The 63119-nt window shown below is 35.8% G+C and overlaps 1 pseudogene; it reads right to left on the bottom strand.

The window, feature by feature from the left end:
• Positions 1-30381: 30381 nt before the first annotated feature.
• Positions 30382-44444, bottom strand: LOC106774192 (annotated as a pseudogene).
• Between the last annotated feature and the right edge of the window lie 18675 nt (positions 44445-63119).

The raw sequence follows: 63119 nt of genomic DNA, 5'->3' as shown, positions 1-63119 counted from the left end.
TTTCCAGGTAAGTTGAAATCTAAATGGTCTGGTCCTTTTGTGATTAAGGCAGTCAAGCCTTATGGTGCTGTTGAATTAATGGATCCAAAGTCTCAGGATCAAAGAAGTTGGATTGTTAATGGCCAGAGACTGAAACATTATTTGGGTGGTGAGGTTGAACGCCTCACCACAACTATTAGATTGTCTGAGCCATGAGATTCTGGGTCAAGCTAGTGACGTTAAAGAAGCGCTTGCTAGGAGGCACCCTAGCACAGGTTTGTATATATTTGTGTTTAATCTTTGTTGTGATTTTGTTCTTGTGATCGTGAGTTGAGTGTGGAGAGGAAAAGTTGATAATGCATGAAAGTGAATTCAGAAGCTTTAGTCGCAAAGCGCACAGCTGAGGTGCGCTAGGCGACTAAATAATTTTTCAGAAAATATGCTTACTCGCATAGCGCACACCATTCGCTCTGCGAGAGAGAAAAATAATTTGGAATTAAATTGAAATTCGCACAGCGCACACTTTGCGCTGTGCATCTAAAATTTTAATTTTCTCTCAAAGAGCGATTCGCATAGCGAAATGGAGTGGCTAAGCGAGCAAAGGTTCACTGGATAATTAAATGATAAATTCGCTCTGCGAAATTCTGTGCAGAGCGAGAAAGAATTTTTCATGCTAATTCGCAAAGCGCACAGCTGAGGTGCGCTCTGCGAATTGATTCTGAAGTGTGTTGGTGGCCCTGATTCGCACAGCGCACCCTCTCTGGTGCGCTAGGCGAATTTCTTGTAAAAAAAAAAAAAAATTATTAATTCGCATAGCGCACAAACCCTGGTGCGCTCAGCGAATGATTCAAAAAATTTAAAAAAATTCAAAACGGTCAGAAAAAGAGAAGTGCATTTAATGCACTCTGATTCGCATAGCGCACAGACCCTGGTGCGCTAGGCGAATCTACTCTGAAGGGAGTTACAATTTTAAAACTTCCCACTTCTCTGCATCTCACTTTTACCACCTTTCCATCTCCTCCTCTGCGCACACTACCGTATCCACCCTCTTCACATTTTCTTTTTCCTCCATTGCACCCATTAACACATCTCAGAAACTCTGTTCACAAAAGTGGTTGAAATTCCTCTCAACTCATCTCTATCCATTCACGTGCACACTCTTTAGGTTGGTTCCCTCTCTATTCATCTTTGTTCATTCTTGTTTACTGTTTAGATTAGGAATTTTGGTTACATGATTGGGAATCTGTCTGTCCATGTTTGGTGATTCTAGTCTATGCATAGTCTTTGTGAAGTCATTGTGTTTGAGATAGGATTCGCTGTGCGAACGAAATCCATGTTGAAAAGGGGAACTTTGCATAAAATATTTTCGATCTCTTTGCATATGTGCGCACAGCGAATTCTGTTCGGTCTTCAAAGGTTTGGACTTCGCAAAGCGACCACTGTCGCATAACGAATGGTCTTTGTAAATGGTGTCTCGCACAGCGACCAGAGTCGCACAGCGAAATGTTGCTTCTCGCTCAGCGACTGCCTTCGCATAGCGAGAATTGATTCTGAAAATCTTTCTTTAATCTCTGTCGCAGAGCGCACAACTCTGTGTGCGCACAGCGAATTGTTTAGATTGCGCTGAGCGACTGCTGTCGCATAGCGAAAGTCCCCTGTCAGGACACATTCGCACAGCGCACACCGCGATTTTCACTAAGCCAAGACTCTTGAATAATCTGACTCCTGCTTCCACACTTGCTTGCTCTGTGTTTGTGTTTTGCAGATGATGCCTCCCAAAAATACCTACCATGTTCCCACTACATATGAAAAGAAGAGGAAGGCCACAAAAGGATCCTCTTCTAGATCACAGCCTACAGTCCAACAAGATGAGAACCTAGTTCTCAATTTTGATCAGAACAGGTTTGTGTCAGAAATTGCCCAGGAGAGGTTCAATCAGAATATTATGGGCAGAGGACTATTGCCAGAGAGGAGGATAGAACTGAAACCGGGGGAATATGACCACATCTCGGAAGAGTTGGCAAGGAGAAAATGGAATCACTTGTTAGCCAACCTTCCAGATGAAATAGATGAGGTATTGGTGAAAGAGTTTTACGCCAATGCATGGGATCCCGAACAAGTCCAGACTCCTAGCACTAGAGCTTCTACAGTGCGTGGGAAGCTCATTCGTTATGACCGGAAAGCCTTAAATAGGCTGCTGCACACATTGATGTTTATTTCGTGCCCACTTCGCACGTTTATGTCCGGTCATCCTGATCATGACTTGATAGCTTCCACACTTTGTCTGCCTGGCTATGGATACCAGCTTGGGACTAGTGGCACACCTGTGAGAATATTGAGGAAGCATTTAAACTCGGTGGCCACAATCTGGAGTACTTTTTCTTTCACCAACATCTGCCCCAATTCCCACACCTCTGACATCAACTTGGAGCGCTCCTATTTGATTTATGGGATTATGACTGGTATCAGTATGGATATCGGAGCGTTCATCTCTCAGGAGATCTCAATGATGGCAAATAATGACTCCTGCAAACTTGGATTCCCTGCCTTGGTGACTGCTTTATGTAAAGCAAATGGAGTTGCAGGGGTATCGGATATTACATTGAAACTGCAGCCTCCTCTCAACAAAAGATTTTTTGACCGTAACTGTGTTAACAGAGGGGAGTCATCTGCCACTGATGCCCCTCCTCCAGTTCCTCCTCCACGCAGACGAGCAGCTAGGCCATCCACCTCGTCCCATACTGCTCTTCCCTCTGATCTACATACTGATTATATGATCCAGAGTATGGCGACGATGGATGATATTCGAGACTGGTGCTACACTATGCGGCAGGGACAGGTATCTTTGCAGGACAGCATGTACCAGCTTTCATTAGGTACACCTGGCGTCCCTGCAGATTCCGTGATGAATGGCGACCAGTTCATTGAGCACATTCCTTGGCCTGAGGACAGGCCTGAGTCTAGGTGGGGGAGAGCTTTCCCAGCATACACAACAGCACCACAGACAGAGTATCAGCAGGAGGACATGACAGCTGATGATGAGGGTCATGAGGAGCCAGAGGAGCCGGACCCTAGGTGGATGCAGCAGAGTCAGCACACACAGCACAGCCATTGGAGATATAGACCAGATGGGTCGTGGTAGAGAGCTGATGGACAAATGATCTTCATGTTGCCTGTTTTATGTTATGTTATGTTATGTTTTTATGTTCAATCTAGTTGTTATTGTGGAACTCTGTTACTGTTTGTTTAGGTTGTAAAGACTTTGACTTTGATGTTTTTTATTTAATGACTATGCATTTTCTGATTGTGTTATGTGGTTCTTGAGGATGATGACTTGTATGTGTGGTTACTGTGTTTCAGAATTTATCTGTGTGTTGGAATATAACCAGATCTGTGAGTATTGAGAGCTACTGATTGAGAGATAGAGTTGTCTGGATATGGAATTGGTTTTTGCATGAGTTTGATTCTACGTACATACACACAATTTGGTTAAGGATGAAAAAGGCCCTGTTTGATATTGATTATGCAGCTACTTGGCCAGATAGCCAACCTTGTGACACTGTGCTTCATTTGTTAAACCTTTTTGAGCCTTATTCTCTTTCTTTCACCTTGAGCCTAATATGTTATCCTACCTTACACCTTAGAAGAGAACATGTACTGTGAATTTGTGAGGTTGAGGTTGAATTCAAGTTTGGGGGAAGAAAAGATAAAAAAAAAAAATATATATATATATATATATATAAAAATTTTGCTCAAATTGAAAAAGAAGGTTGAGCTGTAAAGGAAAATGGTGTGTGATAAATGATATATGTTGGGGATTTGAGTACTGAATTGGGAATTGAAGTTGTTCTTTTCTGAATAGGTGTCTTTGAATCCAAGAAAAACCATTATTCTTTTTCTAGCCAAGCCTAGCCTTATCCTGAAAAGGCCTTTGGACTTAACCAATAGTGTGTGAAGTGTGTGAATCAAATGAAATGCAAAAGCTGATGAAGTTCTAAGACAATTCTACTGTCATGTGAGGACAAACACTTTGAGAGGTGAGAATTATTTTGATCTGGTTGTGCATATTCTATATACAGGTGAATTTTTGAGTACTGGACCATGTCATATTTGTTTGAATCCTCAGGAATGCATGTGATTTGTCTGATGTGTAAAGTCATTCTATCAAGACGTCAAATGTTTGTATTGTGTTGTTCATTTGTTTTTGTGATTTCCTGAGGGCATGAAATAGTTCAAGTTTGGGGGAGTTGATAAGTGTGAAAAACAAATATTTTACACTTATAAATTACCTTAATCATGTAATTATTCATGTTTTTACTCAGTGAAAAGTTGTAATTTGTAGCAGAGTGTTTCGTAAATTATTGTTCAGGAAAAATTGCATAAATGTGAAGTTGACAGTCAATTCTCGCAAAGCCAGCAAAATTCGCAGAGCCAGAGGAATACATTCGCACAGCGCACCGCTATTGGTTCGCTGAGCGAATCAACCAATTTGGAGGATCAAAACTCAATAATTCGCTAAGCGCACCAGTATTGGTTCGCTAAGCGAATTACAGCAGAAAAGAGGAAAAATGGCAAATTCGCAAAGCGCACCTGAGGCTGTGCGCTGAGCGAATTACAGCAGTTGAGCTGCATAAATAATATTAATTCGCATAGCGAATCTGCTTNTGTNCGCTGAGCGAATGGTGCAAGTTACTGAAAAATTAACTGGCTCTTAATGATACGTGACAGAGAGGAAGGTTATCTTCAGACACAGAAGAAAAATTACAGAAGACCGCTGAAGACCATTGAGGACGCTGAGAAGACTCTCTGAAGACATCAAGACTACACATGATGCAAGGAANTGCTAAAATGAGTACGTTTGTGATGTCTAGGATAGGCTAAATTTTCTTTCATTGGAATTGGCTGTATGGCAAAACATTGATGTAATTGTCCTGATCAATAAATGTATCTGTTCATGTTCTTTTCTTTACTTGATTTTGATTATATGGAAGTATAATTTTTCTTAAAGGTTCTCTTTGTACTGGGAAGTATTTTTGGAACCAGAAACGTAAGAAAAGAAGCTAAAAGTGATTACGCTAGGAATAGCTTACATGCTTTTGGTCATTCTGAACATCTGAACTCAATGCAAAATTATTCATTAAATTACTTAAGGAATTAATAATTTAAGGAATAATTTTAGAACTTGTTTTGAGGAATTAAAGCAAGATATCAACTTGTGAATGCATGAACAGGTCATATATTGTACAGGATGTTACTGAGATGTTAGTTTGAAACCAATTCCAATGATTGTTCGTATCATATTTTCATCTTAACTTTTACGTTGTTAAATTNTGTGTTCTTTATGCAAAAATCAAAGCAACTTTCATCAACACGAATTGATCTTGATATAATTCTTAAATTAAATAATGTAACACAAATTCCCTGAGGAGAACGATACTTTTCTTATCACTGTATTACTTGTAACGATTTGGTATACTTGCCAAAAAGTTATCAAACATGTATTTTCAATTCAGATTCACGTGATGCACACACAAATCACAGATTACACAGAATTGATGACAAGTAAAATCAATGCATAATAACGCACATGACTTGAAAAAACTAGATGGATTGCACAAAATAAAATGACTCAAACAAGAAATAGACCGAATTAAAATGAAAATAACACTGACTCAAGGCACATAACAAATCTGAAAACTCAAGACAATGATGAATAACTCAGAAAATTGAACAACAAAATAAATGATGAGTCAATATTTTCTTGACTTCACTTAGCTTATTGTGCTAGATTTAATTAGGGAATTGTGCTTGAATGTCCAATATTTCCCCATTTTTGCTAATTGTGCTTAATTTAACCAGAAATTCTTATTTTAATTAATTTGAATTATCTGAGACTAATTATTTACATTATCGATTATAGGGAAATTGTTGGATAATTTTTTGGACTTAAATGAGAAATGCCAAGTGTATTTCAAGCTTAACTAAAAAAGGAGGTGTGAATTTTTTTTTTTTTGGTGCATGGCCCAAAAGAAAAGGAGAGCAACATGCAATATTGGGAGGTGCACACGGTCCAACACATGAAGGAGGTGCTTCAAGAAGTGCAGCAGCTGGTCCAGCATTTGAAGAAGCCTGCACACGCACATGAGAAGGTAGACGGTGCTGGAAAAGTGAATAGGGCACACTACAATTAGAGAAACAAGCTGGCAGCAGCTTCCATATATAAGGAATTGAACTTTCATTGAAAGAGGTGTGTTGCGGCCCACGTGGGGACGGAATGGGGTGTCACGGCCTTGGTCCAGATTGGAGAGGAGGTGCACCTGCTTAAGGAAGCATGGTCACGGCCCACAATGCAAAAGGTTGCAGCATGTGAATTATTCTTGGAGCAACAAAAGGAAGCACATGAAAATGGGCTTGAAGGGAGGTGCAACGTCCACGTCCAGCAGCTTGGAGAAAATGGATGTGCAGCTGCCATCATGTAACGGCCCAGCAGTGGAAATCTAGAGCAGCAAGTCCAACAGGAGCTAAGCACGCGGGATCCATGAGAGGCAAACAACCCTAGGGGGCCATATTACTAGAGCCGCCACAGAGATTTTTTTCACAGCATATATTCTTCATGTTATATATCACACGGACATTGATGATGGAGGGTTACGGCTAGCACAATTCAATACTTTGCATTGGATGTTCTTTATTTTCTTTTGATTACAGTTCACGGTTACAACAACTCTCTTTTACACACATTTCTTTTAGCTTTTAGAAAGTATCACGGTAATTAGAAAGTGGAAGCATACTCTGCCTTCTTCAATTTGGTTTTTTTTCTTTCTTATACACTTTTGATTAAAGCCGTTTGTTGCTCTTTGCTTACGAATAAGATTTTATTTTTATTTTTTCTTCAATTGGAAGCTCAACCTCATCTTATTGAATGGAATTGGTGCAGTACATGATTGAAAGCTTTTCTCTTTCATTTGGTCACGTTGCATTTAGTATTTGAAGGGCACTTATTTTTCTTATTTAGTATTTGGGTGGCTAAATTCCTTTGCAGTGCTGCACCCGATTTTCTTGAGAATAAAGAGGAGATTAAGTGGGAGTTGGTGGCAACTGTCTCACCTAAAGCCATCACTCACATGGAGAACATTTTATTTCAATTAGAATTGATGTTGGTCATATGAAATGGTAGAAGCAACTTTATGTTTTCTTATTTTTCTTTTGCCTTAGAATATTTTACATTACATGTTTAATTGCTTTTCATCTTTTTAATTGAGTGTTGCATCTTGATAGCTTTAATTGTGTTTCGATATTTGTCTTTTGCATTGTTTAGTTTACTCTTTCAGTTCATTATGCTTTCGTTTATGTTTGGTTTATTGTTCCTGTTCACTATGATTTTTACTCTATTCGATTTCTTTATCTTTTTGCATTTTCAATTTCCCCATTTGCTTTACAGATCGTTCGGTCTCAATGTAGAACCATTCGATCATCGTTTGGTCTTCTTGCCTATTCATTTATTTAAATCTTTTCAATTATGTTTGGTTTTATTTAATTTCTAGTTTTAATTTAGTTCATTTCTAATCACCAAAAAACTTTCTAACCCCTCCACTACGTGTTTGACCTAATTCTTGAACCGCAGTTGGTCCTTGAGAGACGACCTAGGAGTCACTTCCTAGTTATACTGCATTCCTAATTGCACATTAAATTTTTGTGGGCTGCGACACCCATCAATAAACACAACTTAGAAATTGAAGGAAACTTATAATTAACATTAAAACATGAAATAGATAGCGATGCGAATCAAACAAAAACAAAAATCGAAACAGAGACAAAACATACCAAATCAAACAATCAGAGACAAAGACAGAGATACTTATCTTTGACGCGTGGTCGACCTTGCTCTGACTACCACTTAATGGAAGAAGGGCCTAAGGAGATGACGTACGGGCATAGCAAGCTCCTATATGGACCTCCTCGAAGCTTCCTCGATGAAGAAATAACGCAGCGGAAATGACGATACTCGAAATCGAAGAGCAAACTCGAAGGAGAAGACGATCTAGAACCCTAATCGGACCAAAAACCCTATACTGACCTATGGAACCCTAGAAATGAGGGAAAACGCAAAATAGACCAATTAATCGGTTCAAAGTCAAAGTTAAACGATGGAAAAGGTAGATCGAGCGTTAGACAGGCTTTTAATCGAAAGAAATTGGAGTTCAATCTGTGGAAAGTAGGGAAATGAGGAAGGAAGGAAACAACCGTAGGTTTTGATGAAGATGTTCGGTGGAAAGGTGTTAATGACTGAGAAATGAAGGCAGAAGGAGATTCTAGGCAGAGAAATGGCTTATTGTGGCTGAAAATTGGTCGGTGATGATGGAGAGCTTTCGAGAGAGAACACGAAGCTCTCCGATGCGTGACGCGAAGGATGAAAATGTAAAATGAGGGTGAGATGTGCGAAATGGAGATGTGTTAATGACGAGGCTTCAAGAGAGCTTCAGGAGCTTTGACGAGTGCTTGAGGAAGGAAATGGAGAGCTGACTCATACAATGAAAAGGTGTCAACATAGGAATTGACCACGGTGGATGAGTGAGAGAGCATGGTGCAAAATTGGAAAAATGGAAAATGAAAATAGGAAGTGTGCTGGAAGGTGGCTAGAGGAGGTCCCTTGGACTCTCTAGCCTGACTTTCAAGAGAGAATATTTTCTGGTTCAGAAAAGATAATTCTCATTATTCTCAAAAGTACCAAATATAATAAGGGAGTTGGGTATTTATAGTAATCAATGCTCTTGGCACGCTAAACTACGAGTACAATAAAATCTAAAAATATGACTAAGAGGACTATGTTAGCAAGGATTCCATCATTCTCATTTTTGCAACTTTCAGCTTGCGAGGGTACTCGAGCATTATGGTGTGAGGCATAAGGTGGCCACACCTTATCATCCACAAACGAATAGCCAGGCCAAAGTATCCAACAGGGAGATAAAGAGGATCTTGGAGAAAACATTTGCTTCATCAAGGAAGGATTGGTCATAGAAACTGGATGATGCTATTTGCGCTTACAGGATGGCTATGAAGACATCCATGGGCTTATCACCTTTTCAGTTAGTGTATGGGAAAGCATGTCATCTACCAGTGGAGATGGAGCGTAAAGGTTTGTGGGCTCTGAAATTTATGAATTTTGATCCCCATGAAACTCAGAGTAAATGTAGAAGGCAGATGTTGGAGCTTGAAGAAATGCGGTTGCATGCATATGACGCCTCTAGGAGTTATAAAGAAAAGGTAAAATTCTATCATGACAGGAAGTTGATAAAGAGGGTTTTCAATCCAGCACAATAGGTGTTATTGTTCGATTCATGTTTGAAGCTGTTTCTTGGAAAGTTGAAGTCAAAATGGTCAGGGCCTTTCATAGTAAAGAACGTCCATTCTCATGGAGCAATTGAGTTGGTAGATCCAACTGCTAGTGATCCATAGAGAAGTTGGGTGGTGAATGGTCAAAGACTCAAGCATTATTTAGGAGGAGAAGTGGAACGCCACAATGATGAAGTTAGTGGATCCGTTAGCTTATTGGGTCAAGCTAGTGATGTTAAAGAAGCTTTTGCTAGGAGGCAACCCATTTTTCTAAACTTATCTTTTTTATTTGAACTATATTTGCTTCTATTGGTAGTGTAGGTTTTAATGTACTTGGTTGGAAACTTTATCTAATGCAATGGTTTGGATATTTATTTGCATGTGATGGGTATTGCTTGATGATACTTTGATATTGATGATGTTGAGATTGTGCACTATATGCTGATATATAGGTGTGTTCACAAGCTATTTGAATAGATGCATGATGTTGTGATTGTGGTTATGATGTTAAGCAGGGTGTTTATCTGGGATATGTGGAATATAGAGTGAGCTTATATGTGAGGTTTTGAGCTCTAGAGTTTTTATTGTGAATGTTTGATATCTACTTGAAAGCATGAATGATTTTGCCCAGGTTTCTATGATTGATTGAATTGCATGCTTGTGTCATATGATCAAGGCCATTTTTTTAATAGCCTTTCTTAGCTAATGCATGAATTTCATCCCAATGCAAAAGAGCACAATGTGTTTTTCCCTTTTTGAACCTAAGCCTTAAACATAATTGAAAACCCTTTTGGAAATCTGTACCTTGAGTTAAGTTGAGAATTATTGTGTTGTATTGATAAAGGTTTAAGTTTAGGGTTGTTGGGATAAGTGAAAAAGAAAAGATGAGAGCATTGAGCTAAGGTGTTGAGCAAAGCTTGAAAAGATAGAAAGCATAAAAAAGATAAAAAAAGATAGAATGAAAGAAAGATAAGCTCAATGCAAAAAGGAGAAAGTTGGGAATGAGTGAGATTGGTTGTTTAAAGAGAGTATGTGTTTGAATGATGAATTGTTGAATGACTCACTTAACTCAAGGATTTTGTGATTTAGAAAAACCAATTTTTCTAGTTAGCCCAGCCTCATTATAAGCCATGAAAAGTCTTTGTGATGACATGTGTGTGCGAGTATGTTGATTGTGGGAAATGAAAGGCAACTTTGTTCTATGTGACATGTGGATAGTAGAGGGAAGGAGTAACCTCTTGAAACACCCGAGGGATTGAGTGAAACACTTTATCTAGTGAGGAATGATTCCATGAATTTAGGATTACATCTGTGCTTAGTTACTTGATCATTCATGAGAATAACATATGTTGGAGATTATGTGATTGTGTAAACACCATGATGAGTTGTTGCGAATCAAAGCATGTGTGCATCTTGACTGAATTATATAGATGAGCTTAATTGAGTAATGACTTGTCTTGAAAGAAGGGTTTTGGAATGTGTTGAACCATTGTGTTGATTGGTGGAAGACTGAGTTTCATCTTGTTTGATTGAGAACAAGTAAACTTCTAAGTTTAGGGTTGTGATAACGGTTGAAAAACTGTTATTTTCATACTTAATTTTAATACTAAACACACCCTTTATGACTTAGAAACTACCTTGAAATCATGCATTTTTCTTAAGTTAGAGAATAAGACAATCAAAGATTGTTTTCTTGGTTTTATGCTTGGTTTTCCTTGTTTTGGCAGGATTTAACATGAATTGAACGAAGGAACTCGAAGGAGTTGAACTCAGGAGAAGAAGGAAAAGTGCTTAAAAGAAGAATCGTAGGCACCACTCAACGCTACTCTACCGCTGAGCGCCAGCCTCGCTGAAGGGTTCTCTGGTTGACGCTTAAGCGCCAACGCTGAGGGGAAGAATCAAGTGTTGTAGCCACTACTGAGTGGCATTTTTACCGCTAAGCGCCGGCTTCTTCAGAGAACGCCACTGCTTTATGCTTGGGCGTCAACGCTGAGCGTTATTCTAAGAGTCGCACCTGCTGCTAAGCGGTAATAGAGAGCTGAGTGTCAGTATTTTGGGCCTGGGCTAATTTCTGCTGATTTTAAAGAATTATATATTGATTTGCAGGACCCAGAGAGGGTATCTTTGGCAGAAGGAGACGCAAAAACACATTTTTCACCTCTTGGAGGGGGATTTTGGATGCGGAAGCTCCAATCTACAAATTTTGGGGTTTTATCTTTCATATTTTTCATCTAGTTTCACCATGTCTATGGTGAACTAAACCTCTATTGTTGTTGGGGAACCGATGTAATCCTTTGAAACTCTCATGTATTGAATTGATTCTTTATAATATATGTTTTACTTCATTAATTGTTAGAGTTTTTCCTTTGTACTCTATGCTTGCATTGTTTAATTCATTCAATTGCATGATTATTAATTTTTTCGATATGGACACATACGGGGAAATCTAGACTTGGGGAAACTCTCACGGGAGCAATATTACCTAGACATAGGGATAGGAGGACTGATTGTCTTTAAGCTTCTGTGCAAATGTAATGCATGAATAATTGCTAGGGAGACAAAACATTGTAAACTAGTGATTAGGAGTAGGCTTTCTTCACCGAGACATCGGGTTTAGAGTAAGTTAGAAAGTGGCATTGACATTATTGAAGAAGTAGAATTCGTAAATATATGAGAGTGAATAGGTTAAATTCGGAAACCCTAACAACAAAATTCATCCATACCATTCACCTGCGTATTTTCTTGGTCAATTGATCAACCTTTGCATGCATGTTAATTTTCGTTCTTGCATTATAAACACTAAGTTTTGTTTCTCAAGTCTTAAATAATCAACAAATCACATGACTGTCTAGAGCAATGAATCTCTAGGGAAAACGATACTCGGTCTTACCGTTTATATTACTTGATACGATTCGGTACACTTGTCGGGGTCCTAACAGTCTGGTTAGCAAATTTATGTGCCAGCCTGTCGCAACCGGAAAATCGCGACGGGACGACGATCCAAAAAGAAATAATTTGAAAAAATTATTTTGGAGTCGCCACCATAGTTTATTCTGGAAAACTATGGAAAAAAACATAAAAAGGATAAGGCTTAGTCTATGAAAACCAAAGATTGGGTTCGGGAGTCGGTTACGCGTAGGGAAGGTGTTAGCACCTTACAACGCCTGCCCAAAGGCAGTACCTTTAATTAAATGCGCGCATAAAGATGTGGTTTGCAAAATGTTTATTTATCCCAAGAACAACGATATAAAGAAACAAAAATATTTTTTAGTTTTTTGGGCCCGACAAGGATTGACCTTGCTCCTACGTATTCTCAGTCATACTGAGAAATCAGGGTTACGTAGTTCTTTCAGAAAGATTCTTGTTTAAAGATGTTTTTAGTTTTTGAAGATTTTATATTTTTTTGTTATTTTATAAAAAAAGAGAAAAGGTTTTTAGCACAAGGCCTACGCGAGCGGTCGCACGTGTGCTTAAACCCTTTCAAAATATTTTTATTTTGTTTTTAATTTTTGTAAAAGAAAAGGAAAATATTTTCAGCACAAGGCCTACGCGAGCGGTCACACGTGTGCTTAAACCTTTTTAAAACATTTTTATTGATTTTTAATTATCATAAAAGAAAAGGGAAAGATTTTCAGCATAAGGCCTACGCGAGCGGTCGCACGTGTGCTTAAATCTTTACAAAATATTTTTATTGATTTTAATAATTTTTTGTAAAAGAAAGGGAAATGGTTTTCAGCACAAGGCCTACGCGAGCGGTCGCACGTGTGCTTAAACCTTTTCAAAATATTTTTATTTGATTTTTATTTTTTGTAAAAGAAAAGGAAAAGATTTTCAGCACAAGGCCTACGCGAGCGGTCACACGTGTGCTTAAATCTTTTCAAAATATTTTTAATTGATTTTTAATTTTTGTAAAAGAAAAGGAAAAGATTTTCAGCACAAGGCCTACGCGAGCGGTCGCACGTGTACTTAAATCTTTTCGAAATATTTTTAATTGATTTTTAAATTTTTATGATTTTTATATTTTTATTTTTATTAGCAAAGATATATAACAACACACAATAAAAAAAATGCCAAAGCTGAAGAAATAATAAAAAAAAACAAAGACAATAAAAAAAAACATCACAATCCAAGCCCAATAAGAATAGGGGTGCAGAGATTAAAAACCGGGGGTGCTGAATAAAATACTGAAGCTTCTGGTCTTGTAGCCTGTTAGGGGTGTATGGCCAAAATGGGTGTGTAGCTCGAAATTTGTTGATCCAGGTCCAATCTTGTTTTCGTTTGCAGAAAGGGAAAGGTGGTGCGAATAGAGAAACGGAGGTGGCGGCAGGAAAAGAGAAAGACCCAATATCCAGGCCCAGTAACGTAGGGGTGCAGCCAGAAACTTCTTGGTTCAGGCTCAAGCGGTGCAACAGCAAAGTTGGAGGTGCGTTTTGTAAGTGTTGGCCCAGGCGTTTTTTTTGTTTTTTTTGTTGAAACACGGTGGAGGTGTGAACAACATTGCATGGTGGCAGAAAACAAATGGGCTCAACAGCCAGGCCCAAACCCTTTGCCCTAATCAAAAATTAGGGGTTCAGCCAATCTTCCCCATTTGCATGAGAAGACCCAGGGTCATCTTCTTCTCTGAACGAAGGAAACGGAGACGACCACCGCCCCCTTGTTCACGGCCACGACCAGCCTTCACCGACGAAAATGTTCGTTGCCGCCTCCACCGGAACGACCACCACTCACCACCTGACGCAGCGCCGTCCACGGATCGAAGTCTCCCCCTTTCTCTTCTCGTTCGAGATTCTCCTCTCTCTCCCTTCCTTAGGTCGCGATGCTATTCGCCACCGAAACCACGGCGACGACGTCGGTCACCACCAGAGCTTCTCCCTGCGCCCCGCTTCACTTCAGGCGAAGCACCCTTGCGCCAACGTCCGCAGTCACGACCCCTCGAGATCTCCAGTCAAGAAACTGCTACTCGACAACGCAACGCCAGCCACCAGTGACGACGACCACCCTAGGAAGATTTGTCAGAGTCAAAGCGTCCTTCTCCTTTTTTGTTCTTCTCCACCATCCTGTGCACCTTCGACTCGATCAGTTCTGCTGCCGGTGATGTCGCCGATGATTACCAAAAACAAACTATCGCCATGCTTTGAATCGCTGTCTTTTTACTGTTGGATGATTTTTTATCATTGTGAGTATGATGGTGTCTGTTTTTGGTGGCTGTGTGCTAATGGAAGATTGGGGATCATGAGTTATGCTGTAGGAAAGGGGAAGGTAGCAGTCGCGAGTGTTTGAATCTGTTGGAGGTGAATGGAGAATGATTGGGTAGTGGTGAATGATTCGGTTCCAGGAAAAATGGGTTCTGTTGTGCCCTTTTGTCTTTTTGTTTTTCCCCTGTTTTTGGAATCCTGAAGGAGGGATAACTCTGGTTTGTTAATGGGAATGAATGGTGTTGGAGATGATAGGTGCCGTGTGAGTGATGGAGAGGAAAGGAGAGTATGCGTGATCATGGAATCACTGAATTGTGATTGGACTTGCTCGGTGGTGTTGTTCTTGAGTAAGGGAGATGGAAAAATGATGTAGTGGTTCGGTGGTGGTGTTCGGGTGTGTGTCTCTGTAATTGGAAGAGGTCGTGAGTGATAGGTGATGGTGAGTGATAGGTGATGGAGAAAAAATCTGTTGATGTGTGAGAGTGGTGTGTCTGGGTCGTGTAAAAAAAATGGAAGAAGAAGGTAGGGCGTAATGGGGATGAAGGTGGTTTCGGGTTATGATAGAATCTGAAAGTCAATGGTGGTGTGAGGATGGTGTGGGTGGTTAATGCATGAATGGTGTTCCTGAAGTTTGTTGGGGTCGTGGGGGAATTGAGGACAGTGCCAGAGTCCAATTTTTTCTGCTGGATCAACGCCAATTGCCACATCACACATTCTTTCCTTTTTTTCTTTTCTTTTTTCTTTTTTTGTTTTTTCCTTTCTTTTTTCTTTTTTTTTCTTCTTTTTTTTTCTTGCTTTCGTATCTTTTCCTTTTTCGTTTTCTTTTTTCTTTTTTTTTTTCGAAATAATAAAATCAAATGAAAACTAAAATTAAATCCAAATAATAAAATAAAATAAAAACTAAATCAAATAGTAAAATAACAATAAAATGAAAATAAAATAAAATAAAACAAAAGTAAAAATCAAGTTCTATTATTTAATCGTCCGGACGAAATTGGGTGTTGACACAGTTTAAGAAGAGTCACATGAACTCTTTAAAGCGTATTCTAAGATACATCAAAGGCACATCAAACTATGGAATATCATTTCCGTATGGGAGTCAGAGGAATTGCTTAGAGCTCACACGGTTTTGTGATTCAAACTACGGGGGTGATACTGCGGAGAGACGTAGTAAATAAGGGAAGGATTGAGTTGTCCTACTGTAAGACTACAGAACAATGGGCACATGTTCACGAAGGCTTTAGTAGTTGACAAGTTTGAAGTTATGCGAAAGGAAGTTGGAGTAGTGCCGCTTGCTGACTTGAATTAAGGGAGAGTAATGGCTACTGCATAATTCAAGTTTCTGTATTACGTATAAAACACTTTCCGTTTTCTATTATTGCACTTTCTACATGTATATAAACCATGCACCACTGATATAATAAAGTGTGAGAGTTATCATTCTATACACAGTTATTTCTACTTCTGCTAGTCTAGAAATTCTTTCTTTTCTATTGCCTCCGTTTCAATACGGTCTCCTATGATTTCCCAAATGAAAATTGTCTTGCCCCTAAACGACTTCTATTAGTCTAAGAGTTTAAATTTCTGACTTATGAAAGTCTTCTTGGAGGTACATGATTTCTGTAATAATTTTAAAATTTGCACATTTTTGTAATTTACGTTTGAAATCTGCCTATTCAAAAAAAACATTATAAGCACAATTTTTGTATGGATGCTGGGCGTGCAAAATTCTATATAATGACTACAATTTTCTATGGATGTAGGGAATGTAAAACTCTATAATGGCTAGTGATCGGATTATTTGTTCAACTTTCACGCTAAGAGGGTTACTTCACGTACAGGGTACTAACATCACTTAAAATCAAGCATTTAATTCCAACTAGTTACTGGAAAGTCAAAATGATAACAATGAACAAATCCTATGATTTTTTAATTGGAATTTTTTAAGGCTAAGCGTTGCTTTGGGGTCTCTTGCAATCTGTTATTTTATGGTACCAAGAGCTAATTGATTTCTACAGACCAATTTTATGATTTTAAAAATGAGTTTGATTCTAATATTAAGTAATAATAATAAGATAAATTTAATGAAGAAGATTAATAGTACTTATTCTTTTACTTGTACATTAAATCTTTGAGTATATTCAAGGTTTTTATTTTGTTTCTTTGATATTTTTAATACTTTTAATATATTTCTTTAATTTGAACCTGCCCCATTCTATCAAGATTCACCTCAAACTCTACTTAAATATTAGTTTAGATATTTAATACGCACCATTTACTTCCTACACCCTGATTAATTAATTTCTGCATCAATTAATAAAAAGTAAAAGACCTTTTTCTTCCTAGGCAAAATATAAATTTCTTTCTATGATTTGAATCCACATCCATTTAATCATAGTCAACACTTCTATTATCAAACCAACCCATCACATAGATAATGACACATATATATATATATCACAATCCAACAAACATACCAAAACATGTGTTGCACTTTTATAAAAATAACATCCAAGAAATAACATAATTATCTTCTAACAAAGATGTACACAAAACACCTTATTAGACATATCAACTCTTAAAAGAAAACATAATCAATTCTTAACAAAATTTCTTTCTAAGACCTTTATTTTTCCCAAGCCTTACATGTATTACTGATGAAGGAGCTATTCATAGTGAAGTTAAAAAAGTATACCAATTAAAATCAATCAATCTTTGTTCTTTTCTTTGACAAAATTAACAAATCAAGGTATGTCTTTTGCGGAAAATATGGTAGATGATTGGAAAATTGACTATTCTAGTCATGATACTATAGCTACGATTTGTAATGAAAATTCCAACATCATTGGTAGATTACTTACTAGAACTATGAATGTTTAGAGTCGTGTAATGCACTATACTGTTACCAATAAGGAGTATTGGTAAATCTTGAAGACAATTGTTTTAATGATGCTGCAAGAAGCTTTATTTGAAGAAGATATTATAATTATTTAAAAGCAATTTGTAGAAATTAAATGTAGTAGGAAAGTCTTATAAACTTTGTAAAACTTGCATTTTTAACTACAATAATCGATTATGGAGAAGCAATAATCGATTATCACAAGTCTTTTAGGTATAATTGATTATCACTTGATATAATCGATTATCACTTTTTGAAAAACCTGTAACGGACTTGAATAATCGATTATCACTTACAATAATCGATTATTCGTGGCAGTTGGGACTTGACCTTTGACATTCAGAGCAGAGGGTTATATATAGGGATTCTGTGAATTTCTGAGATAACGTTTTTTAATAGAAGCTAGAATTCAAAGTTCCCTTGCTTGGTCTCGTGAACAGGAGAGGCTCGCGTTTCGTGTGTCGATAGTCGGAGCAAGCTCTCTTCGAGTTAGCAAGGTGCTCTGCTTGGTCTCGTGAATAGGAGAAGCTTGAGTATCGTGTGTCGATTGTCGGAGCGGTTCTCTTCGAGTTGGCAGAGTGTTCTTCTTCCGATTCGTTTGTCGAAGGAAGGTTTATTTATCTGTTTTATTCACTATTTTTTGTAATCTGTGAAACATCTTTTTAGTGGAACTATTAATCACTTTTTATAGTGATTAACGATTGGACGTAGATTCTGTTGAATCGAACCAGTATAAAAATACTTGTGTGATTTTTTCTATTCCCTACACTCCTTACGCTTTTAAGCATATCAACTATTCAATAAATTTTCTGAAAGAAAATTAATTTTCTGAAAGAAAATTAATTTTCTAAAACGGACCATTTTAACTTAAATAGTGACCAAACACGCTTTCCGCTACTTTAAGTTTTATTCCACTACGTTATACTCTGTCTCATAACGATACCGATTGTTCTCAACATTTGGTATCAAAGCTTACTTTGATAGTTTTTCAAAATTTGCGAAAATGGACGGTCACAACCAAAACCTTGTATATGCCGAGGGTGCTTCTATTAACAGACCACCACTTTTTACTGGTGATAACTATGCATTTTGGAAAGTCATAATGGAAATTTTCATGAGGTCTGTTGACAGAGGCATCTAGGAAGCTATACAAAATGGTCCTTATATTCCTAAGAGCACAATTGATGGTGTAGAGGTAGAAAAACTATACTTTAATTGGACTGCTGAAGAAAATAGACGAGCTCGGTTTGATATTAAAGCTCGTAATATTATTTCATCTGTTGTTGTACTTGATGAATTTTATAGAATTTCAGTATGTAAGACAGCACAGGAAATGTGGGAAGTCCTCAAAGTCACACATGAAGGAACAGAGGACGTGAAACGTGCAAGGAAGAACATTCTCATTCAGGAGTATGAGATGTTCAGAATGCAACTTGGAGAAACAATTTCTGATGTCCAAAAACGTTTCACTCACATAGTGAACCACTTGACAGGGTTGGGTAAGACTTTTGATACTGATGAATTGAATGTAAAAATTTTGAAATCATTGGACAGGTTTTGGCAACCAAAGGTGACTTCCATCTCTGAGTCTCAAAATCTCACTCAAATGTCGATGCCAATTTTGTTTGGGAAATTCCGTGAGCATGAACTTGAGTTGAGAAGATTAACGGCTGAAGAAGATCAAGGCAAAAGAAATACACTAGCCTTCAAGTCCGAGATCTCTAAAGGAAAGAGCTCTAAAAGGATTGAAGAGGATGATTCTGATGATGAGGAGAACATGAGCCTCATGATAAAGAAATTTGCCAAGTTTATGAAGGCAAAAGGAAAGGAGAAATTTCGTAAAGAAAGGAGAGAAAATAAAGAATCTCCTTCAAGTGTTAAATGCTATGGATGTGGAGAAAGAGGGCACATGAAAACTGAATGTCCAAAGAACAAGAAAAGTGAAGAAAAGAAAGAAAGGAATTTCCCAAAGAAGAAGAAAGCTTACATAGCTTGGGAAGACAATGCATCTAGCTCAACAAGCTCAAGTGACTCCGATGAAGAAGCCAATATCTGTTTAATGGTTGACTTAGAAGATACTGGAAGCCAAGTAAGTGATTCTAGCTTTGAATCTAGTGAGTTAGATTTACAAAAAGCCTTCTTTGAATTGATGAATGAATCTGAAAAACTTGATGCTGCACATAAAAAGCTTAAAAAGGAGCACAATGATTTGAAATTAAAATATGAAAATTTGCTTGATGAAGAAGTTGCTTAAGAAATAAAGTTAGTACTTTAGAAACAAAATTATCTGATATAAATTCTACTATTGAACCTGTTGAATGTTTGTCTTGTAAGAGTCATATGTTTGATATTGACATACTTGAAAACTTACTTGTAAAGGCAACCAAGACTAATTCACATGCTAAGACAAACCTTAATAGAAGCAATGTTGAAAATAGAAATATGCATCAAATAAATAAGTCCAAAGTATGAAGAACTCGTAGAGTTTGGGTTGAAAAAGGGACTTTTGTTAAAAACAAAGTAAGTAATGTTTGTTGTTTTTACTATATGAAGCATGGACACACATCAAACAAATGCAACATTAAACATTTTGGTGTTCCAAATGGTAAATATGCATGGGTTAAAGTTGTGAAATGATTTATACTTGCATGAACTAACCCCAAGGACCCATAATTAGATTGGGGACCTAAAATTCATGCTAATTTGTTTTGTAGGAATCTACTAAGTCAAAGAAGTCATTGTGGTATCTTGACAGTGGATGTTCAAGACACATGACCGGTGACAAGAAAAGATTCATCTCTTTTGAGAAGAAAAAGCAAGGATTTGTGACTTATGGGAATAATAACAAAGGTAGAATCATGGGTACCGGAAACATTGGAGGAGGAGACACTTTGACCATAAAAGGCGTCTTATATGTTGAAGGTCTTAAGCATAACCTCCTAAGCATAAGTCAATTGTGCGACAAAGGTCTTAAGGAAAACCCTCTTGAGTCAAATAAACCTATTGCAGGTGATGAGGATTATTTGAGGGAAGCTCTTGAAGAGATGTATCTAAATGAGAACTATCCTCCAGAACTTCAAGAAACACCTCAAGCTTTTGATTCTAAAAGCTATCAACAACCAAGAGGGCTCTCCTTGGACAACATCATTAGAGACATTTCAAAAGGAGTAACTACTAGACATAATCTTAATAATTTTTGTCTAATATAAAGGAAGCTCTTCAAGATGATAAGTGGTGTGTTGCTATGCAAGAAGAGTTAAACCAATTTGAAAGGAATGAAGTTTGGGAACTTCTTCCGAAGCAAGATAATTATCAAGTCATAGGAACCAAATGGGTATTCAGGAACAAGCTTGATGAAGATGGAAACATCACAAAGAAGAAATCAAGGCTAGTTGCAAAGGGCTACTGTCAAGAGGAAGGTATAGACTATGATGAAACATATGCACCAGTGGCCAAGTTAGAAGCAATTAGATTGTTACTTGCATATGCATATTTGATGAAATTTAAATTATATCAAATGGATGTGAAAAGTGCGCTTTTAAATGGTTTCATAAAAGAAGAGGTATATGTTAGTCAACCTCCTAGTTTTGAGGATTTCAAATTTCCTGATCATGTTTATAAGTTGAAAAAGGCCTTGTATGGTCTTAAACAGGCACCTAGGTCTTGGTATGAAAGACTTAGTACCTTCTTAATTGATAATGATTTTCTAGAGGTAAGGTTGATTCAACCTTATTTATAAAGAAAGTAGGAAAGCACATCTTGATTGTGCAAGTTTATGTAGATGATATTATCTTTGGGTCAACTGATGACTCCTTATGTGAAGAATTTGCAAAAATAATGCAAGGTGAGTTTGAGATGTCTATGATGGGTGAGCTGAATTTCTTTTTAGGACTACGGATAAAACAGATGAATGAAGGTACTTTTATCTCCCAAAAAAAATACTGTAGAGAAATTCTTAAGAAATTTGGTATGGATACGTGCAAAGAAGCTAGTACACCTATGGGTACTTCATGCTATTTAGATAAAGATGAATCTAGAAAAGGAGTAAATGAAACTATGTTTAGAGGCATGATAGGATCTTAACTGTACTTAACTGCTAGTAGACCAAATATTATGCAAAGTGTATGTGTGTGTGCTAGGTACAAAGCAAATCCTAAAGAATCTCATTTGACTGCTGTCAAGAGAATCTTAAAATACCTTAAGGGAACCACTTCTTTTGGACTTTGGTATCCATCTGATGCTTCACTTAGTTTAATAGGTTATTCTGATGCAGACTATGGTGGTTGTAAAATTGATAGGAAAAGTACTAGTGGTACTTGTCATTTTCTAGGCTGTTCTTTGGTGTCCTGGCACTCAAAGACACAAGCGTGTGTAGCCTTGTCTACCACTAAAGCTGAATATATTGTTGCTGGCAATTATTGTACCCAAATTTTGTGGATGAAACAACAACTAGAAGACTTTGATATCTTCCTTGATAGTATTCCTTTAAAATGTGATAATACTAGTGCTATAAATTTAACTAAGAATGCCATAATGCACTCAACAACTAAGCACATTGAGATTAAACATCATTTCTTAAGAGACCATATTCAAAAAGGGGATTGTCAAATTGAATATGTGGATACCTTACATTAATTAGCTGATATTTTCACCAAGGCGCTACCTAAGGATAGATTTTTTGAGCTTAGAAGAGAGTTAGGAGTATTAGACATGTCTTAGGATCAAAGCTTATGAAAATTTTTTCATTTTCGTAAAATTAACGCTTCAAAATCGATTATCACAAGGCAATAATCGATTATTCAAACTTAAAATTCAAATCTGGGAAACTTTGAACAGATAATCGATTATCATCAGGCATAATCGATTATCATGAAATTTCTGGGCAGTGATTCTTGAGCAGATAATCGATTATCTCGAGCCATAATTGATTATCACGCTGACAGTTTCAAAAATAAAGTCGTTGGAGCACCCCATAACGGCTATAAACGGCCATAAACGGCTAATTTTTCCATTCTTCTTATAAATAGCCCCCTATAATCAATTATTAGACACTTCTTTGCACCCAGAAACTGCTGAAATCAAATCTTGAGCTCAAAACCTCTCCAATTTATTCACTTTCTCAAAGTCTCACTACCTCAAACTTTCTCCATGGTTGATTCAAGAAGACATCGTCGTAGAGCTGTTGGAGCATCCTCTTCCTCTCAACCACGTCCTGCAACCATTGATGGGTGGATTTCAGATCAAGGAAAACATGTGGACTATGTTAATTCTTGGCAAGAAAGAAGAATCATGGCGGTAAAGTATATTCACCTTGATTTTTTCCGTTTTTATGGATTTCAATTTCCAGATCTTTTTGCTGGTCAAGGACTCACGCATCTTGTGGAGCAAAAAGGTTGCATTTATCCCGATCTCATAAGAGTTTTCTACTTCAACTTGAGATATCGAGATGGGATTATATCCACTAAAGTGAAAGGTGTCCGCATAATTTTAGATGATGATGTGTGGACCAACGTTGCCCAACTTACCATCTGGGATGATGCTGTAAAAGTTCATCTAGGGCTTCAAGATATCAATAGGTTGATGACTTTCCAATCCTTCTTGCGTCATCCTGAACAGCAGACTAATCGAAGGGAATTGCTTGTTGGAGGTTTCAAGGGGTTAAGAAAGGATGATTCACTACTTGATTGTCTGGATACTATGTCCTAGAGCAACCAACCATGCTCAATGCTCTGAGCAGGATCTACTTCTTCTGTATGGGTTCCTAAATCACATACACATTGATTGGCCTGCTCTTCTTGTTGACAACATGGTAAAAGCTAAGAAATCCAATTCCTATCATTTTCCTTATGCTCTTCTCATTTCTAGAATCTTAGAATATAAAGGAGTGAATGTTGAAGGAGAACATGTTCAAACCATTCAAGCCATTGTATTTGAGATTGGTGACACCACTTTTAGGCAAATGGGATTTGTCACTCGGGGAATGTCATTATTCATAAAGATGATGCTTATTCAGATGATGATGAGGAAGATGACATGGATACGCATATGGCTGACCCAGTAAGTGCTACTGCCCCTTCTGATGTTGGACCATCCAACATACCCTCCTCTTCCTCCACTTTTATGGAAGAACACTTTGCAAGATTATCCAAACAATTGAAGGATATGAGTCTAGCACAGAGGACACACTTTGAAGAGACTTATGAATGGCATCAATCTATTGATGAATATATGGTTGATCAATTTCTTGAACTTGATGTTCGCCTATCTAACATCGAGAATCATCTCAATATTCAACCTCTAGAGAGATCCCCTAGTCCTGAATTTTAGAAATAGGCCTCTAAGTTGATTGTTTGTTGTGTTATTGTCTCTATGTTTTACTTATCTCTTTTATGTTGCTCTTTATCCAATTAATGTAATCCTTCTCTTATGAATAAAATGATCTCTTATGTTTCTTTTATGCATACATTGTATAATTGAGGGGGAGACCATGTTAAGAGGGAGATCTTTACATTAATCTTTTTTCTTATGATCAAAAAGGGGGAGAAATATGAATTGATACAGGTATTTCTAACTTTGTTGTTGTCTGTTAGCTTGTATGTTTTGCAGGTAAGCCAAAGTTGCTTTTAAAAATTGATTTTTCTATCATCATCAAAAAGAGGGAGATTGTTACCAATAAGGAGTATTGGTAAATCTTGAAGATAATTGTTTTGATGATGCTGCAAGAAGCTTTATTTGAAGAAGATATTAAAATTATTTAAAAGAAATTTGTAGAAATTAAATGTAGTAGGAAAGTCTTATAAACTTTGTAAAACTTGCATTTTTAATTGCAATAATCGATTATGGAGAACCAATAATCGATTATCATAAGTCTTTCAGGTATAATCGATTATCACTTTTTGAAAAACCTGTAACGGACTTGAATAATCGATTATCACTTACAATAATCGATTATTCGTGGTAGTTGGGACTTCTGTGAATTTCTGAGATAACGTTTTTGAATAGAGGCTTAGCAGAATACTTTTTGTCAGAGGAAGTTCTCAGAAGCTAGAATTCAAAGTTCCCTTGCTTGGTCTCATGAACAGGAGAGGCTCGCGTTTCGTGTGTCGATAGTCGGAGCAAGCTCTCTTCGAGTTAGCAAGGTGCTCTGTCTGGTCTCGTGAATAGGAGAAGCTCGAGTATCGTGTGTCGATTGTCGGAGTGGTTCTCTTCGAGTTGGCAGAGTGTTCTTCTTCCGATTCGTTCGTCGAAGGAAGATTTATTTATCTGTTTTATTCACTATTTGTCGTAATCTGTGAAACATCTTTTTACTGGAACTGTTAATCACTTTTTATAGTGATTAACGACTGGACGTAGTTTCTGTTAAATCGAACCAGTATAAAAATACTTGTGTGATTTTTCTATTCCCTACACTCCTTACGCTTTTAAGCATATCAATTGTTCGATAAATTTTCTGAAAGAACATTAATTTTCTAAAACGGAACATTTTAACTTAAATAGTGACCGAACACGCTTTCTGCTACTTTAAGTTTTATTCCGCTGCGTTATACTCTATCTCAGAACGATATCGATTGTTCTCAACATATACTATTTGTCGCATTCTGCTTTCTCGTGTCACTAACCTTACACATGCCACTAAAGAAGATTTGATTTTGATGTAGGCATTCTTAACTGGAAGGGAGATTAATTGGGCTCATCTCATCAGATATCGCATGAAAAGGGCCTTACAAGATAATGCACCTCTACCATCCCTACCTTATTACTAGGTTTTTTTATCAATTTAAAATTGCTCTTGATGATTGTTAAGCCCCTGTGTAAGGATTGTAACAAATGTGCTTTTATTGATTTGGCAAGAGTAACCAACGTACAATATATAGAATATATAGAATATACAGAATACCTAGATTTTATAATTAAGGAAAGAATATATCAAATATTCCAAACAAAATCAATTATGTAGAAACTAAATAAGGTAAACTATAATATTCAAGACAAAATCAATTATGCAGAAACTAAATAAGGTAAACTATAATCAAATATATTATTTCCTATCATCCCCCCTCAAGCAAAGCGTGGGATTTGGTCCAACGTGAAGCTTGGCACTGAAGAACTGGAACAATGGTCGAGACAGACTTTTAGTGAGTATGTCTGCTAGTTGGAGATCAGAAGGAATGAATTGAGTGATGAGTTTGTTAGATAGAACAAGCTCTCGAACAAAGTGATAATCAATATCAATATGTTTAGCTCGTTTGTGAGCCACCGGATTTTGGGAGAGGAATATGGCACTCTTGTTGTCACAAAGAAGAGTTGGCACTTGATAGGAAATATGCAGATCATGTAGAAGATGAGTAATCCATATTAGTTCAGCTACTACATTAGCCATGGCTCTATATTCTGATTCACAACTTGATCGAGCTACGGTTGATAGAATAACCATAGGTTGATCGCCTAGTCTCAATACATCGAACCCAATTTGCATCTGAATATCCAAGAACATTAAGGGAAGCTCCACGGGTGAAGGATAGACCATAGGACATGGTGCCCTTGACATATCGAAGGATGCGTTTAACTGCTTGAAAGTGATCATTTGTGGGAGCTTGAAGAAACTGAGTAACCAAATTGACCGCGTAGGACAAGTTAGAACGAGTTATAGTGAGATACTGGAGTGCACCAACGAGAGAGCGATATTGAGTGGGATCAGAGAATGGATCTCCTATGGTCGTCAGTTGAATAGCAGGTTGGAGCGGTGTGGATGTCTGTTTTGCATCCAACATTTGTGCCCTAGATAAAATGTCTTGAGTGTATTTGGTCTGGCTAAGAAAGACACCATTGGTAGTGTAGTGGACCTCGAGACCAAGAAAGTAATTTAGATGACTTAAATCCTTGATAGCAAACTCAGTTTTGAACCTTGCCAAAAGTTTTTGAATTAAAGAATTATTATTCCCTGTCAAAATTATGTCATCAACATAAACAAGTATATATAGAGTGGCAGCATTGTTGTGGTAAACAAATAAAGATGGATCTACTTTGCTTCTGAGGAACCCAGGACTTAGCAAAAACGAGCTGAATCGTTGAAACCATGTAAGAGGGGCCTCTTTGAGGCCATAAAGAGCTTTTCGAAGTCGACAAACATGATTTGGGTATCGAGGATCAACGAATCCAGGAGGTTGTTTCATATAGACAGGATGTGTCAGGTGCCCATTCAAGAATGCATTGTTGACATCCAATTGATGAAGAGGCCAATTATTCATTACTACTAGAGTGAGAATGACACGAGTAGTGGCAGCTTTAACAACAGGACTGAAGGTGTGATCATAGTCAAGACCAGATGTTTGAGTGAAGCCTTGTGCAACCAACCGTGCTTTTAATTTGTCAATTGATCCATCTGAAATATATTTGGTGCGAAACACCCATTTGGACCCTACAATGTTGGTGTTGGATGGGTGTGGGACAAGATCCCAAGTATTGTTGGAGTTTAGGGCTAAAAGCTCTTTATGCATAGCATCCAACCAACCAGGATGTTTGGCAGCGGATTTGAACCCTTTGGGTATAGAAGTGGTGAGCAGAGCATAAAGAAGAGAAGATGGTTGGTAGGTGGTAATGTCAGCAAAATGACGAGGCTTGAAAATACCTAATTTGGCGCGTGTGACCATAGGATGAGTAGACTAGACACTACGGTGTATTTGTGGTTGAGTATCAGGCATGCAAACAACAGTTGAAGGAGTATCTTTAGCAGGACATAGACCACAAGGTATGGTTGGTGAGTTAAACAATGCACGCTAAGAGTACGGAGAAGAAAACTCAAACTATTGATAATAAAAGTATATGAATAAAATAAGAATTTCGATACAAGAGAGTTTCAAAAGGATTACATCGTTCCCCAACAACAAAGGGTTTAGTTCACCATTGTCATGGTGAATCTAGATGAAAAGAATGGAAAGTATGAAAGAGATAACCCTAGAATTGAAAAATTGGAGCTTTTGCATCCAAAATCCGCCTCCAAGGTGGGTAGAAGGTGTTTCTGCGTCTTTCTCTACCAAAAGATAACCCTAAGGTTTGCACAGATCTATTTATAATCTGAGAAAAATTACAAAAAATAGGCCCAGGCCCAATTACAGCGCTCAGCGTTGGCTCCATTGCTCAACGCTAGTTCCACTACTCAGCGGTAGGCGCGACACTCAAGTGGAACGCTCGGCGTTCACGCCCAGGCGTCTGGCAGTGCTTTTTCTGAGAAGGCCAACGCTCAACGCTGGATCTGGCGCTCAACGGTAGGCGCGACTTTGGATTTTCCCCTCAGTATTGGCGCTTAAGCGTCTGGCAGTGTCTTTTTCCCCAAAGTTGGCGCTCAGCGCTGAAACTGGCGTTGAGAGGTGGCTGTGATTCTTCTTTTCTTCTATTTTCCACCTTCTTCTGCATCCAACACTTCTCTTCCTTCACTTCCTTCATCAAACCCTGATAATTCCTGTCAAAACAAGGCAAAACCAAGCATAATATCTCTAAAACCACATTTGACTCTCTTGTAACCTAACTAAAGCAATTTGCACGATTTGAAGCTAATTTCTAAGTCACAAAGGTGTGTTTTGTATCAAAATTAAGTATGAAAATAACGATTTTTAGACCGTTATCAATGATGAACCTTTTGTAAAGGTTAAAAGATCTTTCAAAATTGGTGTTGAAGCTTTGACATCCTTTGGTTTTGCTAAAAACATTGGTGGTCAATGGGTTCACAAACGTGACGACAAACAACCCATTCCTAATGAGTGGACACCGTCCTCCACCACCTCAAGATGATTCCTCTGTTCTTTTCCTAAATCTTGATACTCATGTTGCTCAACTTGAGCAAGATTTGGTCAGCTCCGTCATCACTATCTTAAATTTTTATTTTGTATATGTTTATTTTGACTATGTTGACTATTATCCCTCTATGATGTTACTTTTACATTTATATATGTCATCTTTTCTATTTGATGTTATATTGCTTACTCTAATGTTTTTTTATGTTCACAAAGGGTTTTAACCAATTTTGATTATTTGTTACTTTCAACTATAAGTAAATCAATCAACCAATGTTCTTAAAATCAATTATTCTCCAATAATATATAAACATTTAATATTTAAATATACACCTAAATAACTTAATTATCACCAATTATGCATAAAATAATTTATTAACTGCTCACAACTTATGTGTAATCAATTATCAGAATGCGTTGCAACTGACTTACCCATCTAGTAATTGATTATTTACTCATTTTAATTGTAATTGATTATCAAAGTCACCAAAAAAAAATCATGGAAGTTAAAGTCGCTTAGCCCCTGATGACATTAAGTAGAAGTCATGCTCCCACTAGGGGTGGGCAAATGGAACTGAACTGCACTCACTACTAAAAATTGTACTGAAATAAAAACTAATTTGTTTAAACTGAACTGAACTATAAAATAGTTCAGACAAATTGAACTGAACTGTTTTTTGTTTTATCAAACTAAACTGAACTGAACTATACTAAATTGTACTAAACTACAGTATAAACTGAACTGAACTATTAACTGAATTGTAAACTACACTAATTTTAACTGAACTACTAATTTTAAACTAAATTGTACTAATTTTAAAACTGCACTAGTTCTAAAGTATGATTTTAACACTATCTACTAACAGTAACTTCATATTAGAATCTAAAATTGAACCATTTTGATTGCAAGTTTTGTAAAACAATTTCTTTTTTTATTTGAAATAAAAAATTTGATAAAGTGGATATTTCCAAAACTTTAGTAGTGCAGTACAACAAATGGAACTGTAATAAAAACTATAGTTAACTATAGTTAACCGAACCGAAAAAACAATAGTAGTTAACTATAGTTAAATTTGAAGAAAAGTAGTAAAAACACAGTACAGTTAACTATAATTAACTTAACCAAAAATTTCTTCAGTTCAGTTTTTAAAAACTGAACCATAAAACAATATATTTAAGTTATAGTACAAATGAATAAGTTTTTTTAGTATAATATAGTACAATTAACTATAGTACAGTATAGATAAGTTATTTTTGCCCAACCCTAACTCCCACCACATAATTTTTAATTCAATTGAATGTCGTGCAAGTCTTCCACGACTTTTCAATGAAAGTCATCTTGCTCCTACACAACTTCTATAAACCTAGAAGTTTGAATTTCCGACTTACAAAAGTCATATTAGAAGTATACAATGTCTGAAATAATTTTTAAATTTGTCTATTTTGGTAAGTTACATTTGAAATCTGCCTATTCTAGTGGGAAAAAAAAACATTAATTATAACAAATTTGTATGGATGCTGAGTGTGCAAAATTCTATATAATGACTACAATTTTCTATGGATATAGGGAATGCAAAAGTCTATAATGGCTTTAATGATCGAATTATTCGTTCAAATTTCACGATAAGGTAGAGGGTTACTTCACGTATAGGGAACTAAAATCACTTCAAGTCAAGCTTTTATTTTCAACTACTTATTGGAAAGTCAAAATGGTAACAATAAATCCTGTGATTTTTGAATTGAAATGTTTTAATGCTAAGCGTGGCTTTGAGGTCTCTGGCAATCTCTTATTTTATGGTGCCAAGTAATGATTTCTAAAGGCCAATATTATGCTTTTAAAATTGAGTTTGATTCTAATTATTAAGTAATAAAAATAACATAAATATAATGAAGAATTATTAACTTATTATTTTAGCAATAATTATTCTTTTGCTTGTAGTTCATTAAACCTTTGAGTACATTCAAGGTTTTTATTTGTTTCTTTGATATTTTTAATACTTTAATATATTTTCTTTAATTTGTAAACTATGTTAGTGGCAACCCCGTAACAAAAAGTTGACACCTTATTTTGATAACATGGTTTTTATAAAAAATTTCATCATTAATATTTTGTAATGATATTTTGTGTTTAGTGACAAATAGTCTCCAGCACATTAAATTTTTTAGCAATGAAACTAAAACAGTCTTGTTGGGCAAGATTTAAAGTAAAAATAACAAGGAAAAACTTCCTTATTCTTACAACAAAATTCAACCTCATATAATTAGTGAAAACATCATTAACCACGTAATCAAATCATGCATAAACTTCGACTCTAAGAATCTTTGGTCATAGACACTATCACATTGGTATACTCCAGCGATTCCAACTCAGTATCAATGAGTTGGGCAACTATCATTGCAAATCTGGAAAACAATTCATCCATGATAACTTCACCAAAGTTGGCCGATAAAAGAGGTTCAAAAACTGCTCTTATTGACTTAGCTACGATCAGTGCTCTTGTTTTGCTATCAACTGTAGCATCATCAACATCCTCTTGAAGCTTTCCATCCCAACCTATTTTAACTGTCTTCAATGTTTTAAGCCTAAAAGATCCTTCTTCTTCAATCACTTTTCTAACTTCTTCAGGAGTTGGACCATAAATTGGAAGATCAAAAAAGTCCAATTTTTCCCTTTCAACCAAACCCTACACATATCATAAAAATCTTCCTCAGAAAATACAAATATACCCATAAGGAAAAAATCCACCACGAATTTAACAAAATAACTAAAAAATCTATAAAATACGTACAATATATTCTAAAACTTTTTCTTATATATATAGAGGAATCTTGTTTTAAGATTGACCACAAAACATTTTAAAATTTATCGACTCATTGTGGAGTTCAAATATGTATATACACACATGTCTGATGCTTCAAAGTGTCGGTGTATTCATCAAACTCATGGCTTACCACTTGGACCATGTCGCTGAGTACCATACCAATTATACCCCATGGACTAGTCATGTTTTGAGATTTTTCTCTACCAATGAACGTAAGTAACATGATACCACCCGAACTTAGTTCCTCCGAACGTGATTTAAGAAAATGTTTGAAATCCTTTTCAAATTGCTTCATGTATGCTTCATAGACTGAAGGACGGTTTTCATTTGTTATATAAACATTTCCCTTGTTTAGTGGCTCAGCTATGCTGGTCGAAGTTGGTGCCTGATATCAAACAAAACGGAATTACGATAGCAATTTGACTTTAAATGCTTGAGCCAATAATATTTTTTGTACGTAAAGTTAGTTTGTAAAGCCAGACATAAAATGGCATTATATATGTTACCAAACATTCATAAATAATCATAGGAAATGCTTCATTCATTTGGTGCACTTAACCTGAGATAGCCAGTGGAGGCAGTAGGAGGAATGAAAAAAGTGAATGTATTCATCAGGAAAAAGCCTTCCATAGAAGTTTCCAGGTGTTGCATGAATNAAACATCGTACATGGTTTTCCTTTTTTTCTCCATGTATTCTTTGAAAGAAGTCAGGGATCAACTTGAAGATGCTGTTGAAATCATTTCCAAATAGATCATTCATGTAAATTTGCAATACACGTGGCGTACCCTGGTTTAAGCTCATGTTAACATTATCCATGACACTTAACATGTTTGACACAAAAAAGAGTGAATTTGGCCCTGAAGAGCATCCCAAATCTGCTACTTTCCAACATCTTTCTGAAACTCATGTTTGACATCAACTGTTTTACAGTATCTTCAAGTATAGGTTTCACCATGCTTGCCACTTTTCTCTGTACCAAATTTAACTTGGGTTACCTTCTTATAATATTGAATAATATATATATATATATATATATATATATATATATATATATATATATATATATGATTTAAACTCTTTTCCTTTAGCAAATTTGCAAAACTAAAAGAAAATCCTCTTTCTAGTTTATGATATATAGGTTGAAATGATACTTTTTTTTTCTTATGTTTTTGACAGCGGAAAAGAGATGATACCTGAAGTAAGGAGTTTTTGGTATAGCTGGTTTCTCCCTCACCACCATTCATGTGAAGTACTCTCTCTGTTGTCATCATATAATGAATGGACACTCAACAATACAAAATCACAAACAATTATGGTAGGCTATGGTAAGTGTCACCGTTTATATAGAGCACTTTATTGAGGGCTTTTTTTCTGAAAAAAGACATCAGTAGATCATGACTAAACTAAAAAAAAATAATGGCAGGAGTATTGTTAGAAGGAAGAAAAGCCTAACACAGTTATTTTTCATTCAATGATTGGAAGATACTTTTTTTTCATACAACAACGTACATTGAAAGTGGGGTACAAATACTATGATACAAAAAAATACAATCTAAATATCAGCGTGGAAGGGCATGCGCACTGTTAATTCATAATTAAAATAAATAGAAAATTAATTACGATCATTCTTCAAAAAATATTTTGTAAAATTGTTGAGAAACAATGTTTATAATGCATGTCTTGAGATACACATGTTATTTCTGCATACCTAAATAAAGAAGAACACATGCATTACACATGGGATTAGTGAAAATATGACAATAGAACACTATATGAGTTGAAATCAGATTTTCTACTTTAGATAAGGTGTCCTATACTATACTTTTTACATGAATTGAAACTTGTTTTATCTTAATATAATAAATATTAAAATTTGAAAAATATGGTGATAGAGGTTTTAATCTTCACTCCCCTAATTTTTTAGGAGTTAAATCTTACGTATATTTCAAGCTTCCTATTGTTTACATATTTAAATAAATCTTAATGTACAACAACATATTAGATACAATAAATCAATACGAAAGAAATTTTTGATGTTGTGAGATAACATTATCCGATGAAAAATGAAGTGATAACACAAGTTGTATAGCTGACTTGGTCCACTTATACCGCATTGACCATCATATTTGTTGTAATTAGAGAAGATTTCTTTAGAATCTTCCTAATTAGAGAAAATAGATATACAATCTTTTATTTTATTTTATTTTCCTAGTTTCTCTATTTCCCTTTTTAGGAGAATTAGATTGTTACAAATAGAGCATATGAGAATATATTTTTTAATCAATTCTAAATAATAAATTTCAATATTATTTTCGACTTGGTATCAAGAGCTTCCGATCTTGGAACTCCATTCCGCTGCACAGTCGCCGCCGCCGCTGTCCGACCACCGCCGCTGCCGCTGTCGCCGGTTGGGGTCGTTGATAGGGCAGAAAGGTGCGCCCAACTCTGACGACCACAACGCTGGAAGTCGCTCCGTCAGAGGAGACACCACGCGCCGCCACGCGCCGCAACCGTCACCGACGTGTGTAGCCCAGGCACCAACCTCTGACGAGACCCACTCGTCGGTGCCACCACAGACAGGGTCGCCGGAGTGCCCTGAGTCCATTCCTAGGGTCGGTGACGACTCGTTTGGGCTGTATTTGAGCAGATCTGAGTTTTAAGTTTTGCTCCTTATTTTCCGATGAGACCCACTCGCCGTCACCGCCACAGAAGAGTCGTCGGAGACTCCTGAGTCTGTTCCTAAGGTTTGCGACGACCCGTTTGACCTTTTCTTAAGTAGATCTGGTTGTTTAAGTTCTGCTCCTTTTTTCTCGGTGTGACCCATACACCGTCATCGTCTTGGAGACTCTCTCGTTGCGTTCTACGAGATATCTGAAGTAAAAATTATTCCTTATTTCCCCACTTGTTTACCAAAGAATCTGTTGAGTCTTTTAATTGTGATATTTGTCAATTTTCAAAAAACCATCGTTCATCTTATCCTATTAGTCATAAAAAGAGTATTTCTCCATTTGATTTAATTCATTCTGATGTTTGGGGTCCTGTCATAGATTCTATTTCTGGAGCCAGATGGTTTGTTATCTTTATTGATGATTGTACCCATGTCACATGGACATACCTTATGAAAAATAAATCCGAAGTTTTTCAAATTTTTGTTAATTTTTTCCATCTTGTCCAAAATCAATTTGGAAAAAATATCAAAAGAATTAGGTCTGATAATGGTACTGAATATATGAATCGTGAATTTCTCAATTTTTTGTCTCATAATGGTATATTCATGAACTAACCTGTGTTAATACCCCTCAACAAAATGGGATTGCAGAAAGAAAGAATTGTCATCTTCTTGAAGTAACTAGAGCTCTTCTTTTTCAAATGTCTGTTCCAAAAAATTACTGGGGAGAAGTTGTGTTAACTGCCACATATCTCATCAACAAGTTACCCACTCGTATCTTAAATGGCATTAGTCCTATAAAGTCTCTATTGTCTTTTGTTCCTTCTTCTTCCCTACTAACAAGTCTACCTAGTCGAGTCTTTGGATGTTTTGTTTTTGTTCACTCTCATCATCATAACCGTGGTAAATTAGATCCCAGAGCTCTTAAATGTGTCTTTATTGGGTATCCTTCTAATAAAAAAGGGTACAAATGTTATCATCCTCAGAGTCGTCGCGTCTTTATCACCATGGATGTCACCTTTCATGAAACACAATCCTTTTATGTCAGTCCACCACTTCAAGGGGAGAAAGCACTTGAAGTGGATGAACTCTCCTTCTTGTCATTACCATGTTTTCCTTTGCAGGATGCCCAAGACCTGAGCAATGAAGGTATCATAGTCCACAGTGAGGAAGAAGAGGAAGAAGACAGATTTTTTGGCAAAAAATATGAAAGAAGAGAACAACCCACTTCAACTCTCGAGCAAGAAAAATTGTCTAATCCCGAGGTGAGGATCCGTGAAGATATCAATGAGGAGGAGGTAAGTATTATTGAGGATTTACCCATTGCATCGAGAAAGGGAAGAAGATCATGTGCTAAATATCCTATTTCTCAGTATGTTTGCACTAATAATCTCTCTGATAAACACAAAAGTTTTATTGCTGCAATTGATGCCACAGAAATTCCTACCTCAATCCAAGAGGCCATGAAACTTGAACATTGGAATCAAGCCATGAAAGAAGAGATGAATGCATTAGAAATAAATTCAACTTGGGAGATTGTTAATAAGCCAAGAGACAAGAAGGCAGTGGGGTGTAGATGGATATTCACAGTGAAACATAAGACAGATGGGACAATAGATAGATATAAAGTTAGATTGGTGGCAAAAGGATATACCAAAACATATGGGATTGACTATGAGGAGACATTTGCCCCAGTGGAAAAGATGAATACAGTTCGAGTTATTCTCGCTTTGGCTGCCCATTTTGGATGGGACTTACACCAGTTAGATGTGAAGAATGCCTTTCTTCATGGAAATCTAGATGAGGAAGTGTGCATGGAGATTCCCCCAGGTTTTGAAGTGAAAAATGAAAGAAACAAGGTATGCCTCCTGAAGAAAGCATTGTATGGTCTTAAGCAATCCCCTAGAGCATGGTTTGGAAGATTTACAAAAGCAATGGTTTCCTTGGAATACAGACAAAACCAAGGAGATCATACTCTATTCATAAAGCACTCTTCTACAGGTAAACTCACTCTATTACTTGTCTATGTGGATGATATGATTATTGCAGGAAATGATGAAACAGAAAAATTAGCATTAAAAGATAAATTGGCAGCTCAATTTGAAATGAAAGACCTAGGAAAACTCAAATATTTTCTTGGAATAGAGGTTGCCTACTCCAAGAAAGGAATTTTCATCTCCCAAAGGAAATATGTAATTGATCTCCTCAAAGAAACAGGAAAGTTGGGATGTAGAACTTCAACAGTTCCTATAGAACAGAATCACAAAATGGGATGTGAAGAAAGTGCTCCTGTAGAGAAGGCCCAATATCAGAAATTGGTAGGGAAATTGATTTATCTATTACACACAAGACCAGACATTGCTTATGCAGTTAGTGTTGTGAGCCAATTTATGCATGATCCAAGAGAGAGACACATGCAAGCAGTTGACAAAATTCTTCAATACTTGAAGTCAAGTCTAGGAAATGGGCTATTATTCAAAAGGGAAGACACATTGACTATGAAGATATATACTGATGCTGACTATGGAGGTTCTATTACTGACAGAAAATCTACTTCTGGGTATTGTGTGTTTCTTGGAGATAGTCTAGTAACATGGAGAAGCAAAAAACAAGATAAAGTTTCTCGTTCTAGTGCAGAAGCTGAATTTCGAGCTCTTGCTCAAGGAATGTGTGAAGGACTCTAGATGAAAATCATTTTGGAAGATCTTAAAGTCAAAGTGGAGAACCCGATACAACTACACTGTGACAATAAGTCTACCATGAGCATAGCCCATAATCCAGTACAGCATGATAGAACCAAACACATTGAGATTGACAGACATTTCATCAAAGATAATCTTGACAGAGGCTTTGTGATTACAACTCATGTTCCTACAAAACTTCAAATAGCAGATATTTTTACAAAAGGGCTTCCTCCGGATAGATTTCAAGATCTTGTAGGCAAGTTGGGAATGATTGATATTCATTTACCAACTTGAGGGGGAGTGTTGTAATTAAAGAAGATTTCTTTAGAATCTTCCTAATTAGAGAAAATAGATATACAATCTTTTATTTTATTTTCTTTTCCTAGTTTCTCTATTTCCCTCTTTAGAAGAATTAAATTGTCACAAATAGAGCATATGAGAATGTATTTTTCAATCAATTCTAAATAATAAATTTCAATATTATTTTCTACTATATTCAATGTAATAAGTTAATAACTCTTTATTCAACTCACATTTAGAAGTGATAGTGCGACCAGAACAAACAACAGACCCTATAATATATATATATATATATATATATATATATATATATATATATATATATATATATATATATGTTGTACAGTGAATAAGGCATTACTATTCCAAAGCTATATCAATAGTTTTTTTTTCTGAAAGAAAATGCTTATATAATGGAACAATATCAATATTTTATCTTTCTATAATATCCTATTCAATCAATGTATGAACGTTGGTGGGCAAGACATATGCAGCACGTTAGAGTAATATTCCATTTTCCTTGGTCAGACAGAATCTAGAAGAAAAGTAGATTTTCAAGTAAACAGCGCAATCCACAACACACAAACATTTCAATTCTATCTTATAGTGGCTGCCATATAGAACAACCCTTTTCTTAAACCATTACTATTATTTCAAAATTTCTGTCCAACAATTTTAAATATTATAAAAAATTTTGGTAGCTTTGAATTACTTCAGTAAACATGAGCCTTGCAATGCTTACTTTCACACCAATCCAACAAGTCAAAGGAAAAGCACTAGTTGAATGCATCTAATACATTGCTTTTTAATTGCTCTATTACTCTTTCTTAGTAACACATTCAATTTAACAAAATCACAACCATAGTGTCTTGCACAGTACACGTTCACACAATATTACACATACACATGTTCAGAAACGTGATATCAATCAGAACAAGTGTCTGAAACTCTAAATCTAGCAAACAAAACCAACCTTATAAATATCATACACACCATACTCTTCAAAGTCTCATATCTAACATTCCACATCTTTCTTTTCATCTTTTCATTTTAACCCTTTTCTCTATTCATCATATCCATATTCTGACACCCCTTTAAACTAGAATATTTGAAGTATATATAGGTGGCAGCCTCATGCAGTCATGCACCAAGACACCCTCCTTTCTTATTCCTTGATTGTATAGAGTTGTATTTGTGGCTGCACAAAAGTCTTTTTACTTCTGGTGTATTTTATGATTTGGTTTTTAAGAGTTTTATCAATATGTTTTTCCTAAGAAGATGCCTGATTCTACTAATGTGTTCTTCTCCTTTTAAAGAAATATCTTTTATTTGAAGTGAATTTTGGTCTTAACAATAACTTTTTGAGGTTGGTCAAACTACAAAAAGGTAGTGGCTATGTAGACAACTAAAGTGTGAGTGAGAATTAATTGTATCACAATTGAGTAGTAATCACTAAAGTTCTTATTAAAATTAAACCATGTTATTAGTGATTTGCTCTTGGAAATACATTACAATTATTAATATTCTAATTGAACCATGTTAATTCTTGGGTATCTGTTGAGTATAGTGAAAATTATATATGAGATTAGTCTTCCTTGTGTTGAATATATACATAGGGTCCTCTATTTATAATAGAAGAAATATAGGCTAAACCCAAAATACAAATAAGAAATAACAACAAACTAACTAAAGATAAAAGATAAATATAAAATAAAGATAATATATTTAACACTCTCCCTCAAGTTAGTACATACAAATTGTATGTACAAAACTTCTTACAAATATAATCAATTCTCGATCTCCGTAAATACTTAGTGAAAATATCTGTTAACTGATCATTTGAATTGACGAACTCACTCTTTATATCTCCAGATACAATCTTATCTCGAATAAAATGACAGTCAATCTCAATGTATTTGGTCCTCGCATTAAAGAGAGGATTAGAACTAATATGAAAACCAGCCTGATTGTCACATATAAGCGTCATTTGAGTAACATCTCCAAATTGTAACTCTCTAAGCAATTGCTTAAGTCAAACAAGCTCAGAAGTGGTTGAGGCCATAGCTCTATATTCTGTTTTTCCAAGAGATCAAATTACCATTTATGGAGACACAATATCCAGATGTAGATCTTCTATTAGAAGGAGATCTTGCCCAATCAGCATCAGAATAACAAACCACTCTTGTATGGTTACTAGAACCATATAACAACCTTTTTCTAAGAGATCCTTTAATGCACTTTAATATACGAATAACTGCATTCCAATGATCTTCGCATGGGAAATTAAGGAATTGGCTTACCAAACTAACTGTAAAGGAAACGTCAGCACGAGTAATTGTAAGATAATTCAATTTTCCAACTAGTCTTCTATATTTCTCGGAATCTGACACGGGCTCCCCTGTTTTGGTAGAAGTTTAGTATTAGGATCCATGGGTGTGTCCATAGGTTTTGAATTCATAAACCCAGTGCATATTTCCTTTGAGATATAACCATACCATCGTTGGATTGTGTCACCTCACCGAAGAAATATCTAAGTCTGCCAAGATCTTTGGTCTGAAAATGGCTGCAAAGATGTTGTTTCATCTGAGAGATGTCATGACTATCACTGCCTGTAAGAACAATGTCATCAACATATACTATCAAGTAGACAAATCCAACACTCGAGTGACGGTAAAAGATTGAACGATCTGCCTCACACCGAGTCATATCAAATTGATGACCGACATTACTAAATTTTCCAAACCAGGTCCTAGGAGATTGTTTTAGGCTATATAAAGATTTGTGAAGAGAACATACCAACACAGATGACTCCCCTTGAATAACAAATCCTGAAGGTTGATCCATATAAATCTCTTCTTGCAAATCTCTGTCAAGGAATGCATTTTTGACATTCAATTGATAAAGAGCTCATTGTTGAAAAGTCGTCATGGCTATAAATAAACGAACAGATGTCATCTTTGCCACTGGAGAAAAAGTATCACCATAATCCAACCCAAAAATTTGTGTGTAACCTTTGGCCACAATACATGCTTTGAGGTGATCAATAGTTCCATCAAGACCAACTTTGATAGAAGAAACCCACCTGTAACCAACAATAGATTTTCCATGGGACAAGCTCCCAAGTTCCACTACTCTGAAGAGCTCTTAGTTTATCGAGCATGGCCTAACGTCAACCAGGATGGGCTAAGACACCAGTAATAGATTTTGGGATGGTCACAGAAGAAATAGACAAAAGGCAAGTATAAAAAGGTGAAGACAGTCTATGATAACTTAAAGCAAGATAATGTGGAGAGGGATTACGAGTAGAACATATACCTTTTCGGAGGGCAATTGGAAGGGTAGACTTCGTTGTCGAAATAGGAGGAGGCAAGGTAGTTGGCACTCGAATTGAGTCACTTTGTGGTTGTTGAGAAACACCTAGTGAACTAGGCACAATTGGAGGAGCACAAACAACAAGAGTATTGATAGTATTAGAAGGAGACATATCAGAAGAAGAAATAGACAAAAGGCAGGTATAAAAAGATGAAGACAGTCTGTGATAACTTAAAGCAAGATAATGTGGAGAGGGATTACGAGTAGAACATATACCTTTTCGGAGGGCAATTGGAAGGGTAGACTTAGTTGTCGGAATAGGAGGAGGCAAGGTAGTTGGCACTCGAATTGAGTCACTTTGTGGTTGTCGAATTGAGTCACTTTGTGGTTGTTGAGAAACACATGGTGAACTAGGCACAATTGGAGGAGCACAAACAACAAGAGTATTGATAGTATTAGAAGGAGACATATCAGAAGAAGAATGATCGTTAAAATAATAGGAAGACTCATTGAAGGTGACATTTGCAGATATAAAATAGCGATCAAGAGAAGGAGAAAAACACTTGTATCCTTTATTTGATTTTGTAAAGCCTAAAAAAGCACATTTGTGTGATCGAGGAACTAACTTATCAAGACCAAGACTAAACTTATGAACAAAACATATAGACCCAAAAACTTTTAAAGGCAAAGGAGTGAAGGGTTCATGAGGAAATAAGATAGAATGAGGTATTTTATTATCCAAATCAGAAGAGGACATGTGATTAATGAGATAACATGCCATAAGAATAGCATCACCCCAAAAATATTAAGTAATGTTACCTTGCATTAAAAGAGTACGAGTTGTTTCAACAATGTCTATTTTTGCGCTCAGCCACCCTATTTTGTTGAGGTATATAAGCACATGAAGTTTGATGGAGAATACCATGAGAAGCCAAAAATTGTTGAAAAGAATGGAAAAGATATTCAAGACCATTATCACTGCCATGAGAAGCCATAAATTGTTGAATAGAAACACCAAACTGAGTTTTAATTTCATCATAAAAGGTTTGAAAAAGATTTCCTTAAGCCATGAGTTGGAGCTTTCAATATTAAGCAACCTTGAGCAGCTTTAACCTAGGAATTCATAGTCAGAGCCATGGAGGAAACCCATCAAGTGAGGAAGCCTTAGTGTTGAAGTTGTGAGCCACCGCTTGAGTTGTGATGCGAGAGTCTAAAAATAGAACATTCTCGACAGATTCAAGAAGAAGGGGAACAAGAGGGTACTAGAGAGAGAAATGAACTTAGGTCTTAGCTTTATCAGGGTGATTTTAGAGAGAGACTCTAATTAGTCTCTCACACATAATCCTTGTAATTCATAGACATATTCTTGGAGGATTAGGAGATTTTTTCCTCCTCCTTGCATGTATTTCTTTCCATACTCATGAGGAGCTAAACCTCCATTGTGTTGAAACATGATGTAGTAGATTCAAACTCTCTTGTATTCTGTGACACTTTTATTTATGCAGTTTTCATTCGATTTAAAATGGTTAATTGATTTATGCTTAATTATGGGATGAATTGTTCGCTTATCTTGTTTAATTGGCTTAAGATTAGTGGAAGCTACTCTTGAGTTGTGATCGAATCAGTTTTCCTGTATGTTTCTGGATGAAATAGGCGAGAGATGTGTAGTTGAAATAGAGTCTTACTCATAATGCAAGTGAGTTGTATGCAATCATTGACATGTTTCATACTGGACAGTAGGGAAAATACTAGTCCCTGAGTACTGGGATGGGCCTAGTGTACCATAAAGAGCACTCCCAAAACTTGATCACTTGAAGCTATAGACTTGAAGGAAGATTTGATACAAGAGAGGAAGGAAATGTGAAATCAAACTTTAATACGGTTTTAAATACTATAATCACTTTTTTGATAGCTTAAATCGAGTTCTAGATTGATTGGATAATACTTTCAACCTCCACACTAACATATTTTACATAAAGACAATTTCATATCAGATAAAATTGATCATAACATTGCTATTTTCGCCAAATCCCTGTGGATATGAAACTAGTTTACTATAAACAACCCAGTATACTAGCTGGTATACTTTTGGTGTTGCAATCCGAAGGCGAACACATATTAATATTGTTCATATGAAGAATTCATCATTTGTCCCAAAAATATCTAGAAAATCCTCATAGACTTCTCTTACTATCAAAATAGATTGATTTCCATTTTCTAAAGAAAAATTCACCAGCCTATGTATCCTAACGGGATGAAGTTACCCACTTAAAGAAAGAAAATCAAGAGTGAGATCTTAAAACAACAAGCTTGTCAGGTTGTGCCATGAGTCACTTACTAGTCAAAAGGGTGAAAGCAACATAACATAAGATAAAATACAGTAATAAAGAATATAAACAGGGCACTTCAAAACTATAGAGATTAGTGAATAATGTGGAACACACTAGGTCTATGTAGATAATAGGATGCATCTAATCTCCACTTGATGGCCAAGCGCATGAAGACAAATTATGATAAGGGAGCTAAATTGACTTGCTTCCAAAGCATTCTCTTAGGTCTTAGAAACCAAATGAAAAAAAAAAGTACAATGAACTAACATCAACAAAATATGTGCAGTTAACAGAAAAAATCAAATCAAGGGATAGTAAAACAACCAGATTAGCATTCTCCACTTCACTCCCATGCCCAAAACAAAACCTTGATCCCAAAAAAGTGCTATCCAAAGAGAAACAATTAGCAAAGCTCCATTTAGCTGCAAAATATAAATCAACAAGTACACTACCATCGTAACTAAAGCACAAGACTTGACATAAACAAAGAAACATAAATGAGATTTTGATGTTTAGGAAGGTATATAACTATATATCTTCAACTACATATAATCAATTCAATTCCCATCTAACCATTTTAAATTTGAACTGTGTTTGGGAGGGACTTGTTGAATAAGAAGATAAAGTATGGAGAAAAGAAGAGGAATAAGTGTAGGTGTTACATATAATAACACAATAATTGGTGAAAAAGAAAGGGAAAAAAGAAGGATATGCACAATAAAACTGTAATGACTATAGGGTTCACTATCCCTATCACCAACGACAAACACACCAACTTTGTTTTCTTTGCCCTTATCTACCTATTTTCATTCCTATAAATTCTTCTCTACCCACAAACCAAACCCTCTTCACCAATTCCATGATTTTGTCTATGTAATTGAACCACACCACTCTAGCTATAGCTTAATTTTCTCCGACGCATGAAACTGACACACTTCACTCTACCACATGTGGTAGACATCACATACATGGAAAACTTCTACACGAAACAAATTACAATAGTTTGGTTGAAAAGAGGACTAATCCTAGCAGTTTAAACATTTTAATCATATCTGAACTATGATTTGGCATATATGATTTTATTACACAAACAAAGATAAAGTAAAGATCTCAATAAAGGGTACTTACTTGTGCATTCAAGCGGAGAATGAAGGAATGGTTGCCACACTTGGGATAATATGCTTAGATTGTAACTCTGGATGGGAAATGATCTCGGATTCCAAGTTGCACCATTTCCTTTAAACTTAGTGATAGTTTTGATGTATGCCTAGATGTGTAGATGACAACAACTATTAAGAAACCCAATCATGCAGCATTAAGTATGATACAACAATTAGATTTTTATACAACAGTTAGATTATTTTTTCCCTATATGATCCAAGCTAATATGTGGCCAACAAAAACTTGATTTACTAAAACAAGACTTATATGAAACTCATATGTTTATTTTAAAAATGTGACTCTCAAACAATAGTAGTTGATAAAAGAATTCATAATCATAATTAAGGGTTTGAGTACTCCATCCAATATAAAAGACTTATACAACAATATAGATATGGTAAACTGGTAATTCTCCAGATATCTGACACGGCTAGGTTTCCCTGTTTTCTTTGGATATTACCACTACCTTAAGAGCAACACTCTGGAGTATATTACAGACTCAAAACTTAAATTCATGTCTTTGCATTTGACTTTTGGATGATGCATGGTCCCCACCACTTGAACAAACCTTGACACCCCTTTATAGCTTAACAAAATTGGTCTGAATTCAATCAAACTATTTGTCACTACATACCATTACTCTCTTAGTATTTTAGTTAAATTTAATTTTGTACATATACACATGCCTACAAGGGAAAGTACAAACAAGCAAAACTTAACAATTTTTTGTATTAACTAAGGACATCAAGAGGTGTTTTTACCTAAACACTACAAAGTAAAGCTGCAACAGAGAGGCAAAAGCAGAGAGAGAAACTCAAACACAATAATGAAAAAACTGCTTACCTCTCGGGAATCAGTGTGGCAGCGAACAAGGTAGGGCATCCGGACGGTCGATGCAGCAACAAAAGTACGCATTTACATATTTCGGACCTTTCAGAAAAAAAAAAAACGCATTTAAAATGGAAACAGAATCTAAAAACTCAAAAATTCAAAAAATTTGATGGTTCTTAATAATATAATAATAGATTACAATACATAATAATATTTAATAATATAATAATATTAATTTAATAATAATAATAATTAAAATATGTTACAAAATAAAAAATGAATAATTAAATAATGACATCATTAATAAACTAAAAATAAATTAAATAATATTGAAAATAGTTGGTCATTTAAAATAAGATTATCTGTCAAATTTATATAATAATTTAAAAAATAAATTTTTATTATTAAAAATTGAAAAGTATAAATGATTTAAAATGTTAAATATAGAAAGATAACTAATGTGTTCATTTCGATGTCTTTAAAAAATTAAGATTCTTATTGTCAAGTTTAAAATTTGAAAAAGATGATAACAATATTTGAATTTGAAATTTAAAATTTAAAATAATTGTAAAAAAGTGAAGAGATTAAATATATTTTTATTTTTAAAGCATTATAAAAAATTATTAATGATCCACGTTTAAAACTTTCATTTTATTTTGTCTCTTTATTTTCAAAAATATTAATTATAGTACATCTTTTTTGTTACCTTAAATTTTATCTCACACAGTTGACACGTAAAGTAACACGTCACATGCTATTGAATGAAAATTTAATTTTTTTAAAATTAATTTCTGAATTTATTAAAAAATTTAAAATTATTATTTCGTGTAGCTCACGCCTTCTCAAAATTAATTAAAACAAATAAAAACCATTGCTTGTAGTTGGAGAAAGTACAGGATGGTCCAGTTACAAATGGAATCCCCTGTTCCTCTGCTTCAGTTACTCAAAGATTTATTAAGAAAGATAAACAGTATATACCAAAAGAAAAAGGCAAGACCAACAAAGTGATAGGTTAAAAAGCCTTGATTAAAGGATCCTCCTGGAGAATGGTGACAGAGAGAAGAAGAAATTCTTGCTTATTTCATTCATACTATATCATATCAGCATATATATATATATATCAGCATATATATATATATATATATATATATATATATATATATATATATATATATATATATATATATATATATATATCAAAAACATGGTTAATAACAAATCTACTAAAATCATGACACGTCATACAAAATATTTTCTCACTCATATTTCTACTAATCAAAGCTTGAAATCAACTAAATATTTTGGCATCTTGCGAACCCTTGTTGACATCATTGGATCAGCTAGTGCACTGGGCTAGTTGATAATTCAGCTAGTGTTGGTTTCTTCATTTGGGCCTAAATTGCTATCGTCACCGTTCCCTAGGAAAGTCACTTTGTCCTCAAGGTGATAATTCAACTCCAATTCATTCCAGTCTTCCCAAGTGATATCTTCAGGGGTCAATCCTTTCCACTGTACCAAAACTAATTTCACAAGAGGATTTGTAGACTTGTCTATCTTAGAATCCAGTATAGCCATAAGAGTAATTGTTGGACTATTACCATGGGTTTCAGCTGGTAACTCAACTTGATGATCGGGAAGAGGACAGAGATGAGCTTTAAGCACAGAACAATGAAAAACTGGATGAATTTTGGAATTTGAAGGCAGCTCTAGCTTGTAAGCAACAGGTCAAAGTCGTTCAAGTATGCGAAAGGGACCGTAAAAACGCTTACCCAGTTTCTCATAAGTTGAACCTCGGACAGACTTTTGATGGTAGGATCGTAATCGCACATATACCCAATCATCAACTTAATATTCCACTTTCCTCTGCTTACCATCTGTAATTATCTTCATTTGATCTTGTACCTTTTGGAGTTTCTTTCGAAGGGCAATCAACATGCCTTGACGAGTTGAAAGTAGAGAATCGACTGCCTCCACCGACGAGGAGCCCACCAAATATTGGGGAATCGAAGGAGGCTCCTTCCAATAAATGACTTGAAAAGGAGACATTCCAGTGGCCAAATGAATAGTAGTATTGCAACACCACTCTGCTAAACCCAAATACTTTCCCCAATCATTAGGTTTGTTGTGAACCATGGAACGCAGGTACTGTTCTAATACCCTGTTTAAAACCTCTATCTGGCATCAGTTTCAGGATGGAAGGAGGTGCTCATGCGCAACTTGGTACCACATAATCTGAAGAGTTCTCTCCAAAATTTTCTAATGAAGATTGGATCTCGATCTAAAACCAAGCTGCGAGGGAATCCATGGTATTTACAAACCATCTCCAAAAAAAGTTGTGCAACTTTAAACGAGGTGAAGTGTGCAGGTAACGTTCCAAAATGCGCCCCTTTCGAAAAGCGATCAGCAACCACCAGAATGACCGTATATCCTTGGAAAATTGGCAAACCCGTAATAAAATCCAATGACAAGTCAACCCAAGGTTCCACTGGAATAGAAAGGGGTTGTAGTAACCATGTTGGTCGCTTAGTTTCATACTTGGTTTGCAAGCAAGTTGCACAGTGAGCAACAAATTGTTGAACATCTTCACACATGCCTTTCCAATAAAAATTATGTTGGAGCCTCGATAAAGTTTTGGCAACCCCTGTATGCCCGCATAGTGGAGTCTTGTGAAACTCTTCTAACAGTACTGGAATGAAAGGATTGTCACGGTTGAGCCATATTTTGCCTTTGTACAACAAGAGGTTTTGGTGAATGTTGTAGTGCTCCTGAGTATTCGGATTGTTCTGTACATCTTTAAACAGTTGAACAAAATCAGAACTAGTAAGAAGAGCCCTATGTAGTTCCTCTAGAAATAAAAGATGAGGCATAAATAAAACAAAAAGTTGGTTGTCCCCAAAATCAAAAGGACGGGGCAAAGCATCTACCACTACATTTGTCCTCCTTGTTTTATATTGTATGGAATAATCGAAACCCAACAACTTCGATAAATAAACTTGTTGTTCTGGTGTTTTAATAACCTACGACATCAACTCCTTGAGGCTACGATGATTCGTGAGGATTGTAAAGGAATGTCCAAGTAAGTATTGGCACCACTTCTTAACTGCAGTTGTAATGGCATGAATTTCTTTGACATAGGTAGAGGAACGCATAAGCTTTGGGCAAAATGATTTACTGTGAAACACTATCGGATGTCCCTCTTGCATCAAAACTGCTTTCATGGCTAAGCTGGATGCATCTATCTCCAAAACGAAAGGTAAGTCAAAATTGGGTAAGGCTAAGATTGGTGCTTCAGTCACGGCTTTCTTCAAGGTGTCAAAAGCAGCTTGAGCTTCAGTCGTCCACAGGAATGCATCCTTCTTTAAAAGTGTTGTGAAGGGGGACGCTATGGTTGCATAACCTTTTATGAATCACCTATAAAATCTTGTCAATCCTAGAAAACCACGTAATGCTTTGATCGTAGTAGGAGGTGGCCAATCCAACATTGCTTGAATTTTTTAATGTTCTAGTGCGACACCAGCTGCGGACACCCGCTACTACAAAAAAGTAAATAGATAGCGCTTCTAAAATAACTGCTATCTATTGGTGTCTGACAATAGATAACGCTTCTTTAAATAAGCGTTATCTATTTTCATACACCAATAGATAGCGCTTATTTAAAAAAACGCTATTTATTGTCAAACACCAATAGATTTAACGCTTTTCTAAATAAGCGCTATCTATTTGCCTAAATTTCTTAAAAAAATAATAAATTTTTAATAAAATATTTCAAAAAATTTATAATATTTTTTCAAAAGAAAATATAAAATATTAATTTTATTATGTACAAACCTAGGTTATTTATTGGTTCTATTATAACAAAAAAAATAAAAAAAATTAAGAAAAATATGACAATAACATAGAGAAAAAATTTTCATTATTTTAATATACGAATAAAAACCATTGGTACAATAATATTTCAAAATATAATCATTGAATCATTCAATATGTATCATGACATTACATTGCTTTATAGAACAATATATACAAGTATAACATATATATGTTATGTGTACCTATAACCATATACATCATCATAACATAACCTACAAGTATATACTAATTACATGCAAACAAAAATCTTTCCTAACTTCAATGATTTGATTATCACGATATTGTTGCCATCTACAACTAGAAAAATACTGCAAAAAAAATAATATAAAATTAGTTAATTAAGTTTTTACTACAAAATAATGTCCAAGAAAAAAAATGTAGTACACGGAATCAACATTGATATGCCTAAAGCTCTTGTATGCCATTCACTATGATGTATCAAGATATTTGGCAGCTGAAAGTCATGGTTTGTTGACCAGTTCCTAAAGTCAAGATTCCATGCCTTCATGAACCAAGTAGAAAGGACCCCATAAGAGGAAAGTTATCCCAGAGAGGCAGAAATAATTTTCTTTTAATTTTATTTAAATTAAAAATGTGGGACGTGGTCAAATGATACCAATAATATATCAAACAAATAAATAACAAATCACTTACAAAGATCAATGTATAGTTATATGCAAGAAGACCTAGAGTTGTAGTTCCTTCATGTAAAGATCTGAGTTGATTAACGCTTCTACCAATGAGCAAGAGAGCAAGAGCTTTCCACTGTAGTAAAACCAATAAATCTATCTTTCAACAAAAATGTAAGGAGAATAAGAAATTGGGACTTATATAAGACTCACAACTCGCCAAGGTTCAATAGTAAAGACCAAAAATATTGACAAAAAGAAAATCCATTGAATACATGTTCGTCTAGTCTTGTACGACAACTAAAGCAAACCTCCCTTAGTTCTATATGTCCACATATGTCTTCAAGTTGTCGACCAGTTGTGTCATAAGCATCCTATAATAGTTATCCGCAAGTTAAATAAAAAAAATTATAAGCTATAAGAGAATTTCTACAAATCAGTTTATTCTTGATATAATTTAACATAAAGAGAAGTAAATTTCATTCTTTACACTAGTGCAAAAACGTTGTTTAACGTCACCCCTTAGACGTCTGTTCCGTGAAAATCCAATGCCTATTACTGCACGGTGGCATTATCGTAAATAAATTGGAAAACTAGACGTCAGTTTCGATGTCAGGCGACGTCTATGACATCATAGACGTCGCACCTGCCGCAAACTGACGTCCAATTGCCTGAGGTATGTGATAAGACAGTCCATTGACGTCGATGTTCACGGGGACCGACGTCTACTAGGCTGCAATTAATGTTGTTATGTGATAAGACAGTCCATTCCCAGGAGCTTAGACGTCGACTAGCAAGGGCACCGACGTCTACGTCACTGACAGGAAATCAAACATCAACCGGTTCAGCTTTAGACGTCGAATAGACGTTGGATCCCGTGAAAAATCGACGTCGACTAGGCTACAATTAATGTTGTTCACCTAATTCCCCAGGCAATTAGACGTCACGTAGTCAAACGCCGACGTCTAAGGCTTGTCTAGAAAGCAGGAAGACAAAAATTCTTCAATGTAGACGTCGGTTCTGAGGGGCACCGACGTCTAAGTTCCTGTATTTTCACCAAATTCGAGGGTTTTAGACGTCAGTTGTGAGGGGCACCGACGTGAACTATCCTGACAGGAAACCAAAACGTCAATCTTTTCAGCTTCATAGACGTCAGATCCCCTGAAACACCGACGCCCCATTTCATTTTAAATAGACCGCAGACTCTTCACACCATTCAATTTCTGATCTCGTCTTCATCTCTTCTCCTTTTTCTCTGCTTCTCCTCTTCTTTTACTCGCTTGCGCACCTCTACTTTTTATCTCTTGCGGCATTGCATTGTCGTTTCTCAATATGTTATTGTTTTCATCCTCTCCTTTTTCTCTCTTGCATCCCAGGTGCGTGGTTTTTTTTTATGCTTTACCGTTTAAACTTTCTTTAGTTTTTTATCGATTATCTTGTCGTTCAACTGATTAAAATTTGTTTTCTTTGTGTTGTGTTTTAGTGTAGTTTTGATCCTTTCTTTGGGTAACATAGTGTAACATTCTCCCTTTGCTTGCTTCCTCACAAGAAGAGTGGCGATCTTTTGAGTTTTCTATGTCTTCCGACCCAAAATGGAACTTGGTTCCTTGCCTAGTTCTCATATCACCGTAATTTTTTTCCTTTGCAGTTGAATAATGGGAAGTAGTCATGGACCCAGGTTCGGTTTTGGGTTGAATGTCATACAAGATTCAAAAGACGCAAGCTTTTTTTGTAGGGAAAATAGCGAGAGGAGAGTGTTACACAATGCTACCGAAAGTCTGGATCAAAACTGCACTAAAACACAAGGTTTAATCATTTAGGAAGTCCTTATTTTCGCGTGGAATCTCAATTTCATCCCTTTCTTTTTAAAATTCTCAATTAGATTCCAAATTTATGAAAATTGAAACAATTGGATCCTTTATGTTAAATTACCTCTAACGGTGTTAGTGGGAATTTGATGTGACACGCTACAGTGAATTCGTTAACTGACGTGGCTGGCCACTTCAGCACGTGGATAATTTATTTTTTTAAATCAATTTTTTAAATAAAAAGAAAATGAAAGTTATAAATCTGAATTGGGAATTTAATTTTATGGAATTAATAATTGAGATTCTTTTCTGACATTTTCTAGAGTTCGTCTAAAGATCAAGTCATTTCACAAATTGGGGTATCAATTTGGGAATTTAGGGATTAATCCAACTTTAGCAATCTCGAGTGGCTAGGTCTTGAGTAGGTGGTGAGGGTGAACTTCTGGTCACTCTGGTAGTCCTTGAACAATAGATCTACAAAAAACAAACAACAACAATTAAAAGATTCGTCAAAAATCATAAGTTTTTTACGGTTGGAAAAGAATCTCTCACCCCCCCAAATCCGAATTTGGAACTCAAGAAGACATAGAGTGAGAGAGAGGGAAAGACAGTACCCCTGGCCTTCTTGCCGATATCAGAGTAGAGACCGGGACCCTTGGCCATGGCTTTGATTCGGAGAAAATGGGGATCTCGAGAAATTTTGTGGAGGAAGAACACAGAGTGTTTTGTCTGTCTGTGAAACCCAAACACTGTCTTTTGCCAATTAAATAAATACCTCAAAACCCTATGTTACACTTGTAATATACTCCTATCTAGATCAAATTTCATTACCCATACTTTATATCCACCGAATGAACCATTCTTTCCCGGTGATTAACTTGTTTCTTCTAGTTTTCCCTTCCTATTATTATACTAATAAATAAATAAAAAACGTTAAAAGCTGCATTAGTTTTCAAGACTCTACACGTTATATTGGCAGCTTGGTCCTTGGTTCTCTACTCCGTCCAGAGGTGCACGTAATGAAGCCAAATTCTTGCTTCACTTTCATTCCACAAAGGTCACTAAAACCAACTCCTTTTCTCTTCAATTCTTATTTTTTATTTGTAATTTTCAAATTGGATTCTTTTTTCTATTGTAGCTTGCAAATTGGTTGAATGCTTCTTAGGGTTTGTTTGGATGAGCTTGTAAAGAAAAATGAGAAGTAACACTAGTGCAAAAACGCTGTTTAACGTCGGTTAATTTGGGCTTTTAACGTCACTTTCCCATCCGACGTCTATACGGGTGGCGTCTATGTGACATCGGAATTCATCCAACCGACGTCTATATACACGTCAGTTAATGATATCCACCGACGTCTATATAGACGTCCGCTTATACTCAAATTGACGTCTATTTACTTTATATAGACTTCCGCCTACTCCTAAATCGACGTCAACATGAATATATAGATGTTGTAAATGACACTAACCGACGTCTATGTTCTTATAGACGTCGAACCATGCACTAACCGACGTCTAACAAGGGCGTTGTGTTTTGGTCTAATCATTCAAGAAGTCCTTATTTTCGCTTGGAATCTCAATTTCGTCCCTTTCTTTTTAAAATTCTCAATTAGGTCCCAAATTTATGAAAATTGAAACAATTGGATCCTTTCCGTTAAATTGCCTCTAACAGCATTAGTGGGAATTTGATGTGACACGCTGTAGTCAGTTTGTTCTGATCAATTGGAGCACGTGGATAATTCATTTTTTTTTTAAGTTTTGCTATTTTTATTATTTATGAACAAATAAATAAAGATAAAATAAAAAACCCATTCCAGAGCCACCACTATGAACCACCACAACCCATTTAGTACCACCGCTGCACCCACCAAACCCCAGTCCACCAGTCCACCTTCATAATGAGTAACTAGCTCAACAGCAGGTGCAGCGATGATATCGCAGCAATGGCGATGACCTTGCTATGCGTGTCTGCAGGAACTTGGCGACCGGAAAATTGAAGGCGTAGGCAAACAGCTGCAGGAACTTGCCTACACCCACTACTTGTCCACACAGTGTTTGGGTTTTGAGATCAAACGGTGGAGTAGCCTTCAAGATTCAAGAAAATAAGTCTTGGAAAAGAAGCTGAAACTTAGAATAACTATTATAATATTAAAGAATCATTTAAAGAATCATTCTTGGCGTAAAATATTAAAGAATCATTTAATAATCCATTTGGAAAACAAACATAGCTATTGTAATAACTATTGTAAAATGAAATAATATATTGGCCGTTGTTTTCTATGATATAAGTAAATAAGGCCAACTACACCGAAAAGAGAAAGTCACGATGTCTGACTAAGGATTGATTAGACAACACAATGGTGCAAGGCAAGACGGATTAGTTTGTGTATGGGAAGGGTTTGTTCAATGATTTTCATTTAAGTCTGATATAGAAATCATTAAAGTCAATAAAGAATGAAAGCTTAAAACAGATGTTGCAGTCTTTGGGAAAATAAAAGATGCTCACGGTGTTATGAAAAGAAACATACACTGAAAAGTTGCTTCAACAACTCATGGCTTATAAATTATAGTAGTTAAAAGAGATAAACTAAAGTGGCCAAAAGTCATTGCCAAGGTATCTAAACTGGGATATTAAAATTTTAAAGTTGGAAGAGTAATTCAGTATTTCCAACTGACATGACCTTCATAATTTCTTAAAACAAAATGGTTCACTTTCCATTTTATTTCCTTTATTATCTCATTTGGACATCTAGAGTATATCACGGCTCAAAGAAAGATTATGAAACAATTATATACACACGCAAACAAAGCCGTGAGGTCCAATTGATATTGGCAAGTTCATCATCATTCCAAGTATCGAGAACCATGGTAAACTTTTCGCACAATAAGGTATGCATCTCAACAGAAAATACAAGACACCACAGATTGTAAGCCAGAAAATGATAGTCATATAGCAACTACAATGTGACCAGAAGCGTATATTTCAGAACAAACATCACAAGGTAATCATACAATATAGAAGCCTCTTTCCTACACAAAAAATAAACATATAAGTGAATTCAAAACATGTTAGAAACCTCAGGTTGGTGGCATCTAAAGCTCTAGTAGCATCCTTATGTGATTCATAATGAATAAAAGCAAAATTCCTTTTGATCTTTATATTTCATATGTACAAAATATCGCATGAATAGACTACAACACAATGAATCAAGAAAGTTACCATGTACTCTTTTCTCAGCATTCAAAACTCAGCTCATAACATTTCTACTTCTCCTTCCATTGCTATTAAACTCTTCTTTTTTGCTTTCATGTAATCCACTAGCTCTATGTTTTTCTTCTTTTCATATTCAAAGGTGCCACTGTGACCCAACCGGATTAGAGTAATTAATAGATAAGTTACAAGATAAAGAGAAAAAAACTACAAAAATGATAATATGCACCAAGATGTGCAGGAATTCCCAATATTTATGAAATTAGGTATACAATAGCACCCATCAATAACAAATCCTGACTTAAAGCTTGATTTGATAAATGTTTAATACACTTTAGTAAATACTCACTGTTGGGGAATCCATCATACATTTTTTTAACTAATTTTCATTTTTTAACTATATTAATAGTAGACTCCTCTATAATGCGACTCCCAATACCTACTTCAAAGAACATCTTATATTTTGTTTCTTGTAATCATAAGTATTTACAAGTGTCATCCTACTTTCAAATATTTGCACAAGAACAGTGAAAACAAGAAACATTATGTAAATAAAGTGCCATTTTTTAATTATATTGTGAAAACAAATAAAAACAGATACAAAAATATTTTCTTAAACTAAACAGACTTTCATAGTGAGATGAAAGGCTCTTGTGAGCAACATTTGGGTCATGGCGTGATAACAATATTCCTAAAAGTTGACTTACCTATCTCAATGGCAATGTATAACACAAGGAAGAGAAATACCTTGAAGCATAGGTGACTAGACTCCAAGGTATACCGTCTAGAATTCTTGAGTTGTAGGGTTTATAAGAAAACAAAGGTGTCGCAACCGGTATCGCGACGGGACGACGATCCAAAAAGAAAACGGGTTTGAAAAAGAGATTTGAAGTCGCCATCATAACTTATTCTAGAAAACTACGGAAAAACCATAAAATAATAAGGCACGGTCCACGAAAACCAAAGGTTGGGTTCGGGAGTCGGTTACGTATAGGGAAGGTATTAGCACCCTACAACGTCTGCCCAAAGGCAGTACCTTTAATTAAAGACGCGAATTTGATGTGGTTTTCAAAATGTTTAATTGTCCCCGAAATTAAAATTCTAAAGAAGAAAAAGTGTTTTTTTGTTTATTTTTTTTGTGCCCGACAAGGATTGACCTTGCTCCTACGTATTCTCAAAGATGAGAAATCAGGGTTACATTGTTCTCGTCGAGAGATTGTTTGTTTGTTTGAAAATGTAGATGTTTTTAGTATTATTTTTTTCTTTATAAAAAGATAGAAGAAAAGGTTTTTTAGCAAAAGGACGATGCGTGCGATCACACATGTACTTAAACCTTTAAAACATTTTTTATTTATTTTTAGAAAAAGAGAAAAAAAAAGGTTTTCTAACACAAGGACGATGCGTGCGATCACACATGTGCTTAAACCTTTAAAACATTTTTAATTATTTTTTATAAAAAGAATAAAAGATTTCCTAACACAAGGACGATGCGTGCGATCACACATGTGCTTAAACCTTTAAAATATATATATATATATATATATATATATTTTATTTTTATGAAAGAGGAAAAAGGTTTTATAACACAAGGATGATGCGTTTGATCACACATGTAACCTTTAAACATTTTTGGTTTAATTGCTTTTTTTGTCCCCAGTTTGGTTGAAGTGTGTCAAATTCGTCCCCCATTTAGAAAAATGTCAATTTCGTCCCCATATAGAAAAAATTTGTGTCAATCAAGTCATCTCCGTTAAATACAAACTAATGGTGTTAAAAACTTATAGTGAGTTTTGAATAATAACCACTCCATGGGTCCCCTCCCTGATATTGCAGTGGATAAAGTGAGTTTTGAAAGCAATGATTTTTAACGGAGATGACTTGATTGACACAAATTTTTTCTATATGAGGACGAAATTGACATTTTTCTAAAAGGGGGACGAATTTGACACACTTCAACCAAACTGGGAACAAAAGAAGGAATTAAACCAACATTTTTTTATTTATTTTTTATAGGAGGAGAAGAAAAAAGTTTTAGCACAAGGACGATACGAGCGATCACACATGTGCTTAAATCTTTAAAACATTTTTTTATTTATTTTTATATAAGAGGAGGAGAAAAGGTTTTAGCACAAGGACGATGCGCGCGATCACACATGTGCTTAAACCATTAAAACATTTTTTATTTTTTTCTAGATCGAGGATATTAAGTACTAGGCTAATGCGGATGATTGCACGAGTACTCATACCATTATTTAAAATATTAGAAAAATATTTTTCATAATATTTAATTTTTAATTTTTTATGATTATTATTTTTGTCTTTTTTTGTAATTTTTATTAAATGAGAATAATAATAATATTTGCATAAGTATTTAAAATAGAGAATAAAGAAAACTTTATTTTGTTATAAAGAAGCAGAATAATATTACATACTAATAACTCTAAAAAAAATCCATTTTCCTAATTTTATGACAAAATAATAGTTACGTAAATGTTCAAAATGAAATGAAAATTTAAAGTCTAAAATAAGTGAAAAAGTACATGCACGGTGAAAAAAAAGAGATAAAACAAAGCAAACAAAAACCATAGTCTAATATATGAGATAATGTAAAAAAAAAATCACTCAAATAACAAATGGGTAAAGAAAATAATAGCAGAAAGTAAAAATAAGAATAAAAAAAAAAAAAAACATAGGGTGGTAAGGATGAAAAACCAGGGGTGCTGCACGGAGTATTTAGCCCAAGCCTAAATTCTTCAAGAAACCCTAGGTTTCTTCTACCTCTTCTCCATTTTTCTTTGTTCCCTTATGTTCTCTTTTCGAAATTGGATTTTTCTCCTCCCTCTCTTTTTTACATGGTGCGTATTTATATACACACATTTGTAATATTATTGTGATCTTGCCTTAATGGCGAATTAATTGTCAATTAGGAAAATAGGGAATAAATGGTCTTGATTGAAGAAAAATAAATAATTATCAGAAAATTGTCCATTTTAAAAGGAAATCATATTTTTATCTTTAGGAAGAAACTGAATGCAACAATCAATATATTATTTTTAATTATTGCGTGTAATTATTGTCATAATGTTGATTCGAATTATTACCAAATAAAAACAAAATTTCGAAAATATTCTAAAGTGATCTGTCATGCATTAATATTAATTGCTTATGGGCCTACTCCACCATTTTTCCAAGAAAATCACGTGGAACACCTCTCCCATTTAATCACTATTCTTTTTGTTTTCATTTTATTCACGTGCACCCCTTATTTTTCTTTTCTTCTTTTTTCTTTTTTTGTTTTGCTTTTCTTTTCTTTTCTTCTTATTTTTTTTAAAAAGACTAAAAATAAAATAAGATAAAAGTAAAAAAATAAGTTCTATTATTTAGCTACCCAGACGAAATTGGATGTCAACAAAAGGAATATAATCGATGTAGTTATTAAAAAAATGTGTACTATTCCTTTTCTCATAAGTACCGTTCTGAATCATATTTAGCCATGTATATTTGACAAATTAGATACACTGATCTGTAACTCAATTTACCATAGAAAAGATAACTATGAGTAGAGCATTGAATGCCCGGACACTTGGGTAGTTGAACACAAGAAAACAAAATCAAAAACAACAGCCATTTAATTATTCAGTGAAAGTATTATCAATAGCTTTGCCTAAGATGATTGTGGCATTTAGTTGAAAAGTACAGTGCATATTGAGTTTCAATAAAATAAAAAGATGAATCTACCAGCTTGAAGACATACGTCCTTGCTGACAACAAAAGCTACGAATTAGTCAAACTTGCAATTCAAATACATTAATCATAAACCACCTACAAACAGAAAAATGTAATACCTTGGCGCAGGGAGGTGATGGAATAAGCTCCGAGAAGAACTCCAAACGAACACGCTATGGACTCCTTTGAAGCTTCCTCAAAGAGTGAAATGCAGCGAAATGATGGAAAACTCGGAGGAGAACGAATGAAATCCTAGGCGCGAAGGGAAAAACACGAACCCTAGAGAAAACGAACCAAAACTGTGAATGAAGCAAGGAAACCCTAAATCAAATGGTGAAAGAAACCTAAAACACTATGTTAACCGATTAAATGGATCAAAATGAAGATTAAACGGTGGAAAAGTGTTTAATCGGAGTAAAAGAGGATTTAAACGGTTGAGATCAAAGAAAAATATTAAAGATGAGGGAAACCCTAGCAGAGACCATAAATCGAAGAACTAATCGGTGAAGATGGTGTTTCTAAGGCCGAAATGGCTGAAATAAGATATAAATGTGAGGAGAAAAGGTGGATCTATAAAGAACTGTGGCTGTTGCAAGAGAGAGAACTCGAGGTGTTGTTTCTTGGTGATGCTTTGCGACAATGAGAGAAGCAAGGAGAAATTGAAGATGAGGTGCAAGCGCTGATGCGAGCACAATGCAGATGTGGCAAAGGAGAGCACTGACTCGAGGTGTGGTTTGTTGGTGATGCCTTCAACAACATAATCACTTATCTCATCAAAACGCCTAATTTGGGGGCAAGCACAAAGTGAATTTTAGGGGCAAATCAAAAATGAAATTTAGGAACAGCGGATGAATTTGGTGGGATTGATGAATTTGAATGTTAAGTGAACTGAAAAGTTGGAAAAAAAAGGGAATTTTTTTTGGAAAATAGGATAGTAAATAGGAAAAAGGGGGAAAATTTTGAAAAAAATGAGACTAAAAAGATGAAGAAACATAAAATACACATATGAAGGGGATCCAAAACTTCTTTTTAATTTTTTTTTTCAGAACAATAGATAGCGCTTGTTTAAAAAAGTGTTATTTATTAGTCTATTTTAGATTATGAATTAAAAAAGTAATATTAATTATTTAAAGATGGCGTTTTTTTAAACAAGCGCTATCTATGGTGATAAGAATAGATAACGCTTTTTTGAATAAGCACTATCTATTGTTCTACATATTCATAGATAGCTCTTATTTAAAAAAGCACTATCTATTAGGCGCTATCTATGACTAATTCTGTAGTAGTGACCACATGTCCCAAATACTCAACTTGTTGTTGAGCAAACAAACACTTAGACCCACGCAAAAAAATAGTGCCCTGTGTCAATTGTTGGAAAGTCAGCTCCAAGTGTTGAATATGATCCTCCAAGGATTTGCTATAAACCAGAATGTCATAAAAAAAACAATAAAAAATTTATGCATAAATGGTTTTAGCAGTTCGTTCATAGTTGCTTGAAACGTTGAAGGGGTGTTACAAAGCCCAAACGGCATGACAATATACTCATAATGCCCATGGTGTGTATGAAAAGCGGTTTTAGGAACATCAGCTTCAAACATCCGAATTTGATGATAGCCTTGTCGTAGATCCAGTTTTGAGAACCATGATGCTCCCTCCAACTCGTCCAAGAGCTCATCGATTGTTGGAATGAGAAACTTGTCCTTGATAGTGATAGCATTAAGAGCTCAGAAGTCAAAACAAAATCTCCAACTTCCATCTTTTTTTTTACAAGCAAGACCGGGGAGGAAAATGGGCTATGGCTAGGTTGTATCATGCCATCAGACAACATCTCCTCAATTTGTTTCTCAATTTCTGCTTTCTGGAAATGGGGATATCGATATGGACGTACTGAGACTGGTGAGGAATTAAGAAGGAGGTGTATTTGATAATCCATACTACGAGAGGGTGGCGGGGATGTTGGTTTCTGGAAGAGTTGAGAATATTTGTGTAAGAGGGTGGCTATTTGAGGAATAGGATGAGTAGGGGCGATTTGTGTGTTAGGTAAAATTGGGGAGGGAGTAGTAGGTAGTATACGAATGTGAAAGAATCCTCTTGCACCATGTGTTTGTAAGATACGTTTAACCTGTTGAGCAGAAATGTCAGTGGCCTTTGGGGGAGCGTCAACTTTCAACTCCACAAATTTCCCATCCCTAATAAACTTCATAGTAAGTTGGGAATAATCAGTAACAATTGGTCCTAAATCTTTGAGCCATTGAATGCCAAGGACCATGTCATCACCGTTGATGGGGAGTATGTGGAGATCTACCATAAACCTATGACCCTGCATTTTTAATTCCACTCCGGGATAGATGCTATGGCATTCAATTTCACTACCATTTCCAATCATTACTCACAATGTGTTAGTGGGTTGACTATCCAAGTTCAAGAAACGCGTCACTCTATCTTGGATAAAGTTATGAGTACTTCCCCCATCTACCAAAATAGTAATGGGCTGGTTAGAGATATGGTCCACTATACGAAGAGCCTCAAGGGCCGGCAACCTAGCTAAAGCTTTGAAACTTATTTTGGGCTTCACTCTGGCCCAGATCAGCACCTTCCAGATGGAGCATACTGGGATCCGCCTCTAAACGCGAGGACTCACCCCGAACGTCATCATCCTCATCGACAACAACTAACAGAAAGAAACGATCCTTTCACTTGTGGCCAGGGTTGAATTTTTCATCACAGTTGTAGCATAATCCTTTCTCACGACGAGCCAACATCTCCTCGTGAGTCAACATTTTATAATGCGGTTTAGATGGTGTGGAAATAGGTGTCGGTGGTCGAGAAGGTATTCGAAGCAACGGTGGGCCGGTTGAAGAAGAGGCAGAAAGACTATTAGGGAAGTAGCGACGCTGGTCATTGAGTTTGTTCTCTTGCAATTTAGCTAATGGCGCAGCCTGTGTTAAAGTCTGTGGTTGCAATGCTTGAACCTCACGGTGGATCTCGGGGTTTAACCTATAAATAAAGTTACTAAGCAAGAAAGTTGCAGGGAGACCGACAATGCGGTTAGCAAGCCATTCAAACTCATTCAAATAATCTTGTACGGAGCCCTTCTATGTCAACTTAAAGAGAGAACCACGAGGATCTTCATAATAAGACGGAGCAAAACAAACCTCTAGAGCTTGTAGAAACTCTTGCCACGAAGGAATCATGTTGTTCCGATGCAACCATTGGAACCAACTAAGAGCTGGGCCCTCCATGTAAAACGACGCGATCTGAAGTCGATCCACTTCCAGTGTGCGATGGTATTCAAAAAATTGGGATATCTTTAAGATCCAACCCATGGGGTCTGTTCCATCAAACCGAGGAACATCCAAATGAAGATATGGTGTGAGCGGAGGGGCATAGAGTGAAATGAACGGTGGTCATTAATGGGTGTCGCGGCCCATACAAATTTGATTGCATATGAGAAATGCAGTATAGCTAGGGAATGACCCCTAGTTCGTCTCCCAAAGACCAATTTTGCGGTTCGAGAATCGAGTTTAACACGAAAAAGGAGGGGGGGTTTGGTAAGGTTTTGCAAAAATTAAAGAACTCAATAAAGACACAAATACAAACAAAGATGTAAACACAGATCTAAAGAAAACGGTTTCAACACATAATGAAAACGGTTGGTCCTTAACTTAATTACAATGTTTCCCATCACAGATTATCTAAATAAAGTTGTTACTCAGACCTCTAATCTAACAGAGTTAACCGACTAAGCGAAGGTTAACCCGGTTTTCATAAAAGCAAACTAAGCGGATGCAGTGTTAATGTTAAATCTAATTTACACCATGCAGTTACATCGACTAAGCGAAGATGTAACACCAACTGGGCAACTAAGCGTATACCCAATTGCTAGTGCAAAAATAGAATTCACATTAACCAAGTTAGAGTGCACAGACAATCACAATTCAAGAATCTCAAGGAAATAGTGCAATATCGTCAATGACCAACCAAACTAATTTAAGCTACCATGGAAATTAAATTAACACTATTAAAGACCTTAGACAACATTCAAACATCAAACACTGCTACAAACAAATTAACAAAAACAGAGAATGACTTCAAGAAACCAAGGTTCAAGTTGCAAATGAACACAAGAACAATAAACCCCAAACTTCTACTCATCAACCCAACTTTAACACTACCATTTATTCAAGTTTCTTTGCAAAAACGAAAATGAACACCAAGCTATCAATTCCAGCTCTTTCCAGCCACAATAACAACCCCAAAGTCTGGTTCCATCCTTGCTTCAAATATCCAAACCAAAAACAAGAAGAAAGAGCCCAAACCACAACACCCACACATCAAGTTAAGCTCTTTTCAACCCAAAACTCACATGGAACTCCATTTTTATCATCCAACCAAATAAAATGCAAAGAAAAACGTGAGGAACAGCAGCAAAGGTAGAGGAAAACGAAATATAAAGTTAGTCAAACACAACATCCACCATGGAAATGCAAAGACAAGCTCCAAAGCTCAAGCTCCAAGCATAAAAAACAAGCAAATAGAAGTAGAAATGAATGGTTTTTCACCACCAACTAGCTAAGACAACCAAGAGTAAGTTAAGAGACAAAGAAAATCTGCAACTTTCTTCATTCAAATGGCCCAAAACCGAAATACCAAGCAAGCTCCCTTAAGGCATGTTCATCCATGAAACCCTAGGAGAGAAAAGTTTAAAAACATGAAGTATGAAGTGTGGCTATGGGAGCCCAGGAGTGTGTCTCGGCATTCTCCCCTCTAAAGACCATCAAAGACTCTAAAATTGGTGGGAACCACCTTCTAATGAAACCCTAGCTAAAAGCCACATGTCCTACACATGGGTTTTTTACAAAATTGCCCCTAAAAGGGTCCAAAACACCTAATTCTAATTAAGGACTTCTAGAAAACGAAATTACAACTTTAATTAGAATCTAAATGACTAAATGTTGAGCCTTTGAATGTGTCACCCCATATCCTAATGTTCCAGATGATGTTTCCACAACTTCCCTACAACCAGAAATGCACTTAATCAGCTCAGAAAATCCAAATTAGCACAATTACGAATTTCCGAACAAATTAAGTAGAATTTGGAAAACGGGGAAATAAAAGACAATTAAACACAATTCCCTGGTTTATTTAAGTGCAATAAACTAAATATAGTTCAAGAAATAACGACTCATTAGTCATCCAAATACGAAATGGGTGTCTCTCGATTGGAAAGCTGAGAAACAATGGCATCCAAACGGGTAGTAATTTCATTTTGGTTAACGGTGAGTTTGAGAATAGCTTCGTCCAAATTGGTGATGGATTTGGAACGAGTGTTATGATCTGACAAGGAGAAATTGTGGAAAAGGGGAAAGGGAAGACTCTCAACGAAAGCACCAAATGATAGGTTAAAAAGCCTTGATTTGAGGTCAAGGATCCTCCTGTAGAATAGGTGACAGAGAGAAGAGGAGACTTTCTTGCTTATTTCATTCATACCATATTAGCACACACACACACAAACACACAAACACACACACACACACACACACACACACACACACACACACACACACACAC

The sequence above is a fragment of the Vigna radiata genome, chromosome 9 (genome assembly GCF_000741045.1).
Source record: "Vigna radiata var. radiata cultivar VC1973A chromosome 9, Vradiata_ver6, whole genome shotgun sequence".
Classification (NCBI taxonomy): Eukaryota; Viridiplantae; Streptophyta; class Magnoliopsida; order Fabales; family Fabaceae; genus Vigna; species Vigna radiata.
Note: the sequence above shows the minus strand (reverse complement) of the source record. Positions and strands in the feature narration are given on the sequence as shown.